General features: G+C 44.0%; 1 protein-coding gene across 1 annotated transcript; it reads right to left on the bottom strand.

Moving 5' to 3' along the window:
* Nucleotides 1-12484: 12484 nt before the first annotated feature.
* LOC306762483 (gap junction alpha-5 protein-like) lies at nt 12485-37844 on the bottom strand. The gene is made up of 7 exons (XM_079248959.1): nt 37730-37844; nt 29203-29350; nt 28616-28780; nt 20410-20709; nt 17416-17481; nt 17179-17327; nt 12485-13239 (listed from the first exon to the last, which is right to left on the bottom strand). The coding sequence occupies exons 2-7, from the start codon at nt 29269-29271 to the stop codon at nt 12777-12779; spliced, it is 1212 nt and encodes a 403-aa protein (XP_079105085.1). The 5' UTR covers nt 29272-29350; nt 37730-37844; the 3' UTR covers nt 12485-12776.
* Between the last annotated feature and the right edge of the window lie 34245 nt (nt 37845-72089).

Here is a 72089-nt window from a genome sequence, read left to right as displayed (position 1 = left end):
GGTGAAGGAATCCAAGGAGCAAGCAAGAGGCAGGGTCAGGTGGTCAATTCATACCAGCATGGACAGAGCAAAGACGGTGGTAGGGGACAGGCAGGGTCAGGACCAGGTTTTCTCAGAGTCAGGCTCATGAACGCCGCAGGAAGGCTGCGGAAAAGACAGACCAGAGCTAGGGCAGGTGTTTAAGTAGAGGGCAGAGCAGGTGAGGATAATCAGCCATCAGTCAGAGGAAGCTGCAGCAGAGCAGAAACATGACACCTACGACTTCCTGCAGGAATACTCTGATTACTCTGCAGGTGTGGGGTGTATCAGCGATGGACATGAAAACAGGACTGCTGGGTTCATTTGTGAGACCTGAACGTAAATCTGTGGATTTTAGGATCATCAGGCATAAAAACGAACATTTTCACAGCTGGAAAACAGACCTGAGTGGAAATGCAACACATCATCTACCGTCTGCATCAGCATGTTGGTTTTAAGCCTGCTGTGGTCGGGTGTTGGCGCAGCAGCATCGGAGCCAGAGACGTAAACAACTGAACAAACTGACAAACAAACAAAGCTAAACTCATTGTCCAGAGCAGAGCGCTTCACAAGAACATGATGGACGGTTCTTCACATCCTCTACACAGCAGAGCAGGTCGAGGATCTTTCAGTTCAGTCAGATGAAAAGAGGAAATCATCCCTGCCAGCACCCATCGCCCTCCAGAAGTCACGTGACTGAGCCATGAAGATAAATTATTTACCAACTAACAAGTATTTTTCATTTGGTTGACATTTTCCTTCTGAAAGGCTCTCAGGTTGCTTGTTCTGCTTCCTGCTGTGATGGAAAATGTGTTTGTTTCCAGCCTTGCAGCCTGTTTGCTGCATCGAGCGGCTCAAGGCAAGGCAAGTTTATTTCTACAGCACCTTTCATGTACAAGACTATTCAAAGTGCTTTACATGAGACATTAAAAGCATTACAGAAAAAAAGCATAAAAGAAAATACAAATAACAAAATCACAATAAAATCATAAATTATATTAAAATAATTAAAAGCAGAATTAATTAAAAGTTACTGTGCTTTAGATGGGACAAGAGGAAAGAAAACGAACCTCTTTGGTGTTCCAGTTCCCAAACATTCCTAATGTGACCTCACTGAGAATTCTCCCATCGGCCTCGTTCCTAAACTGGACATTGTCCATGGGAACCAGCAGTTATGCTTGTTTAATCCCAGAACGCCCCACGTTTCTCACCAGCTGCCATGTCTGTCCACCTCCAGAGAAACAAACCGAATGTTTAGAAGCTACAGTCACATCAGATGTCTCACCTTCCAGGTTTTTAACCTGATCGCTGTGGATTGTGTGCAGCATCCTTCTCAGGAACATTTATTCATAAACTTAAACCAAAATATGGACACATGATGCTACACTGTCACGTTTCTACCAAAACTGAACCAAAACCAGCGTTTAAAACTTCTAAACAAGTAGATTTAATATGAATCACAAGTTTTAATGTATTTTTATGAGAAAATCTGTTGAAACATTCACATGGTTTCAGTGGACAAATAAATATCAAATTAAATTGCTATTGATACCAGAAATGACATACAGTAATATTACATGAGAATTAAAAGGAGTCTAGTCGTGTGATACAGTTGCACAACATAAAAATTGTGATTTTTAGTTGTAGACGCTTTAAATTTGAGTCACATGACAGGAATCTGAACATTAGGGGTGGGAAAATCAAATCGAAAATTCGAAAATTGTGAAGCAAAAAAATCCCAATTTTTTCAAATAAATAAAAATAATCCATCATAACTTTGTCATTTTTATTGTTTCATTGATCTTTTTACTTTCCTTCTTGTGCATTATAGCAGCAGAATGATGGTCAGGCTGCTTGTTTTTTCCTTTTTGAAATCAAGAAAAAAACGTGGGAAAAAAAGTTTTATACATTTATTTTGTTTTTAATCTTGAAAAATCAGCATTATCGCAATTTAAATGGAATTGGAACCCAAAAAACTGGAATCAAATGGAATCGGGACAGAAGCGTATCATCACAGCCCTACTGAACATGATGTATGAAACATGGTGCAGGTGTGAAGCTGGAATCAGAGAAACAGGTGCGGAAACGTCTACATCTGATGGAAACTGCTCCAAGTAGGAGCCAAACAAGCCAATTAAAAAAAAAAATTACTTTATTTCATTCAATAAATCAAAAAATATTTTAAAATCTTCAAGTTAAATTTGAATGAAAGAAGAAGCAGCAGAAGAAAAGTCTTTTATCTGCCTCCTTTCACCAAAACAGCAGCATGATATATGAACAAACAGACCAAAAAATTTATACAAAAGTAAAATAAATTTACAGAACTTGACGTCCCGCAAACAGAACTTCTTATGTTTTACTTATTTCCCATCATTTTCTTGTGACTTCCAGTAATACAACTCCTTTTTAATCATATCTTACAACACTGGATGACACGAAGAGTGAAAAATATGAAGAATAAAATGTGTGGTTTATTTCCAGTAAATAATAGATGAACAACTTTAAAACTTTAAAAAGATTTCAGGCTGTTTAACAACTGTCCCAGCGCTGCAGTGAGCCAGTGGTTCAGGTTTTGGTCCGCAGGTTTGATGCTGCATTCGACATTTAACCCCTTCAGGTCAGTCAGGCGTGGAAACAAACAGCTAAAGTGTGACGAGAAGAAATGATGAGAAATATTTTCCTTTATGTAAAAGGAAAAAGAAATCTGGAAATGTTCCTATTTAAAATGACTTTTTCTTAACCGATGAATCAGTTTATTGGACAACATGAGTGAATATAGGTTTAATAAAATATGAACATAAAAACTCTGGATTACAGCCTGAAGCTAATTTCCATCAGTTGACTCTAACAGTGATGAAGAAACAGGAAACAGGAAGATTTAAATTGCTGTTAAAACCTCGTAATACCTTAAAAGTAAAGGTAAAGTTTAGTAATGTGAAGTTTTTGCATCATCTTAAAACAAATAGCGTGTAAATCAGGACTTTAGGAAGGAGAGTTTTACTAATTTAGCAAACTGGTTTGCTGTTTGGACACTCGGGTGAAGAGGGGGGCGGAGCTTCAACTGATCACCACCTGGTGGTGAGTTGGCTCATATGGTGGGGGAGGAAGCCAGTCAGATCCGGCAGGTCCAAACGTGTTGTGAGGTCTGCTGGGAACGTCTGGCTGAGTCCCCCGTCAGAGCGAGCTTCAACTCCCACCTTCAGCAGAGCTTCAACCATGTCCCGAGTGAGGCGGGGGACATTGAGTCCGAATGGGCTGTGTTCCATGCCTCTATTGCTGAGGCGGCCAGCCGGAGCTGTGGCTGTAAGGTCGTTGGTGCCTGTCGTGGCGGTAATCCCAGGACTCGTTGGTGGACACCAGCAGTGAGGGATGCCGTCAAGCTGAAGAAGGAGTCCTATCGGGCCTTCTTGGCCTGTGGTACTCTGGAGGCAGCTGATGGGTACCGGTGGGCTAAGCGACATGCGGCTTCGGCTGTTGCAAAGGCAAAAACTCGGGCATGGGAGGAGTTCGACGAGGCCATGGAGAAAGACTTCCGGACGGCTTCGAGGAGATTCTGGTCCACCATCCGGCGGCTCAGGAGGGGGAAGCAGTGCTCCATCAATACTGTGTACAGTGGAGATGGGGAGCTGCTGACCTCAACTCGGGACGTTGTGGGTCGGTGGAAGGAATACTTCGAAGACCTCCTCAATCCTACCAACACGTCTTCCGATGAGGGAGCAGAGCTGGTGGACTCAGGGGTGGACTCTCCTATCTCTGGGGCTGAAGTCGCTGAGGTGGTCAAAAAGCTCCTTGGCGGCAAGGTCCCGGGGGTGGATGAGATCCGCCCGGAGTTCCTTAAGGCTCTGGATGCTGTGGGGATGTCCTGGCTGACACGCCTCTGCAGCATCGCGTGGACATCGGGGACAGTACCGCTGGATTGGCAGACTGGGGTGATGGTCCCCCTTTTTAAGAAGGGGGACCGGAGGGTGTGTTCCAGTTACAGGGGAATCACACTCCTCAGCCTCCCTGGTAAGGTCTATTCAGGGGTCCTGGAGAGGAGGGTCCGCCGGATAGTTGAATCCCGGATTGAGGAGGAGCAGTGTGGTTTTCGTCCTGGTCGCGGAACAGTGGACCAGCTCTATACCCTCGTTAGGGTCCTGGAGGGGGCATGGGAGTTTGCCCAACCAGTCTACATGTGCTTTGTGGACCTGGAGAAGGCGTTCGACCGTGTCCCCCGGGGGCTCCTGTGGGGGGTACTCAAGGAGTATGGAGTACCGGACCCCCTTGTACGAGCTGTCCGGTCCCTGTACGACAGGTGTCAGAGCTTGGTCCGCATTGCCGGTAGTAAGTCGGATCCGTTTCCGGTGAGGGTTGGACTCCGCCAAGGCTGCCCTTTATCACCGATTCTGTTCATAACTTATATGGACAGAATTTCTAGGTGCAGCCGAGGTGTTGAGGGGATCCGACTTGGTGGCCTCAGGATTGGGTCCCTGCTTTTTGCGGATGACGTGGTCCTGTTGGCTTCATCTGGTCGTGATCTCCAGCTCTCGCTTGAGCGATTCGCGGCCGAGTGTGAAGCGGCTGGGATGAGAATCAGCACCTCCAAATCTGAGACCATGGTCCTCAGCCGGAATAGGGTGGATTGCCCTCTCCGGGTCGGGAGTCAGGTCCTGCCTCAAGTGGAGGAGTTTAAATATCTCGGGGTCTTGTTCACGAGTGAGGGAAAGATGGAGTGTGAGATGGACAGACGGATCGGTGCGGCGTCTGCAGTAATGCGGACTCTGCGCCGGTCTGTCGTGGTGAAGAAGGAGCTGAGCCAGAAGGCGAAGCTCTCGATTTACCAGTCGATCTACGTTCCTACCCTCACCTATGGTCATGAGCTGTGGGTCGTGACCGAAAGAAGGAGATCTCGTATACAGGCGGCTGAAATGAGTTTCCTCCGCAGGGTGGCCGGGCTCTCCGTTAGAGATAGGGTGAGGAGCTCGGTCATCTGGGAGGAGATCAGAGTAGAGCCGCTGGTCCTCCGCATCGAGAGGAACCAGTTGAGGTGGCTCGGGCATCTGGTCAGGATGCCTCCTGGACCTCCCTGGTGAGGTGTTCCAGGCACGTCCCTCTGGGAGGAGACCCCGGGGAAGACCCAGGACACGCTGGAGGGATTATATCTCTCAGCTGGCCTGGGAACGCCTCGGGATCCCCCCGCAGAGTTGGCAAATGTGGCTGGGGAGAGGGAAGTCTGGGCTTCCCTGCTTCGGCTGCTGCCCCCGCGACCCGACCCCGGATAAGCGGCAGAAAATGAAGATGATGAAGATGAAGAAGGTTTGCTGTTTTTGCCTTGGTTTTTTTTGGTTTACTGGGAACGTGTTTAAACCCTCTAGTGAGTTTGAATTGTTGGTCGCTGCATGATTCCCTGATTTTAATGCAGAATAACTTGGATGCTCATAGTTTTGTGTTCAGTGCAAACAGCTTATCAGTTTAAGGTGGCATCCTTGTGTGAACCCGGTTTACATCAGGGTTAAAGGGTGATGCTGCTGTGCTACTCGACAGTCATCTGGCAGATCCAAAGCAACACATCCACACAGAGAGGCCAGCTGAGGCTTAAACCAGCTACCGTCATGTGACGGGGTCAAATGCATGGGTTTAAATTGAAATAGTTTTATTGCATGTGTTTTTAACTGTTTGGTTACTAACCCCCCCTGGAGGCCTATCAACCTCTCCCTTAACTGTTAAGTGGGAACACCTGTGAGTGTCTGGACAGACTATTTAAATTGGAGCAACAGGTGTGACAGGGAAGGAGAAGAGAAGCAGAAGAGTGCAGGACAAAGAAGGAGACAGAGCTCCTGGAAAATCAAGGGCGAGGAAGGGACCGCTGAGGGGCCAGTGGTGACGGGTCCCACAGCGGCTCGGTGGTGGCGAGCCGGAGCCTGAAGTGCAGCGGTCTGGACCCTATGGCGCAGCTACCCAGTCCTGGGCCTACAGATACTCCTGGCCCAGGACCAAGCGTGAGTACAATGGCTTAGTTTAGGGTCCAGAGGGAGAGGCTGGCTGCAGGGCCAGGCAGGAGGGTTCCCCTCTTAACCGTGTAGACTGCCGTGTTTGCTCCTCTCTGCAGGTCCTGGACGTGATGTTGCTGAATAAAGGCTGAGAAGACTGGATCCGTCACTGCAGAGAGGAGGACCACCCCAAGCCGCACAGTGGCCATTTTAAAGGACATTTTAGACATTTTAGAGGACTGGTGTTTTAATATTTTAACCTTTTTTTTTTTTAAACTTTTTTTTTTTCTTTAAAAAATCGTTTCTTTTTATAAAACGTTTCTTTTAAATTTTTTATTTATATTGGGGTTTAGTGTGGTTGACTCTGGTGGTCGGGAGGACCCCCCCCCCCCCTTTTTAAAAAAAAAAAAAAAAAAACTTTTTCATTCTTTATTTTTAACATGCCCCAGCCACCCGTTTAGTCATGCAGTGAGGCCGCAGTGCTGACCACTACGCCACTGTGCACCATGCACCAATGAGAAGTCATCACTCCTTCGCCGATCACAAAGATGGATGTATTGATACTTTGGGGTCGAGGCTTTGATATCTAGCTGTCAAAATATCAAATTCAATATTTTGACTATTTTGATACCACTGATCCATAAAGAAGCTGTTTGTTTTCAGTTCTGAGTTTTAGGCAATAAAACTGGATTCAAGTCCAGCAACAGTGTTCCTTCTGTGTGACATGATTATGGCAGCCTGTCAGAATGCAGTGGTAATGAGGTATTGTTTTAAGCTATAAAATAAATAATACATAATTATATAATTGCATTACTTTTACATATTTTGTTTATTTAATGTGAATAATCTCATCAATCTGTAGTTTAATATAAAAATTGTAAAACGGTTTATTCAATCTTTTTAATTTACTCATCAGTATAATTATTTTTTTTTAAAGCATTCTTGCAATAAGTATTTATTGGCATTGATAATGGAGGAAAAAGTACCTTCATCTCATGGCACCATATGAGCAGAAAACATCTGGAAATGCCCATCCGCAGTTGAAGAAAGAGACAAACATCCAGCAACTTGTCCTCCATCTTGGCCCTACATTTTATACACTGATGTAAATATGCCAGAACTAAGCATCAATGGATGGAAAAATGACCTCAGAACATTCACCAATCTCTTCAAATGTGAAAACAAAAAATTCCCAAAGACTTTTTTTCCTTGATGAACTTGTTCATGTTGTTAGATGCCTAATCAAATTTTTTTTTTTTTTTCCCTCCGTATGTGTTTAGGCTCTCATTCCGATCAGACTGCTTTGTTGTAAGTTACCTCAATACTTGTTAAATGTATACAACAACCAATATGCCGTATGTATGTACATTGTTGTTCAATGATAAATAAATAAAAACTTGTCCTCCATCTGCAACCTGCCTTAAAACTACGCCAGCTGTTATAATTGGCTGTGCCTTCAGTGTCCTGCTAACCTGATTGGTTGTCTCAGCTGTCACTCATTTACGAAACGCGGTAACGTTTCTGGCTAGCATTAGCTGTGAGGGAAGTTAGCTACGGTCCGGACTGGCCCAGGAGAGGAGCGGAACCTTTACAGGTGATTTGGGTCCAAAAGGCTTATTGTTAAATATACAACATACAAAACACAATGCGTTACATGGGTGCATTGTCTCGTGTCAATTTGTTGTTGCCAGTTGTTAGGAAAAGTGGCGGTTGGGCTGAAGGACTAATAAAGTTTTTTTCCTGTTGGGCTCGAGCGCAGCGCACGAAGCGCGTGGTCTAGGTGAGGAAAAGGACAAAGGTGGATTTTTCTTTGACAGTCAGGACGAGTAGAGAAATGTCGGAAACTTCGTGATGTTTTGGAAAACTCCGCGAACACCAGCAACCCTGGCGGCATCAAGTGAGCGACGAAGGTGAAACGGCTCGTGACCAAGTTTATATATATATATATATATGAAAGGAATTAAATTAAATGAAAAATACTTTATTAATCTCCAAAGGGAAATTCAATATTGTGATGAGAGTGTGCTCTCTGGAGCAGGTATATGATATCTTCAACCCCAAGTCCATTACGATATGCAAACTGGAATGGGTCCTGAAAGGTATTTACTTGCTTGTTGAGGTGAGCCAGTAATGCCAGGCGGACACTGTGCGATTTTAGAAATCTGACTGTCGGGGAAATGCTCCCACTGCACGACGGGTTTGTCCCTCTACTCTATCTGACCCGACGACATGTGTACTCATACTGTACGACTGCTGTCAGCCAAGATTATTGACAACCACGACTAGTTGTCGGTGTCAGTCGGCGTGTGACGGCACGACGTGCTCGAGTGTGAACAACGAAAAACAAAGGTTCCTAGTTCCTATGACAACCACAGCGTGCCTGACAACAAGATGGCGAGCGGGCAGCAAGTTGTTGCAGTTGTGTGCGCTGTCTTGTGCGCTGAAACGAAAAATAAAAGAAAACCTTGTGTTCTCTGCGTAGCTCTACTAATCTCTCTTCTAGCAGCTGTGTCCACCGCACACGTCTGAAGTTGGGGTTGCCCGTCATTGTTTAAAGCTCCACCGGTGTCTTCTGCGCAGGTGCAAACGTAGAATCGTGATGTAACACCGCTCACACTGTACGAGCGACGGCGAAATTTTCTGACATGCCAGAAGTTTGATCGGGAGGTCGCAGCATCATCGTTAGAACGTAGCAGCAATTAATCCTTCCTCATGAGTGTTCTCACACTGTACGGCTCCCGACCTCCCGACCGGACATCCCGACGCTACCATGTTTCCACGATGACGCAGCGTGGTCTGCGACAGCAAAATCGTGGTGAAATCGCCTCCAAATCGCACAGTGTCCGCCCGGCATAAGAGTCTCTCCAGGACTTTCATGATGTGAGATGTCAGGGCAACTGGTCTGTAGTCACTTGGTTCAGCTGGTTGTGTTTTTTTAGGCACTGGAACAAGGCAGGAGGTTTTCCACAGCACTGGGACTCTATTTTGTCTCAGACAGGTGTTGAAAAGGTGCTGGAGAATCGGACATAGTTGTTCTGAGCAGGTCTTGAGAACTCTGGGACTGACACCATCTGGACCTGCAGCCTTGTTCTGGTTCAGTTTCTCAAGTTGCCTCATAACCTGATTGCAGGAGACAAACAAGGTGGAGGTCTCAGGATGTCCTGATGTGGAGGGAGATGAAGCTGTGTTCTGGTCCATGACTGAGCTGCAGGGTGACAGATTGGAGGCGTGACAGGAAAGCAGTGGGCTTATGGAGGGTGTGTGGTCTGTTGGGCTGGAGGTAGGGGGTGAACTGAACCTGCTGAAGAATATGTTCAGCTCATTAGCTCTGTCCAGACCTCCATCAGGCTGGTCCCCCTTTAACTTGAAGCCGGTGATCTTCTTCATTCCAGACCACACATCCCTCAGGTTATTCTGCTGGAGCTGACTTTCTAACTTCTTCCTGTAGTCCTCCTTGCACTTCTTAGTTTGTGTTTTAAGTTGTTTTTGTGTTGCCCTCAATAACTCCCTGTCTCCATCCCTGAAGGCTTTCTTTTTGATGTTCAGCAGCTTTTTCAGGTCACTGGTGATCCAGGGTTTGTTATTGGGGAAGCACCTCACTGTTCTTGTTGGGACGATGCTGTCCACACAGAAGTTTATGTAATCTGTCACACACTCAGTCATGGCGTTGATGTCGTCTCCATGAGGTTCACAGAGGACGTTCCAGTCTGTAGCCTCAAAGCCTCCTCTAAGAGCATCTTCAGCTTCAGCAGACCAGATTTTGATAGTCTTTGTGATGACTGGTTGCTGCTGAACGATGGGCTTGTAGGTGGAGGTGAGAAGAACCAGATTATGGTCAGATCTTCCTAAAGGAGGCAGGGCAGAACAACTGGATCCATTATTCATATTTGCATAAAATAAGTCCAACATCTTATTTTCTCTGGTGGAGCAGCTGACAAACTGCTGGAATGTTGGTAGAGTTGCAGAGAGGGAGACGTTGTTGAAGTCTCCGGAGATCGCCATGAATGAGTTTGGATGCTGTGTTTGTAGCCGAGCAACGACGGAGCTGATGACGTCACAGGCTGTGTCTGGTGCGGTACCAGGTATTATATAAACTGCTACCAGAATAACACAGGTAAACTCTCTGGGTAAATAATATGGACGGAAGCTCACAGCTAACAGTTCCATGTCCCTTGTGCATATCTTCTCCTTGACAGTAACATGTCCAGGATGACACCAACGCTGGTTAACCAGCACTGCAACTCCACCACCCTTTAGCTTTCCGCTGTGTTGTCTACTGCGGTCTGCACGGACCGTTTTAAAGCCCGGTACAGACACATTACAGTCAGGGATGTGTTCATGCAGCCACGTCTCGGTGAAGCACATAATACTGCACTCTCTGTATTCTTGTTAGCATCTCGAGCTCGTCCCTTTTGTTAGCTAGCGATCTCCCATTACCCATGACGATGGTCGTGAGAAATGGTTTAAATCTCCATCTCTTTCTCCGCTCTCTGACTCCCGCTCTGCATCCTCTTCTCTTTCTTTTCAACTCCATCCGGATTTGATGTGTTGTTTCGCTGATAATCCTGATTTGGGAGAGGTTAATCAGTTGATCCTGATTGTAAACAAGTCTTTTGTTGCCATGGAGACTCATAACAAGACTTGAAAGAGCCAAAAATATGCAGAAAAATCTTCCTTGCAGCACACCCTCCGAACCGGCATGAAATCCTCAGAAAAAAATACCTAGTTTGAGGTAATATCTATGGGCCTTGGTCCCATGGGCCCCCAGCTGTACCTTTTTGTGGGGGTCTGGTCGCAACTCACATATCAACTAATCAGCGTTTATTCCTTATATTTTGCTTCACATTTACTAACCTGCAGCTGATCCAGCTGTTGTGTCGTCCAGCATGTTTATCCGCTCATGTTTTACTCTTTGTGTGAATGATGTTTTTGATTAACAAGTTTTTTCCTTCTTAACTTTTTTTTTTTTTTTTTTTTAAGTTCCTAGGATAATTGTCAGTTTTCTTTTCCTGGAGATGTTACAGGTGGCGTTTTGTTTCCAGCACTTTTTTTTAATGTTTGGATTGAATGTCTCATACTGTTCATTCCTGTCTATCTGTTTTCCAATTGTCCTTGTCTGCTTTTTCTCTGTCTCTCTCTCTCCGCTTTCCTTTTACTCGTTTATTTTCTCCTTTTTTTCCCATCAACCCTCTCATCCAGCATTATGTACATTCAGCAATAATGAAATTTAAAAATAAATAATCATTCTTAAATTATCAATAGGAGTTTGATGTCCATGAAGCTTCTGTTATCAAAACACATTTATTTGGCACAACACAGGAGCCAGACCACCATTCTGCTTGCTTTGATGCTGGACAGAACAAGTAGGGGAAAATAAACAAATATGCCAACAGATATGTTTAATAAGGTGATAAAATCATTGAGGAAAAAATTAACCATTTACAGTTTATCCAAAACAACAAACAAAACCTCTGATTGTCACTACCTGGCTAGAATTTTTATAATTCTAAATATCTTCTTGTTCAGATGTCCGTCCACTCAGCAACATGGTATTCCAAGTCAACAGTCTGACTTGTCTTCTGGCACCTCTGTGGGCCACTTATGTCCCTACCAAAGTCCAATCAAACATTGGCTCATGGGGTTTCTGTTTATGATTGTGTTGGAGTTACATCAATTCATCACTTCCAGCTTGTGTGCAGTCCTAGAATATAAGATGTTATTAGCATAATTGTCCCATTTTATAGTTGTGCATTGAGACTTTATTCACAGTCATAAATTTAGACTTTTTAATTCAAGCTTGTACTGTAATCTAAAGCTTGTTTCCACCAGTGGGTGTGGGTTGGGATGGTTATTTGTAATGTTACGTTCCTACAGTCAACTGGAACCTCACCTGAGATGTGGAGTATCAGCCAGACCGGGATACATGCCTCGGCTACATAACAGCATGACGTCATCGCAGCACGACACTATGACCAAAACCTGACTCTGGTTTTCTTGGCGTGTGGCTGTTTATGACGAGAGGCAGACGGGTCTTGTTTGAGAAGAAGCTTCAGGCGGCAAAGAAAATCACAAGAAAAAGTCATTCCTGCTTTTTTTTTCACGCCAGGTCGCACAGGAAGTAAGGTTTTTCCCCCCCCCAAACAACCAGGATGGCAATGTCAAGCTTCACCCTTGGATCGGTGAGGTTGGTTCCCCAACGGAAGGAGTTGGGTCATATACAAGGGTACCCTTCCCAGTTTCTGCATGTGGAAATGCAAAACATGTCCTGATCTGCACTCACTGGTGGAAACCAGGCTTTAAACCTCCATTGCTGTTGGTTGACAGAAAAGTGCAAATCTAAAACCAGACACTGAAGGAATCCACTTTAGTTGGAATCAGGTGATAACAGTCAGCAGATAAACATAATATGTGCAAATATTACTATCATTACATTTCTTTCCCAGGAAAGAGAGTTCCGACTTCTTATTTATGACTTTGTTTGGCAAATGGACCAAATCCCGTTCCCTGTTCCACGTAGGGATCTGTCATTTACCAACTCCTTTTCACCGGATTTGGGTCCATTTAGCACCAAAATCAGACATGGCCACCCACTTGTTGAGTTTTTTGTTGTTTCCTGATTTCCTGTGATGTGAAGGAAAGAAGTTCAGAGAGTTTGTAAAAAAAAAATCAGGTTTTGCTTCTTGTCATCACATAAAAACTGGAACATTTAATGTTCAGAAGTCTGTAGACTCGGAGTCCTGCAGCCTGTTTAAAGAGTAGCTGCATTATTTTCCCTCTTTGTGTTCATTTCTAAACAGAGAGGTCGTCTGCTCTCGTTCGGCTACTCGTCCCGCTGGTTTTGCTGAATCTTCGCTTGTCTTTCAGCTGGAGGCCATCCGGACCTCCGTTCTGGAGACAGCTCATGTCTCTGCTCTCACGGCTGTAGCAGGTTGCATCAGACCTCAGGAAAGCGCCATCTTGGATCGCATTGTCTCCAGAGTTCTGCCATGTGGACGAGTAGCAGCTCATCTGGAGGAAGTTCGCCTCCTCCAGCGAAGCAGCTATTTTGTTTTTCTCCGTAAACATGTTTTCTGAGTTTTGTTGGTTGGCCAGACGGTGGTTGGGGAAAGGGAGGGCAAGGAAGTGCGAAGATCCGGTCACACACTGGTTGAAATCTGGAGGAGGGGTCGATGGTGGAGGGGGGGACACGGACATCTGTCGGGTTGGAGAGTTGTTGGCAGGAGTGACCACCTTTTTAGAGAAGAAGAGCCGCCTGCAACCAGAATTTACACGAGTTAGTTCACAGTTTGATGTTGGACTTTTTGGTTTATGAACTCATAAAATTAATTTTATTTCCATCAAGCACTGATTTCCAGCAAGACGAGCCACATATGTTTTGGCTCTACATGGTTTCCCTCTTTCTATTTGGTCTTAGGAACAGGGGTGAGACTTGAAGATTTTATTTAGGATGAATAATTGCTGAAAAATTACCGGGTTAAAAAAATGTCTGCATTTAATGGCAGTTTGCATTTGAACGTTCGTCCTTCGATACGCTGATTACACTACTGGACGTCAGAGCTTGGCGAACAACTGGGAAACTTTAGCACTTTATTTAGCAAGTTTCAGAACCTTCAAACTTTATTTCAACTTTTTGATTGCTTTCACTTTTTCTCTTTTTTTTCCTTTGTTTTTACACTCTTCTATTGTCTTTCTGGTCTGGTCCAGCGTTTATAAGCAGAACTAGCTAAAAACATGTCTGTAATATGAATAATTTAACAATAACAATATTAAAGCATGAATTATAAAAATCAAGGGGAGCCTCGGGTCCAAAAGGCTAAATTTGTTCATTACAGAGTACATTTGTTCATTAAAGCAACCAGAACATCAAGACGCTGGATGGGATGAGTTAAAGAAAAGGCTAAATAAAATGGACTTTTTCTGTTGTTGGAAATTTCAGGAGATTGAGATAAAAACAGGTATTGTTTACTTTTCTCAATCAGCTGCAGGTGCTGCACAGGCATGTCTCGCAACCAGAAGCAACATCATGCCGCATCTGTTCTGAAAGCTCGTACTGTCTTAGGTCAGAATTCCTTTTGCGTTGCTGCAGCAAAGGACTGGAACTCACTCCAAAACTCCTTCAAACTTTCTGCTCTCCCATCAATTACCGCATTTCAACTGGAACTAAAACATTCATAGAGTTCTGTTGTAATTGTTGACCACCTTTCTAGTTTCTTTCAATATACTTTAGTTGTTTATTTAAGTAGTTTTAACTCCTCAATCTCTTTATTTTTATTTTTATTTTTGGTTGTGAAACTTCATTTGCCTGTATTGTTTCCTTCTATCTGTTCTTCTCTGGCCCCGTTTGATCTTGTTTTGTTTTGTGTGTTTATCTTTATTTAAATCGCTTGGGACTCTTGCCAGGTCACTGAGAAGTTGTTCTCAAATGATTTTACCTGGTTAAATAAATAAATTAATTAATAAATGGTGCAGAAGCAATCTGTTCTGTTTATTATCCAGCAAGGAAGTTACGTTTTTATCTGTTTGCATCTTTATGCAAAAACTGCCAGTGGATTTTTAATTTTTATTTCTGAGAATGAGAGGTGGTTTAACTTAAATGATGGGAATTATCTGAAAGGGACTGTCAATGCAGGAATTCTCAGTTTAGCAGGGGAAAATGGAGTTAATCCTCTCAGACACATCAAGATCCACAAGTCTTCTTACTTCTCTTACATGAACAAGCGAGAAAACCCAGAAGTCCCATTTTAAGTCAGTAGCTGTTTGGAAAACTGCAGCATCGAACAACAGAGAGGCTCGTTTCTTCCAGAGCCCACAGGAAGAACCTATAATAGCAGTTTGTGTCAATCTCTCTCAATATGTCAATTTCATCATTACTAATTGTAAATTTTATGTCTTCGTCAGGCTGATTTAAACAAGTTTCGTACCAACTCAGTCTCTGGCTTTGTAATGTCAGCATGGGGACCTTCACATGCCATCTTACTCAGCTTTCGAGCCTTACGGTTTCACAAAGTCAGCATTATTAAATGTAATAAGTGGCACACATTCATTCGATTATATTCGTCTACGGGTTTATAAATGTCTTAATTGTTTTGGGCCTTCTTATCTTTCGGATCTGCTTTTACTTTATAAACCTTCGTGGACCCTGAGATCTTCTGGCGCTGGTCTTCTAATCGTTCCTAAAGTCAGGAAATGAACCAATGGGGAAGCATCCTTTCAATATGATGCTTATGGAACAACCTGCCAGAGGACCTCAGGGCTGCAAAGGACATTTATGATTTTAAAAGCAGCTCAAAACTCACCTGATTAACGGGATTTTTACTTAGTTTTTATTGTCTCGGTGTGTTTCATTTTTACAGAATTCTTTTTAGGGACATTTCATTCTATTTTGATACAAGCTTTTTAAATTGATTTTATAATTGATATTATTTACTATTTATTTATTTGATAGTATTTACTATTTAATTTTAGCACATCTTCTGTTGTTCATCAGCGGAAGGCCTCTGCGCCGGGTGTCATGGCTGCGGGGACACCTTTCATGTCATTAGTCTTTGACTGCTGCCTGTACTGGTGCCCTTTTACTGTGGTCTGGTCGACTTCTGGTGCAGACGGCTCCTGTGACGATGTTTCCTACCGGGCTTCTCTGGGCTCAGCAACATAAAACTAGGTGCATGCGTGATGAGAAAGATGAATGCTGGAAATGGGTTTTGGCTGTTTGTGTATGTGTTTATTTTCCTTTAAAGTCCATTAGAACCCGTGGTGAAGAAAATTGGCAGAAGGACATTGTTTGAAGGACATTAGAACATGGATGGAGTTAAACTTCCTCTGCATAAATGAGAATAAAACTGAAGTAATTTCTTTTGGGAAAACTGACCTGCTGGCAGGATGCAGCAGTGCTTTTGACTCTTGGGATTCTTTTATTCGCTCTTTTCTTAAAAATCTTGTGTCTTCTTTGGTTTTAGTTTTAACTTTGACAGGCAGTTCATTGCAGAGGTTCAGTCTAATTTTTATCATTTGAGGATTATCAGTAAAGTGAAGCCTCATCTTCCTCATGACGTCCTGCAAAGGGTCTTCCATGCTTTTATCTTGAGCTGCAAGGAATATGGTGACATATAAAAGCTGCTTGATGTATGAGCATAATAACAGTCCTCATTGATACAATAAGTGTATAAATAAAATAATTATGTTAAGTTAGTTAGTTAGTCCTGGTTGTAAAAAAAATAATCCATTGATTCATGTACTAAGTGGAAAAACTGCTTTAATTTTATAAAATCATTTTAAAAAAATCTTTATTCCCCATTTTATTAGTTACATTAATTGTTCTTTAATTGTCTTTATTTCTATAAAATAATTAAATTGTTTAATCTATGAAATAAGTAATTTTGTCTTTTTTTTTTCTCAGTTTACAATATATTTGTAATTGCATTGTTGTAAATTTATATCCTCTATTAATTTCTGACAGCAGTTATTTTGTGTGACTCTGGCTGTGCCAGTATTGGGGGGCTTTAAGGCGTATTAAGTGTTCATTTATTTTTGTTTTTGTCCAGGTTGGAAATTAAGAATTAATTCTAAAAGTGAACTGGGTCCGAAGGTTGTAGAAACATGAGAACTTGATGCTTCTGGGTCACGTCTCATTTTAAAAAGCCTGTAGTTTAAGATTTGGCCACTTGAGGGCAGTAGAAACCATTAGTCTAAAAATACATGAACTAACTTTATGAATAAGTTTATTTGAATGCGTCTCAGTTTGACATCCAGCAGTTATAAAGTAACTTTATCATTCCTCCTTTGGCTCAGTTTCCTTCCTCACTGACCTCATAAGGAAAAAACTACTTTCTTTTAGTTATTTTTCCTCCCAGCTGGGATTCTATATTTGGAGATTTACAATAAATCAGAAGATCCTCATGTTGCTAAAAACATCCTGATGAAACACTACATTAAAAGCTCAAAATAAAACTGAATAATTGGAACTAAACTTGATAATGTTTCCTTTTACAGGCAATATACAGAGAAATGAAAGGATAAAAATGGAAAGTAAATATTTAAGTAAGTGATTTAAACTTAATGAATATGTAGATGTAGTTGCAACTAGATCTTTTGCCACATAACTCAGAGCAGCAATCTGGATTTTAACCTGCGTTAAATCCCACTGATCCTCTTAAATGTACGTTTCTTCCAGGAAAACGCTGCGAGCTCCTACCTGCAGCAGTGTCTCCATGCCAGGTGATGCAGCTCGAGAACACTGAGGATCAGCGAGACGGCCGACACAACCAGCATGAACACTATGAAGACGTTTTTCTCTGTCGGCCTGGAGACGTAGCAGTTGACGGGATGTGGACATGGCCGGGCCTGAGAGGAGAGGTGGGAAGGAACGATCACAATCCTGAAGATGTTTCTTTAATATAAACAATACGACCAAAGTAAAATGTGATGTTACCTTGCACACATACAGAGGATGAAGGAAGATTCCATACAGGAAATACTGGAGACACAAAAACACTACCTGGAGGAAAACCAGTAGAAACAGGATTTAGTTACCAGTAAAAGTCAGTTTCTCCAGCTTTGATTCAAATATATATGGTTTGAAGCTGCTTACACGTATTTTTAATTAGAGATTTAATCTAAACACAGAAAACTGGAACTTTATAACCCAAAATGAGTCTTTAAATAGAATCCAACCACCTGTGAGAGGAGATGAAACTAATATTGTCATTCTGTGTGTTTAGTGAAGAATCACAAAGAAGGAAACAACACATTATGACAAAATCCTACAAAATATTTTATTCCAAAATGCCTTTAAAAACCTGAATGTGCAGCTACTATAGCATCTTAGCTAACAGAGTCAGAAATAGTTTCCATATTCTGCAAATAGTCCAGAAAAATAATCATTTTCTTTATTTTAACTGGAAGAAGTGACAATAATCTGTGATTAAAAATGAGCAGCTGCTACATTAACACAGTGAATTCAGTAAAGAAAAAATAAAGAGATAAATCAGACTGTATCTTATAGAAACATACGTCTGAACTTAAACAGTGACGTGTAAAACATGACAAGCATAAGTGCTGCCAAATGTAGTCAGCACTGCTCATCCCATATATGCAATTTACCTTTTCTAATCCTAAATGATGACTCAGCATTTAATAAAGCATGTTATGTTGCATACAGGACATGTATGACCACATGTAATACATAAAGGACAGAAAGAGAAAGATCGAGATGTGAGTTCATGTGTTTGACGCCGTAAAGGTTCAGTGTCTGACATATACTGACACCTAGTGGAAAAGACGGGCATAGCGATGGCTTCAAATGCAGAGTGTAGTTGTGAATGGACGGTGGCCAGCAGTGGCCAAAATGTCACCATGTTTTTTCTGGGGGTGGATCCAGCCGTAGCACAAGTGTGGCCGCTGTATGTATAAAACATGTCTGTTAATTTGTAAAGTGATTAGATAGCAATGGAAACACGGTGTTGAAGGAGAGGTGAAACTTTGTTTCCTGCTGGAGCTTTAAACTTGAGCTTCATGTCGGTTCTTATCTGGTTTTTATCTGAGAAGCATTTAAGGATGGAATCGGAGAATCACTAATCTGTTTGGCTTCCTGTTTATCTCGAGCAACGTGGCATTTCAGACGAGCTTCTAAAGAGACGAGATGAATGCCGTTATATTCTAACTCGCTTAACTCACATGCTGTCGTTTGCTTTTTGTGTAGCAACCTTAACAAAAGAAGTATCTTCAGCCCAACGAGCTTCAAATTCCCACAACACAAGCTAACAGAGATGGTTTGAACTAGGGCTGGGTGATATATCTAATATACTGGAGATATCGTTGCTAGTCCCCTGTGCGATATAGAAAATGCCTTTATTCGTCATATTGGAGTATCCTGTTGTCACGCAGGTGTTTTTAGCTGTGGGCGGGGTTTCCTCCCTCCTCCTCGACTCTGCACCGCTTTGCACAGAGAGTTAAAGCAAGCGCACCTCGTTACGTACATAACGTGAGCTACGTGCTACGTCATGAGAGGCAGCGTGGAGACACTTTCTCGCTAAATCTGGCGACTTCTTGTGAAAAGCGACAAATCTAGCGACTTTTACAGGAGTGATTGGAGACTTTCCTGGTGTTTTGGCGACTGACTTTAAAGCGCATATTGTAAAGTTATTGTCAGAAGGAGAGTCTCTCTCCGTCCTAAAGCACTCAGTCGCTCCGGCTGCAGCTGCAGCCAGTCAGAGGAGCAGAGAGGACACCTGCACGACTCCACCTACAGTCACAATGAACAGCCAAATCCGCCACTGATCCCGCTCTGGATTACAGAGTGAGACGTAAATTACAAAGTTTTTCACGTCACGCAAAAATAATTCATTCTATTTGATTACATTCACAGCCTCTGTCACTTACTCACCTCATCCACTGTGTGTGACACAAGCATATTTATCTAGCTCGTCATGTCTCTAGAAAGTACAGAAAGCAGTGGGAATCAAACCCTGAATTGAAAACTGGCTGAAGCCGTTTATTGGAGACGATACGAGGACATTCTGCCTGGATTATAAGACTGATTTCTACGCTAAACTCTGCGATTAAAAAAAATACACGACAACTCAAAAACGTATCCATAAAGCAAAGCCTTATAATAGTTCATCATTTGAAAAGTCCCCCGTAGAGCACCTATTTTCATACGTTGCATTTATTACATCATGCAAAGGCACTTTATTTTGTTTTAAAATGACATGTTTCTGCCACTGCTTTAACTGTTCAATAAATACGGTTTTGATCAGTTTGCTTCATTACAATTTCATCCTTTTGGCATGAATGTTTAAAATCAGCATATCTTAATGCAGTATGAAGAATTATGTTTTAATGGAGACACAAAATCATCTTACTGATGTGATTGTATGCACCAAAGCATTCATTCAAGGCTGAGGTAAATATCGAGATATATATTGTATATTGTGACATGGCATAAAAATATCGGGATATTACTAAAAGGTCATATCGCCCAGCCCTAGTTTGAACCCAGTTGTCACCCAGACTCTAGCAGGCTTTGACTCCGCTCCTTCCAATCCCAAATAAAAAACACTTTTCCTGACATCTTTTGTGTTAAATGCTTGGCTTGCTCGGTTTTATCTGGCTCTATCAGGTAATCTCGTTTAAATGATTAAAGCAGCACAAAGACGAGCCACTTTCAGCCACCATCTCTGTTTACACAACTAACCAGGCGGATATAAAAGCCATCAGAGCAACAAGTTAAACTAAAAGTAAAGCCTAAAAGCCAAAGCAAGGAAACAGAGGAAAGTCTGGAAGGAACCAGGCTGGTCTGGCAGTAACAAACATTTTCTTTTAGTTCTGTTTTTGGCCTCCTCCTGCTTTAAGCTCTGCAGCTGGAGACTAAATATTGTGTTGATCTGAAGTAGACGTTAGTCCAGAACAACGGAGACGAATTTACCTCCATGATGCTGCGGATCAGTATGCTAAGTATGTACGTCTTCAGTAGAGCTCCCTTCAGCCGAACGCGACCTCCTGATGACCCGTCACTTTTTTCCTTCTCTTCATCCTTGTTGCCTTTTCTCCCCTGTTTCCCTCCTCGTCCTCCTTCACCTCCTCCTCCTCCTGGGTCTTCCTCGCCACCTCCCCCGTCTCCCTCATCCTCCGCTCTGCTCCTCCTCTTCTCCTCTTGGCGAACAGTGTGCATGGCGTGGCCCATGTAGATCAGACTGGGAGTGGAGACGAACACAATTTGGAGAACCTGAGAAGACATCAGCCAGATCAAACAGTTTCATTAAAGGTTGGTGATACTTTAAAATAAACCCCCCCCAAAACAAAACAAAAAAAAAACTAAAAGCATTAAAGTCTTCATCTACAATCTTTTATTTCCAAAGCAAATAGTTTTTATTAAGTTTTACCCAGAGTGGAGTTAAATATAAGCCTACATGTAAAACAATGTGACGCCTCTGTTCCCAATAAAACCAGGAACTGCTTTAAATGTTGCATTCAAGGACATGCAAGCATCTGAGATCTTGATAAGCGCTGCGTACAAAAACTATTGTTTCAAAGTTAAACCTGGAGGTTTCTGCTCACAGACACAAGCTGCTAAAGTTTCCTTGAATTCATCGACGAGGAGGAAGTTTTAAACCCTCCGAACTGCAGCAAGCAGTAACTACAAGCTCCAAACTCCATAAACGGGCCGACGTTTCATAGAAGTTGGATCCTGAGAACATCATGTCTATGAGAACGTGTTGCGCAACATTTTCTGCTTCAATGATCTGTGGTGGATTAAGCTTTAGTTGTTAGTAACTGAATTTGCCTGATTTATTGCTAACAAGTCGTGCAGTCAGCTAACTCTTAAGTACCTAGAATGATCAGGAAATAACTCTAGAGTATCTGCAATGATCAGGAAATAACTCTGGAGTATCTGCAATGATGAGGAAATAACTCTGGAGTATCTGCAATGATCAGGAAATAACTCTGGAGTATCTGCAATGATCAGGAAATAACTCTGGAGTATCTGCAATGATGAGGAAATAACTCTGGAGTATCTGCAATGATCAGGAAATAACTCTGGAGTATCTGCAATGATGAGGAAATAACTCTGGAGTATCTGCAATGATGAGGAAATAACTCTGGAGTATCTGCAATGATGAGGAAATAACTCTGGAGTATCTGCAATGATGAGGAAATAACTCTGGAGTATCTGCAATGATGAGGAAATAACTCTGGAGTATCTGCAAAGATCAGGAAATAACTCTGGAGTATCTGCAATGATCAGGAAATAACTCTGGAGTATCTGCAATGATGAGGAAATAACTCTGGAGTATCTGCAATGATGAGGAAATAACTCTGGAGTATCTGCAATGATCAGGAAATAACTCTAGAGTATCTGCAATGATGAGGAAATAACTCTGGAGTATCTGCAATGATCAGGAAATAACTCTAGAGTATCTGCAATGATCAGGAAATAACTCTGGAGTATCTGCAATGATCAGGAAATAACTCTGGAGTATCTGCAATGATGAGGAAATAACTCTGGAGTATCTGCAATGATGAGGAAATAACTCTAGAGTATCTGCAATGATGAGGAAATAACTCTGGAGTATCTGCAATGATCAGGAAATGACTCTGGAGTATCTGCAATGATCAGGAAATAACTCTGGAGTATCTGCAATGATGAGGAAATGACTCTGGAGTATCTGCAATGATCAGGAAATAACTCTGGAGTATCTGCAATGATCAGGAAATGACTCTGGAGTATCTGCAATGATGAGGAAATAACTCTGGAGTATCTGCAATGATGAGGAAATAACTCTGGAGTATCTGCAATGATCAGGAAATAACTCTGGAGTATCTGCAATGATCAGGAAATAACTCTGGAGTATCTGCAATGATGAGGAAATGACTCTGGAGTATCTGCAATGATCAGGAAATAACTCTGGAGTATCTGCAATGATCAGGAAATGACTCTGGAGTATCTGCAATGATGAGGAAATAACTCTGGAGTATCTGCAATGATCAGGAAATAACTCTGGAGTATCTGCAATGATCAGGAAATAACTCTGGAGTATCTGCAATGATCAGGAAATGACTCTGGAGTATCTGCAATGATCAGGAAATGACTCTGGAGTATCTGCAATGATCAGGAAATGACTCTGGAGTATCTGCAATGATGAGGAAATAACTCTGGAGTATCTGCAATGATCAGGAAATGACTCTGGAGTATCTGCAATGATGAGGAAATAACTCTGGAGTATCTGCAATGATGAGGAAATAACTCTGGAGTATCTGCAATGATCAGGAAATAACTCTGGAGTATCTGCAATGATCAGGAAATAACTCTGGAGTATCTGCAATGATGAGGAAATAACTCTGGAGTATCTGCAATGATGAGGAAATAACTCTGGAGTATCTGCAATGATGAGGAAATAACTCTGGAGTATCTGCAATGATCAGGAAATAACTCTGGAGTATCTGCAATGATGAGGAAATAACTCTGGAGTATCTGCAATGATGAGGAAATAACTCTGGAGTATCTGCAATGATCAGGAAATAACTCTGGAGTATCTGCAATGATCAGGAAATAACTCTGGAGTATCTGCAATGATGAGGAAATAACTCTGGAGTATCTGCAATGATCAGGAAATAACTCTGGAGTATCTGCAATGATCAGGAAATAACTCTAGAGTATCTGCAATGATGAGGAAATAACTCTGGAGTATCTGCAATGATCAGGAAATAACTCTGGAGTATCTGCAATGATCAGGAAATAACTCTGGAGTATCTGCAATGATGAGGAAATAACTCTGGAGTATCTGCAATGATCAGGAAATAACTCTGGAGTATCTGCAATGATGAGGAAATAACTCTGGAGTATCTGCAATGATCAGGAAATAACTCTGGAGTATCTGCAATGATCAGGAAATAACTCTGGAGTATCTGCAATGATGAGGAAATAACTCTGGAGTATCTGCAATGATGAGGAAATAACTCTGGAGTATCTGCAATGATCAGGAAATAACTCTGGAGTATCTGCAATGATCAGGAAATAACTCTGGAGTATCTGCAATGATGAGGAAATAACTCTGGAGTATCTGCAATGATCAGGAAATAACTCTGGAGTATCTGCAATGATCAGGAAATAACTCTGGAGTATCTGCAATGATGAGGAAATAACTCTGGAGTATCTGCAATGATCAGGAAATAACTAGAGTATCTGCAATGATGAGGAAATAACTCTGGAGTATCTGCAATGATGAGGAAATAACTCTGGAGTATCTGCAATGATCAGGAAATAACTCTGGAGTATCTGCAATGATCAGGAAATAACTCTGGAGTATCTGCAATGATGAGGAAATAACTCTGGAGTATCTGCAATGATGAGGAAATAACTCTGGAGTATCTGCAATGATCAGGAAATAACTCTGGAGTATCTGCAATGATCAGGAAATAACTCTAGAGTATCTGCAATGATGAGGAAATAACTCTGGAGTATCTGCAATGATCAGGAAATAACTCTGGAGTATCTGCAATGATCAGGAAATAACTCTGGAGTATCTGCAATGATGAGGAAATAACTCTGGAGTATCTGCAATGATCAGGAAATAACTCTGGAGTATCTGCAATGATGAGGAAATAACTCTGGAGTATCTGCAATGATCAGGAAATAACTCTGGAGTATCTGCAATGATCAGGAAATAACTCTGGAGTATCTGCAATGATGAGGAAATAACTCTGGAGTATCTGCAATGATCAGGAAATAACTCTGGAGTATCTGCAATGATCAGGAAATAACTCTGGAGTATCTGCAATGATCAGGAAATGACTCTGGAGTATCTGCAATGATGAGGAAATAACTCTGGAGTATCTGCAATGATGAGGAAATAACTCTGGAGTATCTGCAATGATCAGGAAATAACTAGAGTATCTGCAATGATGAGGAAATAACTCTGGAGCATCTGCAATGATCAGGAAATAACTCTGGAGTATCTGCAATGATCAGGAAATAACTCTGGAGTATCTGCAATGATGAGGAAATAACTCTGGAGTATCTGCAATGATCAGGAAATAACTCTGGAGTATCTGCAATGATCAGGAAATAACTCTAGAGTATCTGCAATGATGAGGAAATAACTCTGGAGTATCTGCAATGATCAGGAAATAACTCTGGAGTATCTGCAATGATCAGGAAATAACTCTGGAGTATCTGCAATGATGAGGAAATAACTCTGGAGTATCTGCAATGATCAGGAAATAACTCTGGAGTATCTGCAATGATGAGGAAATAACTCTGGAGTATCTGCAATGATCAGGAAATAACTCTGGAGTATCTGCAATGATCAGGAAATAACTCTGGAGTATCTGCAATGATGAGGAAATAACTCTGGAGTATCTGCAATGATGAGGAAATAACTCTGGAGTATCTGCAATGATCAGGAAATAACTCTGGAGTATCTGCAATGATCAGGAAATAACTCTGGAGTATCTGCAATGATGAGGAAATAACTCTGGAGTATCTGCAATGATCAGGAAATAACTCTGGAGTATCTGCAATGATGAGGAAATAACTCTGGAGTATCTGCAATGATCAGGAAATAACTCTGGAGTATCTGCAATGATGAGGAAATAACTCTGGAGTATCTGCAATGATCAGGAAATAACTCTGGAGTATCTGCAATGATCAGGAAATAACTCTGGAGTATCTGCAATGATGAGGAAATAACTCTGGAGTATCTGCAATGATGAGGAAATAACTCTGGAGTATCTGCAATGATGAGGAAATAACTCTGGAGTATCTGCAATGATCAGGAAATAACTCTGGAGTATCTGCAATGATCAGGAAATAACTCTGGAGTATCTGCAATGATCAGGAAATAACTCTGGAGTATCTGCAATGATCAGGAAATAACTCTGGAGTATCTGCAATGATCAGGAAATAACTCTGGAGTATCTGCAATGATCAGGAAATAACTCTGGAGTATCTGCAATGATCAGGAAATAACTCTGGAGTATCTGCAATGATCAGGAAATAACTCTGGAGTATCTGCAATGATGAGGAAATAACTCTGGAGTATCTGCAATGATGAGGAAATAACTCTGGAGTATCTGCAATGATGAGGAAATAACTCTGGAGTATCTGCAATGATGAGGAAATAACTCTGGAGTATCTGCAATGATGAGGAAATAACTCTGGAGTATCTGCAATGATGAGGAAATAACTCTGGAGTATCTGCAATGATGAGGAAATAACTCTGGAGTATCTGCAATGATCAGGAAATAACTCTGGAGTATCTGCAATGATCAGGAAATAACTCTGGAGTATCTGCAATGATCAGGAAATAACTCTGGAGTATCTGCAATGATCAGGAAATAACTCTGGAGTATCTGCAATGATCAGGAAATAACTCTGGAGTATCTGCAATGATCAGGAAATAACTCTGGAGTATCTGCAATGATCAGGAAATAACGCTGGAGTATCTGCAATGATCAGGAAATAACTCTGGAGTATCTGCAATGATCAGGAAATAACGCTGGAGTATCTGCAATGATGAGGAAATAACTCTGGAGTATCTGCAATGATGAGGAAATAACTCTGGAGTATCTGCAATGATCAGGAAATAACGCTGGAGTATCTGCAATGATGAGGAAATAACTCTGGAGTATCTGCAATGATCAGGAAATGACTCTGGAGTATCTGCAATGATGAGGAAATAACTCTGGAGTATCTGCAATGATCAGGAAATAACTCTGGAGTATCTGCAATGATCAGGAAATAACTCTGGAGTATCTGCAATGATCAGGAAATAACTCTGGAGTATCTGCAATGATGAGGAAATAACTCTGGAGTATCTGCAATGATCAGGAAATAACTCTGGAGTATCTGCAATGATGAGGAAATAACTCTAGAGTATCTGCAGTGATGAGGAAATAACTCTGGAGTATCTGCAATGATCAGGAAATAACGCTGGAGTATCTGCAATGATCAGGAAATAACTCTGGAGTATCTGCAATGATCAGGAAATAACTCTGGAGTATCTGCAATGATGAGGAAATAACTCTGGAGTATCTGCAATGATGAGGAAATAACTCTGGAGTATCTGCAATGATGAGGAAATAACTCTGGAGTATCTGCAATGATCAGGAAATAACTCTGGAGTATCTGCAATGATGAGGAAATAACTCTGGAGTATCTGCAATGATCAGGAAATAACTCTGGAGTATCTGCAATGATCAGGAAATAACTCTGGAGTATCTGCAATGATGAGGAAATAACTCTGGAGTATCTGCAATGATGAGGAAATAACTCTGGAGTATCTGCAATGATCAGGAAATAACTCTGGAGTATCTGCAATGATCAGGAAATAACTCTGGAGTATCTGCAATGATCAGGAAATAACTCTGGAGTATCTGCAATGATCAGGAAATAACTCTGGAGTATCTGCAATGATCAGGAAATAACTCTGGAGTATCTGCAATGATGAGGAAATAACTCTGGAGTATCTGCAATGATCAGGAAATAACTCTGGAGTATCTGCAATGATCAGGAAATAACTCTGGAGTATCTGCAATGATGAGGAAATAACTCTGGAGTATCTGCAATGATGAGGAAATAACTCTGGAGTATCTGCAATGATGAGGAAATAACTCTGGAGTATCTGCAATGATGAGGAAATAACTCTGGAGTATCTGCAATGATGAGGAAATAACTCTAGAGTATCTGCAATGATGAGGAAATAACTCTGGAGTATCTGCAATGATCAGGAAATAACTCTGGAGTATCTGCAATGATGAGGAAATAACTCTGGAGTATCTGCAATGATGAGGAAATAACTCTGGAGTATCTGCAATGATCAGGAAATAACTCTAGAGTATCTGCAATGATCAGGAAATAACTCTGGAGTATCTGCAATGATGAGGAAATAACTCTGGAGTATCTGCAATGATCAGGAAATAACTCTGGAGTATCTGCAATGATCAGGAAATAACTCTGGAGTATCTGCAATGATCAGGAAATAACGCTGGAGTATCTGCAATGATCAGGAAATAACTCTGGAGTATCTGCAATGATCAGGAAATAACTCTGGAGTATCTGCAATGATCAGGAAATAACTCTGGAGTATCTGCAATGATCAGGAAATGACTCTGGAGTATCTGCAATGATCAGGAAATAACTCTGGAGTATCTGCAATGATGAGGAAATAACTCTGGAGTATCTGCAATGATGAGGAAATGACTCTGGAGTATCTGCAATGATGAGGAAATGACTCTGGAGTATCTGCAATGATGAGGAAATAACTCTGGAGTATCTGCAATGATCAGGAAATAACTCTGGAGTATCTGCAATGATCAGAAAATAACTCTAGAGTATCTGCAATGATCAGGAAATAACTCTAGAGTATCTGCAATGATGAGGAAATAACTCTGGAGTATCTGCAATGATGAGGAAATAACTCTGGAGTATCTGCAATGATCAGGAAATGACTCTGGAGTATCTGCAATGATGAGGAAATAACTCTGGAGTATCTGCAATGATCAGGAAATAACTCTGGAGTATCTGCAATGATCAGGAAATGACTGAAGTATCTAGAATTATCCCGATTGTTATGTAAATGCCCAGCAGCTTTAGGTTTTTTTTTTGTTTCCTGTAGTTCCTCATGAAGCTCTTCTTGTGCGTTTTCTTTAGCGTTTAGATATTTCCAACAGGAACTTGCAGGGGAAGAGGGTTTTGGTGGAATGTGAGCTCTTTGATGAGCAGATTCTGTATTCTTAGTTTGGCTCAGTTTTCCTCTTTTCTTTCTCCATTTATTCCCTTCTTCGCTATATTTGACCTGCTAAGGCAGGTGAAACCATATGTAACCAGGCAGCAGTGCATGTAAACATGAATAAAGTCTTCTCTTAAAATATCCCCTCTGGCAAACATGAACAACACCTAAATACCTGGACATCTGCACTCATGATGCTGATTGGCTCATTGGTCAGTAATTCTGCACATATTCAGAAAGTAGGGATTGTTTGTCATTAATCTTCATGTCACACATGTAAACATTCATGTTAGGAACTAAAATAAGAGTCATTTACTTTATTTTTCATTAGTAAATTCTAAGCAATCTATCTAACTTCTGTACTGGTCTCATGACAGACCATCAGGCTGTCCAGTGTGTTACCCAGTATCGTATGTGTGCTATGGGGAACGCTCGGTCGTAGCAGACGTTCTCGCAGCCGGGCTGCTCCGTGTCACAGTTAAAGTCCTCCTGTTCGTCTCCCCACGATGACTCGGCCGCCGTTCCGAGAACCAGGATCCGGAATATAAACAGGATGGTCAGCCACACCTATGGAGCCACAAAGTTAATTACACATTTAACTTTTTCAGTATTTCTCACCCACAGCTGCTTCTTGTTTCTGATAATCACTTAAACTGTAAAATTAAATTAAAAGCACAAATCAGACTTGATTTAAGGAGTTGTGAGAAATATTTCAGATTCAAATAAATTGTCCATAATTTACTTTTCAAGAATTCCTCATAAATTGTTATTCTTTTATTGTAATTTCTTTAAACACGTCTGTTTCAACATAAACATTATTTCTGCTTATTTTTGGACGACTGACAGAACTGCAGGTCAGGGTATAAACAGGACATTTTAGAAATACATTTACCATCTATTTAGAGTGTGTCAAGCTAGCGCCTCGCTGCCTGGCATGAAATGTGTGTGGCGTGTTTAGGTGTGTGTGTATGTGTGTGTGTTTGTCGTACTTTGCCGACAGATGTGGAGTGTTCCTGTACTTCCTCCAGGAAGTTTCCCAGCAGGCTCCAGTCTGCCATGACCGACTAGTTCAGCAAAACCTTTCCAACTTGTTCGTCAATAACTTCTGAGCGATCGCTGCACAGGTACGAGATCCACCTGAGTAACGGAGAGCATGCAGGTTTAGATGTGCAGCAGGGTCTGACGGGACATTCAGGTACAGATTAGTTCTGCTTTCTGAAGCTGTGTGGAGTGTTTAAGGGTAAAATGTTCAGTACGCTAGCTTGGTCTCACCAGAAACTGGTCTTAAGTTTATTTACTGAAATCCACCGCTTGTACAGTAAGTTTCTGTTTGGCAACGTCCATGTGACGTTCATGTCACAGTGAGTGGATAAAAATACCTGCAAGCTGTAAACAGGTGTGTTTTTTTTTACAAGTTTTCTGTTTTCAGTACATAAACCTACATGTGATGCTAAGTCTACCCATGAACAGAAGAGCTGACTGGAGACCTGCAGGACAAAACTGGATGTTCTCCTCTTCAGGAGTTAACCAGGAGTTTTCTGAACTACAAAGTTGGTTCATTTCTTACCGGGGTAAATCACCATGGTAACTTGCGCTGCTCCGGAGCAGGTTATGTTCTGGATAAGAGATCAACCAGTATAAAAGCATCACCTCCTGACCAATCAGGTCTCTTGAAAAATGGCTGCCTAACCCATATATAACACAGCTACTTGTGTTGTCACATATTCCAACTCAAAACTTATCATGCGGTGGGCGGAGCCTCAAAAAGGAAAAGTAAAGGAAGAAACTGAGGAAGCTCTGTCCGAAACATCTGAGCTGTAATAAAGGGAAATATGGTGATCAGAGAGATGTCCGTTATATTGTCTGATTTACGTCATGACTTTACACATTAGTTGAGTCAACAGTTTTCTGCTAGCATCACTTCAGTGTTGCTGATGGTTTGGATGATAGTTAAATTGTTCATGTTTGTGAAGACTACTCCTACCACTGTTATGCTGATGACACTCAGCTTTTCCTTTCCTTCCCACTACATGACACAATGTTTCACTGAGAATATCAGCTTGCCTTGCTGAAATCTGTGCATGGATGAAGGCTCGCCACCTTCAGCTCAATCTGTCCAAGACAGAGCTCATTGTCTGTCCAACCAATCCTTCCTTACCTCCGCAAATGAGTGTGAAGCTCAACTCTACCACACTTGTTCCTATATCTTCTGCATGGAATCTGGGTGTCATGGTGGATGACCAGTTGACCTTTAAGGTCCATGTTGCCTCGGTTGCCCGTACCTGTCGATATACTCTCTACAACATCAAGAGAATCAGACGTACCTGACAGAACACACGACTCAGCTTCTGGTTCAGGCTCTGGTCATCTCACACATCGATTACTGCAGTTCCCTACTGGCAGGTCTGCCTGCATGCTCTGTAAAACCTCTGCAGATGATCCAGAAGCACGTCTGGTCTTCAACCAACCTAAACGATCTCATGTCACTCCTCTGCTAATCGCTCTTCACTGGCTTCCAGTTGCAGCACGCATCAAATTTAAAGCTTTGCTTCTGGTTTACAAAACAATAACTCAAACGACTCCCGTCTACCTTCACTCCCTAATCCAGGCCTACACTCCCTCTCCACAGCTACGTTCCACCAGTGAAAGACGCCTCGTGTTATCACCACAACATGGGACTAAATCACCAGCCAGACTCTTTTCCTCTGTTGTTCCACGATGGTGGAATGATCTCCCAAACTCTGTCCGCTCTGCAGAGTCCCTGTCTACTTTTAAGACCCGGCTGAAGACTGAGCTCTTCAAGGAGCAATATTTGTCGGAAAAGTTGGAGAACTTAGCCCAGTTCTTTGCAACAAACATTATAGTATTAATTCTTTGAATTTTAACAAGGTAATATTGTGGGATGGAGTGGAGGAAAAAAAAGGCACGTAGCACGACCGGACTGGTCCCAACTGTACTCTAGCAGTCCACCAGCACCTTCATATGATGTCCTCTACTGTTTGATATCATGCTTGTGTTGTTCTCACTCTCATATGTAAGTCACTTTGGATAAAAGCGTCTGCTACATGACTATGGAATAGAATAGAATAGAATAGAATAGAATGTCCGCTCCTCCATGATAAAGTAGCTGCTTTCCAGGTCTGTGATTGGTCGGACGCTGCAAACTCCGCCCCTTTAGTGTGAGCATGCTCTGATTTAGATGGAAAATCCTGGATTGAATTATGGAGATGATAACCAGCTTCGTCGTACCGTTTGTCCAGATCCTGGTTGTTTGGAATTAACCAGACCAGTTAACCAGGTAACGGAGAGATATAACCAGGTTTGTTAATCTCCCTTTGTCTTACAGACTTCTGGGTTCGCTCGCCCTCTCTCTCTCTCATTCCAACAGGTAATACACCTGAACCATTAGTAACTTGATGCATCGTTCACCAGAAAGAGGGCTGGTGTTTTATTTTCATTCCTTTTCTGTGTTGACCAGGGAGGCAAGGCGTTGCCTTTTAGTTTGTTTGTTTGGTAAAGGTTACTTCCTGTTATGTTCAGATAGTTTTGTTTGGTTTATTTTGGCCTTGGCCCACCCTGAAGTAATCTTAACTCCACCCAGACCTCTTTATCCTTCAGTGTTTGTCTTGTTAAAGAACAGACTTACTGATTCATCTTAACGTTTCTGCTCCTGATGTGAGGAAGAGGATGAAGGTTTTTCTGACACGGTGACACATCTACTCTTCGTTTGATGGATATTTAAAATTCTGTGAGCTCAGGTGAAAGAGCACATCTTCAGATATGATTTAATTTTGAGACGTGATTTGTGATGAAAATGTTAGAAAATGAGAATCAACTTCTTGTATTGACTTCTGCTTTGGTTTGTGATTTCAGGAACTTTTAGAAATGTTCTCTTCACCTAGAAGTTAAGAAAGAGAAAACTGGAACAAATGTCAGTTTATCAAGATGTCTTTGACATTTTTCGACTATGAATATTGATAATTTAAGTTATATATTACATAAAATTGTGAATCCAATTCCAGCATTACTTTGCGCAGATGTCTTATTTCTGTCATTTTTCTGATGTTAACATGCTTTTCTGGTCTCTGTGATGCACAAGATCGTCGCATTTCAGTGGTAAAAGTTTAAAAAATATTTCTCTGTAATTTTACACTTTTTCATAAACCTTCAAACAGATTCAGCAGCTTTAACATGGAGAAATAAGCGAATATGAGAAAAGATCATAATGTATGATGCACGTTACTGTTTTGTTTGTAAAACTGTGGAATAAACAAGACTTTTGCTTTAGAATAATTACATAAAAGAACAAAAATGTCCATGTTTATCCGGCTCCGCTGGTCTTTTCTTCTTCTTTTGTCCCTGCAGAATTATGGCAGAATGACCACTGTGGAAACTTGACCACATAACAATCATTCCTGCAGGGATGTGTGTGTATGTGTGTGTTCTTCTATTATCTTGACCCTGCAGCCCCCCTCTCCAGCCCTGCCCTGACCCCATTAATAAAAATGTCTGTGCCCATGTCTTAGTTTAGCTTCACTCACAGTTCCCACACTCTCCCAGCACCCGTCTCAGGGGAAGGAAAACTAGACATTTACAGTAAACACAACTACCACACACGCACACACACACACACACACACACACACACACACACACAGCGTCTATCATTGTGCCACTGTACATGTGCTGTTACTGGTCCATAAAGCTTGGCCATTTTTTGCTGGTATGTTGTACAAAACTTGTACAAACACTGAAATATAGAAGCTTTATATCTGCTTTAAACATTGTAGCATGACTACAAACTGTCATTCAACTCCAGTTCCGATGAAGCTTGGCCGTTGTACAAAACAGAAAACCATTTTTAAACCTTTATTCAGTTGAAAACGCTACAAAAACAAGACATTTCATGTTCAAATTGATAATTACTCACTTTTCTCCCCCATACCATCACATGCTGATAACAATCTGATCATCTCTTTGTCCTGGAGGACACCACGTTCAGGATTTCCCAACGCGAAATGAAATGTGGACGCGTCAGACCGCAGAGACACTTTTCCTCTGTGATCAGTCGGTCTGAGATGAGCTCGGGTCTGGAGAAGCCGGTGGTGTTTCTGGGTGCTTTGGCTTTGTATGGTAGAGTTTTAACTTGTAGACGAAGTGACGAACTACTGAAGTCTTCCTGGTCCCACATGGTGATATCCTTCACAATGATATCGGTTTTTAAGCAGCGCCGCCTGAGGGATCGAAGGTCATGGACATAGTTTTCGGCCTTGCAGAGACTTCTCCAGCTTCTCTCATTAATATTATTTACTGTAGAAGATGAAATCTCTAAATTCTTGCAGTTGCACTTTGAGAAACGTTCTTAAACTGTTGGACATTTTGCTAAAAAAATAGTGAACCTCGTCCCATCTTGGCTTGTGAAGGACTGAGACTTCCATGAATGCTCCTTTTATACCCAAGTGTGACACCCACCTGTTACATATGAACCTGATTACCTGTGGAATGACCCAAACAGGTGTTTTTCAACATTTCTTAACTTTCCCAATCATGTGTTGCTTCTGTTCCAGCTTTACTTGAAGGTTTATTAGTTTGAACATTAAATATCTTGTCTTTTTAGAGTATTTAACTGAATAAAGGTTTAAAAGGATTTGCAAATTATTGCATTTTGCTTTTATTTACGCTTCACACAGCGACCCAGCTTCATTGGAACTGTGGTTGTACATGCTGAAAAACTGGGATCATGGCTTATAAAACATTTCACTCACATTTTCCTTTGAAGGATGAGAATTTAAACCAGAAATGGTCCGTATATGCTCTTTACTTGGCCCACATGTGTCTTTGACTGGTTATTCTGGATGATCAGACTGGCTGCACTGGCTTCGCCTGGCCGACAGAATGTACCATAACCCACGTTAAGCCAAGCTCCTGACCTCAGGCTGCATGTAGGTTGCATTATGCTTGTCCGTGTTGCAAGTGAGCCACAAGTGTGAAAAGTAGCTTAAATATGTCTGCATATGTTTCTCTTTTCCACCTTCCCGTCTGTCGTTTGGTTCCAGAATAGAAAAGTACAGATTAGACCGACATAAATAGAAAGATTAGATACAGTTTAGGTTTAATGTATATAAAATTATGTTGGGGGTTTGGGATGCTTGGTTGGGTTTGGATACGCCAAACAAAATGCCTCTGTAAATATTCGGCTACAAGGATGTGAAGGAAAAATCACATAAAAAGCAGCCAAATGCCCAAAGAAATGTCTGAAGGACCTTCAGAAAGCTGCTTGAGATGAAAGTCTGGCTGTTTGGAAGTGAAACATGATGAGGGATAGATCAAGACCTTTTCCAGCGCAAAAATCTACAGTTAATGACAAACTCGTGATGTTGATCCCATGAGATTTTTCTTTTATTTTAAATCTGTTATGTTATTTGCTGATTTTTTTCCAGACAAAATAACGTTTAAATGATGTTAAAGAATTTGAAGCTGTAGACATCGCCGCAAGGCATCAAACATCCGAGTCGGAAAACAATGACAACCATTTTAGGGTGGAGGGGAAATGAAGTTGCTTACTACACAGAAACACTGTTATCATTTGATTTGTGTTGTTTCTTAATCTCGGGTTAAATGTCACAGATAGTTTTTAACTGAACCGACTCCACGCTTCTGGTTTTCACTGATCATTTATTTTCACAAACCTTTTCAGACTAGATTCAGTTTTTAACCTCTGAAAATGTTAAAAAAAAAAAAAAAAAAAGTACATCTTAATGGAACCTATTAACAGTTTTTCGCCCGTTTCTTTATCAAAATCCCTGTAAATGGTCGTCCCTTCCTGTTTTTGTCTGACATAAAGGCTTTTAAAAAAAAGGCTATGTGTTTGTGTGTGTGTGTGTGTGAGTTCATGTCTTTCACAAGTGCTCCCTGCATCATTAATAACAATATTACTTCCCTGTATAGACTTTCGCTTAACCTTTGTCTGAGAATGTGTGTATGTGCCAGTGTATGTGTTCATTATAGAGCACTCAGTATTGTTCTGCATCCTGTCTTTAACACACACACACACACACACACACACACAGGCAGAAGAAGACCTCTCTTCCTTCTCTTCTATATGATGAATCTGAGACATCGCTCAGGCTCGAGGATGTTTTTAAACAGAAAAAAAGCTTTATTTATAACTTAAAGTGTAAATTATTCATCTCAGTGAAAATCAGTCACGTCATTAAAAACCTAAAGTGTTCAGCATCATAAAAATCAGATTTATTTTGCTAAAAGTCTTTTTAGTAAAATTTTAAAGTTTGAATTGGTTTTAGTCCACATTTTAACATTTATTTTCTCTTTTTTTGCTCTTTTTTTTTTACATCTACACCAACAATAAAACCGTATTAGACTAAGATTGTCCTCCCGTGGGCTCACCATCTGCGGGAGGAGCCGTAGGGGTCGGGTGCAATGTGAGCTGGGCGGCAGCAAGGGGCGGGGACCCTGGCGGTCCGATCCCCGGCTGCAGAAGCTGGCTCTAGGGACGTGGAACGTCACCTCTCTGGTGGGGAAGGAGCCTGAGCTTGTGCGCGAGGTTGAGCGGTTCCGACTAGATATAGTTGGACTCACCTCGACGCATGGCTTGGGCTCTGGAACCAGAACCCTCGAGAAGGGCTGGACCTTCTTCCACTCTGGAGTTGCTCATGGTGAGAGGCGCCGAGCAGGTGTGGGCATTCTCATCAGCCCCCAGCTTGGTGCCTGCACGTTGGGGTTTACCCCGGTGGATGAAAGGGTAGTTTCCCTCCGCCTCCGGGTGGGGGGACGGGTCCTGACTGTTGTCTGTGCTTATGCACCGAACAGCAGTTCAGAGTACCCACCCTTTCTGGAGTCCTTGGAGGGAGTGCTGGAGGGTGCTCCTTCTGGGGACTCCATTGTTCTGCTGGGGGACTTCAATGCTCACGTGGGCAATGACAGTGAGACCTGGAGGGGAGTGATTGGGAGGAATGGCCCCCCCCCCTCTGAACCCAAATGGTGTTTTGTTATTGGACTTCTGTGCTCGTCATGGATTGTCTATAACGAACACCATGTTCCAGCATAAGAGTGTCCATATGTACACCTGGCATCAGGACTCCCTGGGCTGCAGTTCCATGATGGATTTTGTAGTTGTATCGTCGGACCTGCGGCCACATGCCTTGGACACTCGGGTGAAGAGGGGGGCGGAGCTGTCAACTGATCACCACCTGGTGGTGAGTTGGCTCAGGTGGTGGGGGAGGAAGCCGGTCAGATCTGGCAGGCCCAAACGTGTTGTGAGGGTCTGCTGGGAACATCTGGCTGAGTCCCCCGTCAGAGCGAGCTTCAACTCCCACCTTCAGCAGAGCTTCAACCATGTCCCGAGTGAGGCGGGGGACATTGAGTCCGAATGGGCTGTGTTCCGTGTCTCTATTGCTGAGGCGGCCAGCCGGAGCTGTGGCTGTAAGGTCGTTGGTGCCTGTCGTGGCGGTAATCCCAGGACTCGTTGGTGGACACCAGCAGTGAGGGATGCCGTCAAGCTGAAGAAGGAGTCCTATCGGGCCTTCTTGGCCTGTGGGACTCTGGAGGCAACTGATGGGTACCGACGGGCTAAGCGGCATGCGGCTTCGGCCGTTGCTGCAACGCCAAAGTCCTTATCCCTGGAAAAAGTCACTTTTAAAGGCAAAAATCTCCCCTTTTAGAGGATATAAAATAATTCTTATTGTTTTTAATAAAGGGAGAAATTGCATGGTTCTTATGAAGCTAGTTGTTATTTTATGTTGTTGTCACAAGACTTTATAAGAACAAGAATAAGCTTCATCAGTCCCTCAGTGGGAAAACTGCAGTGTGCATCGGTATAGTAAGCAGTCGCACGCTGGGGATGTTAAATAAAAGCACAAAACAACAACAGCCTGGACAAAGAGAATCAAGTAAAAAACTCAACTAAAGTTAAGCTAAATGAGCTTAAATAGACCAAGGAGCAGAAGTTTAATACACTATAACACATCCAGTTGTAGTGTGTTTTACTCACATCTTTGCACTATAATAAATATCTACAGTAACCTGATGTATTTATTGCCTCTTTAACACACCTGTTCTGGCCTGTTTGACGGGGGGGGTCTTATGTAAAAGCAACAATGGTGTGATTGTCCGGCTCTGACTTTTTCTGAACGACATCGTTCTTGTTCCCAAGTTGTATATCAGGAAATAAATCACAAATTTTTGCATAAAAGAAAAAAAAGTCTAATTCTGACTTGTGTTTCTGAGATGTTGGTTATGTAGGTGATCTAGGTCTTTATTTTTTTGCTTTTATGGTAGAATCACAGTTGTTTTGTGGGATTACAGTAGGAGATTTCTTTTTCCATATAAAATTGTAGGAGGCTAAAACATTTGTTATGAGAGAGTTAGAATATAATCATCTGTGATGATTTTTTGTTGTTAATAACAAAGTAAAAATATTGAAATTTTATCTAAAAATAAAAAAACATGCATTTCTGGACCAGAAACAATAAAAACCTGACTCATGTATATAATTTACCTGAGTTATAAGGCAGAAACTGGTGACGACAAACTGAAGTTTTTGTGGTATTAAAGTTATAGATGCCTCCTTTTTTGCAGCTGTTGAGGTTCCTTTGAGCAAGGCAGTCTTCTCCCCTCAGAGGTGATCGTCAGCACCAGATAGTCACAGGAGTCCAGATGTCTTCCAGTTGTCCACGACTTCTTTCAGTCCTGCCTGAATGTGAAGAAAAAGTTTCTCGGATAAAAATCGATGAGCATCTAATTCTCTTGAGCGATTCGGGAGCCGTCCAGCTGCAGACAGATGTGAGCAGTTTGTGTCCAGAGGTCTGAACTGGAATGAAATGTGACTGAGACTGTGGTTTATACTGGCCTCTCCCCCTCCTTCCCTCCCTGCCCTTCCCTCCCTCCTTCATCCACATCTCCAGAGGAAGTGGGACTGGTGCCTTGCTGCCTGCTATTCACCGCTAACGTATGTGCTTCTGTTTGTTTGTGGCGTCTGGCATCTAAAGGAAGTCGCATATTGTACAAGGACACAATGGCTGAAGGCCTCAGACCCTGCATTCCTCTCTATATGTCTCTCTTTGGCCTTCCAGCCCTCCGATAAGGGACTGCTGTGTCTGAAACAAGCTTAAACCATAAATTCACTAACAGATATCCAGAATAAAATAAAACATAGGAATAATTTTTCCTGAACAAATGCACTCAAATCTGTCAGATTATGTGCCGCTGTGGGGGTTAGAGATCACGTAAAGATGGATGCCACTGCTCTAGTAGCTCTTTGTAGCATTCCACCTTCATGGAAGCACGAAGCAGGAAAAGTCTGGACTGCCGCGTGTCTGGATCGCTGTACCAGATGCTGTTACTGAGAAGATGGAACATCTTCTCCCATAGACTGTATATAAAAAGATGGGCGGATTCTCCGTGACGTCACCTGTAGGTTTCTGAAGAACTGAATTAAAGCTCGGTGGGCGGTTCCTACCATTGCCATTGTGAGTCGTCTCGCCAGGAAAATACAAATATGGACAAAGAGGTTGAGCTGAGAGGGGGGCTGTGAGCGTCATGATGGATGATTGACATCTAGTCCGAGCTTTCTGTAGCTAAGAGCTAACCGAGCTAACCCGGAGATAACAGGAGATAACCAGCTAACGGAGGTAAGCAGGCTAAAGCTAAGTCATGTTGTTAACCGGCTAAAAACCGCGGTTGTTCTACGTTCTTCTGACTTGAAGCGGGAGATCAGGTACCTGTCAATCAAAAGGACACGCCCCTAAATATGCTGAATTTCAAGATTAAATTACTTTTAAACGGGTGAGTTAGAAAAAGATTCACTGCCCCCACAGTTGTCATGAAGGTAAACCTGACCTATTAAACCTAAAATGGACTTTTGAACCAGGCTGTAAACATGTTTATTCCTGCTGTAAACATGTTTATTCCTGCTGTAAACATGTTTATTTCTGCTGTAAACATGTTTATTTCTGCTGTAAACGTGTTTGTTCCTGCTGTAAACGTGTTTATTTCTGCTGTAAACATGTTTATTTCTGCTGTGAACATGTTTATTTCTGCTGTAAACGTGTTTATTTCTGCTGTAAACATGTTTATTTCTGCTGTAAACATGTTTATTCCTGCTGTAAACATGGTTATTTCTGCTGTAAACATGTTTATTTCTGCTGTAAACATGTTTATTCCTGCTGTAAACATGTTTATTTCTGCTGTAAACGTGTTTATTTCTGCTGTAAACATGTTTATTTCTGCTGTAAACATGTTTATTTCTGCTGTAAACATGTTTATTTCTGCTGTGAAGTTGGCCTTTTTAACATGGGAGTCTATGACGATTCGCTGTGTTTTGGAGCCCCTAGTGGATGAAGGTGGAACTGCAGTTTTTGTCACTTCGCTTAGACTTCACTTTTAACCACCGGAAGTTGCCGCTTGGCTGGAGTTAATGTTGCTAGGCAACCAAGTGTTGCATTCATGGTCTACACAACTGTAGGATTGTAGGCTACTTAATCAGTAGGAATGACTGAAGGTTCTTGCTTAATATTCTTTTCCATAAGCTGGACCACATAGAAGTTGGTTCTGGGCCGCATGTGGCCCGCGGGCCGCCGTTTGAAGAGGCCTGCTTTGGCGTGAAAGAGGAAATATGGCAGGGTCCCAACTAAACCTACTTGCCCTGAATAAAATTCTGAGGTTGAAGTTTTTTTCTGAAACACTATGTGCTCTTTTGTATGAAAACACTCTTGATGTCATTTCTCAGCAAATCAGACAGTCTTGCTTTTTTTTTATTTATTTATTTTTTTATAAAACTAGGAAAATTCCCAGCAGCAGAAGATGTTCATGGTGTTTGTGGGTGGGAAACCAGCAAGGGTTAGGGTTGCTGCACCAGTAGATCCTTCTGCAAGGACAGTCGGCCTATTCTCCTTTGTGAGTTTGTTTAATTTCAACTTTTTCAGGCAAATCCGTTGTAATTAATGTAGATTAAACAGAATCTTTCTTCACTTATAAACCTTTAGAATGATACCTGCTTAACAAATGATGGACATGTAAGAAGTGGTACCAGTTCGAGACTGTCCTCTTACAGAAGAGTTAAATCTTTAGACAGAATTTTGCCTCAAGCTTTTATTTTATCAGCATGGAAAATTTGTAGGGTTTATGTCTTCTTCCAGGAGAACGTGTGATAGCGTCAAATGCATTCTGTTTTCCCCTCAGGCCATTATTTTTGTTTCTTATCTGCATCCTCTGGAGCAGCGGTTTCATCATGTGACACTTAAAACATGCTGCTGAGCAACACTAGAGGACTAAATGTCTAAATGTGTAATGACAGTCGTGACCTGAACTAATGGTGAACCAACACAGCTGCAGGTGGTTTAATGGTAAAGTAACGCCATATAGCTGCACGTGGGTGGATTGTCTGCGCAGTCCAAACAGCTTTTAATAAGTTGTGAAATTCTCGTCATTACACAGTATACAGAAGAATCAATGTTTCAGCAGACCGAGCATAGACAACACATATGCAGATGTAGCAGAAAAGTTCCATCAAATAGCAATACATACATAAAATAGCAATAGGGCCAGAAAGGTGAGGTTAACAAGAGTAAAGAGCTACTGCAGTTTAGTGTAAAAGCTGTACTGTACTTCCATTTTCTCCTGCAAAATGACCTATTTTCTCCGATCTGATCTGGAAATCATTTGTCTATTTTGTGTGAAGGAAAGTGATTGTGTGCAGTGTGTGTGGTGTAGGTTTAAGAAGTGAGTTATTAAATAGATGTGTTGGATAACATCAGGGTGTTTGCAGACTCTGGCAGTTTGAGGAGAAACTGTTGCAGAACCTTGCAGGTCCTGACGCTGCAGAACTTCTCGCCTCATGTTAGAAAGTCAAACAGTCTGAGAGTCTTTTACAAAAACAGATGCTCTGCATGCCTGGACGACGTCCTCAGTGCAGGAAAATCCCTTTAATCTGCTCAGCCATCGTCACTATGCCTGTAAAGTCCCCACGTTGGATGGTTTTTGGTCTTCTGGGCTCTGGCTGGTGCCGTGAAGGGTGAGCAGTGGGATGCTCGTGTGCTCACTATACCGTAGGTCAGGGGTGCCCAAGTCCAGTCCTGGAGATCTCCCATCCTGCAACCTTTAGATGCAACCCCTGTCCAGCACAGCTGAGTCAAATAGCTGCACTCCTCTTCTGCATGTCATCCAGCTCTGCAGAGGCTGCTAACGAGACACGGTGTGTTGGAGAAGGGTTGCACCTAAAAACAGCAGGATGGTGGATCTCCAGGACCGGACCTGGGCACCCCTGCCGTAGGTGATTGTTTGAATTATTTATTTTTAAAGCACAACAGAAAACATGTTTCATTAAGTTAAAACTATATCTCATGTAAAAAGAGTTGGTCTGTGTTTCTCCATGAACGGAAGAGAATCGTAGCTGGGTTTTTAGAGCTTACTGCTGCATCTCTGACAGACTGTAGCGTTAGTTAGCCAAGCAGCATCGAAGAAGGTAAAAACCACCACAAGCTTTAACCACAGACATACCTACCTTCCTACCTGCCTAAGTTGATTTGTGGTCCCTTAATACGCCGACATGGTTAATGTCCTGAAACTATTCTGGTTACCATATAACCAGATTAGCATTGCTACGTAGCTTTAGGTTAACATCGGGTTAATAAATAAACGTCTACAGGTGTTTATTAATGTGAACTTGTCGTTCCCTTCAGAACAGTAGAGTGTAAACACACTTTCAGCTTTTGTCACCACCTCCTTCCCAGCTTTTCTAAGTGTGTGTGTGTGTGTGTGTGTGTGTAAGCATTTCAGTGTGTTTTTGCATGCATCACACCTCTGTTATCGTCTTACATTGAGCTCATAAGAGCAGCGATAACATGCCTTACCTTAAAAGAGAACACACACAAACAAACATATGCTCACACACTCAGGCTGAGCCCGCTGGACTATTAATAGGAAATGCTCAGCCGGTGTTGCAGCAGACACCAGCAGGGTGAGTTTATCTGAATCTCAGCACCTCCTCTGGCACACAGCTGACCCCAGACAGCAATGGAAGCGAGGAGGATGACAAGCAGAGAGAATAACCAGTATAAATGTGGTGTAGATACACTGAGCAGGCTGTTTTAAAGATCATTAGTCAGGATAATAAAAACAATCATGATAATCAAGAGGTTTAAAGGCGTCGTCACCAAGTGCAAAAGCAGAAACTGATGAATCATTCAGAAGAAAATGATTTGGAATAAAGGCTCCTCTGACTTTTATAGCAGCTTGAGTTCTTGACCAAAACCATTTTCCTCCTTTTATGTGATATATTTGGATGCATCCTCTTTCTTTTTGTTTGTATTTCATCAACTGATTGGGTGCAATCAACATTTCTCCACACTAATTATTTTCTGAACAGAGTTACATAATGCTCGCTGTTTCCACTGAAGCCGTGTTTCCTGTTAATCAGCCTGGTCCAGTCGATTGCTAAGCCATTTCCAGTTAATGCAGCCTCGTTTGATGCAAGAGTTTGTTTTAAAGCGGAAATTTTAAAAGGATTTTATGTTTATTTCTTCTCTGGATCTACAATAAACACGTTCAGCTACTGAAGTAAAGAGTTTGTGTCATTCTACAAGGAGCAGAATGACAAAATCACTCGCAAAAAACTCACAATTAGTCATGGAAAATAATGATACAACCAGAGTGTTTCTTCTGGGATGTAATCAGTTTATTAAAATAACTACTGTGTTTTATTCTCTTAAAATCAGCCATTAATGTGTAGTTGTTGTGGCTCCACATCCATGTCAGCTGCCATATTTGCCATTTTTACTACGGTGTGTGTGAATGGACAAACATCTCTGTGTGAAGTGAGAACCGTCCGAGTCTTCACGCTGCAGTTGCAGCTTTGTTTTATAGGTGGTGGAGTGATGCATTAAAAGGACCATAGAAGAAGTCGTTACCTGCAGTCAGCGAAATGTCTGAAAACATGGAGCTCTTCCACTTCGGCTAAACGCAGCTCAACACGTCAGGAAGTAAGGGATCATGGTCCTGGAGTTCCGCATGCCGGTTAGAAATTTTGTCCGACTGCAGACAGAAAATGTGGCCACATGACCATGAAACATGGCGGGAGCCTCCGACTGCAGGCGCATTGTGCAGCTAGGAGCTCGTCAGCTGCAGATTGTGGACCTGCCGACATTCACAACACAACTTGGCCCTGATTGGTTTAACCTTTCGGTGATGCAAACCCATTTTCTGATGGGACTTACATGTTGTGCTCCTATAATAAATCCATTTTGGTGTTAACAGGATGCAAAATGATTCCAAACAGCCTCGACGTTTCATATCGCAACAAGCTGATCTTTACTAAACCTGGATAGGTTTGGCTTCTTCAACAATGCAACACAACATGTCCTGCAGCCTGCAAGTTATTACACTTACATAAATATAACTGTAGGTAAAGTCACGTTACACAATGGATAATAATTTCACTAATCCTCTTCATAACATGTCATGCATTTGTTTCATTTAAAGACACCTAATGGTGTGTATCCTACGTTTCCTCATGACATCTTTGTGCTTCCCCTTCATGTTATTCACGGCCACACAAACCTTAATAGCAGTAATAATATTAATAACAATAATAATAATGATGATAGACTGCCTTCATAGATGTCTTTCAGACACTCACCACATATAAGATTAGAAAGGTTTTATTGTCATTTCAGAAGTACAGACAGCTGCAGGAACAAGGAAACTGCAGAGGAGACAAAGAAGTGCTGCTCCCTAGTACAGTTCTTTCTTCTCGTCTGGAGAGGGAAGCTCCTCTCTGGCAGACTGAAGGATCCACGCTGGACTCGCACAGATCCAGAGGCCCATTGCAGCCATTTCTGCACAATGTTTAGCTTAGCTCATCCTCCCAGCACAACAGAAACATCAAGTATCATGAACGCTACTGACTGACCGCTGCTTCACCAAATCTCAAAGTGCTCGTCTGTCCTGAAGCGCGTTCTGTCGGCGAAGTTGTTGCTGAAGAGTCTAGAAAAAGAGAAAATCCAGAAGCAGACGTCAGTCATCCAGACTCAACAGTTCAGTTCTACCAGGTTAACGACGAGCAGAAATATCGTCCCTGCTGATGCAGTAACGAATGTTCGCTCACCGCACAGTGCCGATGGAGGAGTCGCTGGAGACCAGCTGGAGAAGCTCATCAGTGGAGGCATCAGTGATCTCGTTGTGACTCAAACTGGAGAAAAACACGTTTACGTTACACCAGATTCTGTTGTCAACATGTTGTTGACAAATAAATCCGAACACAGCTGAAGTCGAGTGTTATTATGTAGCAGAGCTCTGTGAGGTGATGAAATACCACCATGTGACTGCGGCTCCCTGAAGGCATGTTTGGACTGATGGAAACTGAATCAGGAGGACATTTTCTGTGTTTGTCTCAGAGAGGAAACCGTTTCTGAGACTCACTCCAGGACGTGGACTTTGTGCAGACATGGGATGAGCTGGAGCAGCATCTGGTCAGTGAGCTGGCAGTGACTGATGTTCAGCTCTGTCAGCTCTTCACAGACATCCAGCATCTGGACCAGACCTCCGCAGAGCCTCTGATCCAGTGCAGTGTGGCTCAGATCCAGCTGTCCAGCTAGGGCTTGACACAAGGATGCTGCCCGTCTTTTTGTTTTCCTCTCAGTGTTCGTAGGAAGCAGGGACAGCAGCTGGAGGAGCACAGTCTTACTAACTCTGAAAGGAAAAGATTGTTTAGATGCAAACAAGCTCCTCTGGTTTAGGTTTTAGTGTCTTCCTCACCTGAGACGGACCCTGTCCAGGACAGGAAACAGGAGGTCCAGTCCGCTGTCCTGCACCTCACAGTCCCACAGGTGGAGCTGTGTCTGCAGGTGGTTGTGTGTCAGGATGGTGCAGATGGCCTGGCAGTCAGCAGCAGTTAGCCTCAGAATCTGATCCTCCTCTGGTAGCTCCACACAGGAGGAGCAGGACAGGTCCAGGCTATGCTGCAGAGTCCTCAGCAGGTCTGACGCTGCCTCCTTGTGGCCATCAGAGGCTGCAAGGCAGTGGATGAACCTCAGCAGTTGCTTCCTTTCCACACTAGAAACAACATTTTTGCAAATGTAAAACAAAACTGAAGACTATTTACCTTCTTTTGGATTATTAGAAATTAAATACACTTGTTTAAATGCTCATTAACACAAATATCTAATCAGCCAATCGCATGGCTGCAGCTTAATGCATTTAGTTAAATAACATGGTGAAGAAGATTCTAGGAGACCAAGTGTAGGCCACATAATTACTCTCAGGTGTTCGTCATTTTGGAGAAAAGCATCTGCTAAATGACCGGAGAATAAAATAGAATTTATAGACTTGATACGCAGGTAGCCGCAGAAGATCTCGACCTTTCACAGGGCGTAAGGAAATAAATCCACTTTGTTTGCTGCCCCTGGCAGTCAGTGGAGCATGAAACAGAACCGCTGTAGCCAAGAAATGCAGAACAGCATCTCTGAACACACAATGTCCAAGCTTAAAGCAGATGTTCTCCAGCAGCAGAAGACCACACCGGGTTCCCGAGCTGTCAGCTAAGAACGGGATGAGTCTCCATTTCAGCTCCACATTCACATGGAAGCATCAGAATCTACTGGAAACATCATGACAAGAGATTCTCATAGTGATGAGGTGGAACAGGAGATTCTCATCATGATGAGGTGGAACGGGAGATTCTCATCATGATGAGGTGGAACGGGAGATTCTCATGGTGATGAGGTGGAACCGGAGATTCTCATGGTGATGAGGTGGAACCGGAGATTCTCATGGTGATGAGGTGGAACGGGAGATTCTCATGGTGATGAGGTGGAACGGGAGATTCTCATCATGATGAGGTGGAACGGGAGATTCTCATCATGATGAGGTGGAACGGGAGATTCTCATGGTGATGAGGTGGAACGGGAGATTCTCATGGTGATGAGGTGGAACGGGAGATTCTCATGGTGATGAGGTGGAACGGGAGATTCTCATGGTGATGAGGTGGAACGGGAGATTCTCATGGTGATGAGGTGGAACGGGAGATTCTCATGGTGATGAGGTGGAACGGGAGATTCTCATGGTGATGAGGTGGAACCGGAGATTCTCATGGTGATGTGGTGGAACGGGAGATTCTCATCATGATGAAGTGGAACGGGAGATTCTCATGGTGATGAGGTGGAACGGGAGATTCTCATCATGATGAGGTGGAACGGGAGATTCTCATCATGATGAGGTGGAACGGGAGATTCTCATGGTGATGAGGTGGAACGGGAGATTCTCATGGTGATGAGGTGGAACGGGAGATTCTCATCATGATGAGGTGGAACGGGAGATTCTCATGGTGATGAGGTGGAACGGGAGATTCTCATGGTGATGAGGTGGAACGGGAGATTCTCATGGTGATGAGGTGGAACGGGAGATTCTCATGGTGATGAGGTGGAACGGGAGATTCTCATCATGATGAAGTGGAACGGGAGATTCTCATGGTGATGAGGTGGAACGGGAGATTCTCATCATGATGAGGTGGAACGGGAGATTCTCATCATGATGAGGTGGAACGGGAGATTCTCATGGTGATGAGGTGGAACGGGAGATTCTCATGGTGATGAGGTGGAACGGGAGATTCTCATGGTGATGAGGTGGAACCGGAGATTCTCATGGTGATGTGGTGGAACGGGAGATTCTCATCATGATGAAGTGGAACGGGAGATTCTCATGGTGATGAGGTGGAACGGGAGATTCTCATCATGATGAGGTGGAACGGGAGATTCTCATCATGATGAGGTGGAACGGGAGATTCTCATGGTGATGAGGTGGAACGGGAGATTCTCATGGTGATGAGGTGGAACGGGAGATTCTCATCATGATGAGGTGGAACGGGAGATTCTCATGGTGATGAGGTGGAACGGGAGATTCTCATGGTGATGAGGTGGAACGGGAGATTCTCATGGTGATGAGGTGGAACGGGAGATTCTCATGGTGATGAGGTGGAACGGGAGATTCTCATGGTGATGAGGTGGAACCGGAGATTCTCATGGTGATGTGGTGGAACGGGAGATTCTCATCATGATGAAGTGGAACGGGAGATTCTCATGGTGATGAGGTGGAACGGGAGATTCTCATGGTGATGAGGTGGAACGGGAGATTCTCATCATGATGAGGTGGAACGGGAGATTCTCATCATGATGAGGTGGAACGGGAGATTCTCATGATGAGGTGGAACGGGAGATTCTCATGGTGATGAGGTGTAACGGGAGATTCTCATAGTGATGAGGTGGAACGGGAGATTTTCATCATGATGAAATGGAATGGGAGATTCTCATCATGATGAGGTGGAACGGGAGATTCTCATGGTGATGAGTTAGAACGGGAGATTCTCATGATGAGGTGGAACGGGAGATTCTCATGGTGATGATGTGGAACAAGAGATTCTCATCATGATGAGGTGGAACGGGAGATATTCATGGTGATGAGGTGTAATGGGAGATTCCCATGGTGATGAGGTGGAACGGGAGATTCTCATGGTGATGAGGTGGAACGGGAGATTCTCATGATGAGGTGGAAGGGGAGATTCTCATGGTGATGAGGTGGAACGGGAGATTCTCATCATGATGAGGTGGAACGGGAGATTCTCATGGTGATGAGGTGGAACGGGAGATTCTCATGATGATGAGGTGTAACGGGAGATTCTCATAGTGATGAGGTGGAACGGGAGATTTTCATCATGATGAAATGGAATGGGAGATTCTCATCATGATGAGGTGGAACGGGAGATTCTCATGGTGATGAGTTAGAACGGGAGATTCTCATGATGAGGTGGAACGGGAGATTCTCATGGTGATGATGTGGAACAAGAGATTCTCATCATGATGAGGTGGAACGGGAGATATTCATGGTGATGAGGTGTAATGGGAGATTCCCATGGTGATGAGGTGGAACGGGAGATTCTCATGGTGATGAGGTGGAACGGGAGATTCTCATGATGAGGTGGAAGGGGAGATTCTCATGGTGATGAGGTGGAACGGGAGATTCTCATCATGATGAGGTGGAACGGGAGATTCTCATGGTGATGAGGTGGAACGGGAGATTCTCATGATGAGGTGGAACGGGAGATTGTCATGATGAGGTGGAATGGGAGATTGTCATGGTGATGAGGTGGAACGGGAGATTCTCATCATGATGAGGTGGAATGGGAGATTCTCATAGTGATCTAGTTGAACGGGACATTCTCATAGTGATGAGGTGGAACGGGAGATTCTCATGGTGATCTAGTTGAACGGGAGATTCTCATGGTGATGAGGTGGAACGGGAGATTCTCATCATGATGAGGTGGAATGGGAGATTCTCATAGTGATCTAGTTGAACGGGACATTCTCATAGTGATGAGGTGGAACGGGAGATTCTCATAGTGATCTAGTTGAACGGGAGATTCTCATGGTGATGAGGTGGAACGGGAGATTCTCATGGTGATGAGGTGGAACGGGAGATTCTCATAGTGATCTAGTTGAACGGGAGATTCTCATGGTGATGAGGTGGAACGGGAGATTGTCATAGTGATGAGGTGGAACGGGAGATTCTCATAGTAATCTAGTTGAACGGGAGATTCTCATGGTGATGAGGTGGAACGGGAGATTCTCATGGTGATGAGGTGGAACGGGAGATTCTCATGGTGATGAGGTGGAACGGGAGATTCTCATGGTGATGAGGTGGAACGGGAAATTCTCATGGTGATGAGGTGGAACGGGAAATTCTCATGGTGATGAGGTGGAACGGGAGATTCTCATCATGATGAGGTGGAACGGGAGATTCTCATGGTGATGAGGTGGAACAGGAGATTCTCATCATGATGAGGTGGAACGGGAAATTCTCATGGTGATGAGGTGGAACGGGAGATTCTCATGGTGATGAGGTGGAACGGGAGATTCTCATCATGATGAGGTGGAACGGGAGATTCTCATGGTGATGAGGTGGAACGGGAGATTCTCATGGTGATGAGGTGGAACGGGAGATTCTCATGGAGATGAGGTGGAACGGGAGATTCTCATCATGATGAGGTGGAACGGGAGATTCTCATGGTGATGAGGTGGAACGGGAGATTCTCATGGTGATGAGGTGGAAAGGGAGATTCTCATGGTGATGAGGTGTAACCGGAGATTCTCATGGTGATGAGGTGGAACCGGAGATTCTCATGGTGATGTGGTGGAACGGGAGATTCTCATCATGATGAAGTGGAACGGGAGATTCTCATGGTGATGAGGTGGAACGGGAGATTCTCATGATGAGGTGGAACGGGAGATTCTCATGGTGATGAGGTGGAACGGGAGATTCTCATGGTGATGAGGTTGAACGTGAGATTCTCATGGTGATGAGGTGGAACGGGAGATTCTCATCATGATGAGGTGGAACGGGAGATTCTCATCATGATGAGGTGGAACGGGAGATTGTCATGGTGATGAGGTGGAACGGGAGATTCTCATGGTGATGAGGTGGAACGGGAGATTCTCATGGTGATGATGTGGAACAGGAGATTCTCATCATGATGATGAGGTGGAACCGGAGATTCTCATGGTGATGAGGTGTAACGGGAGATTCTCATAGTGATGAGGTGGAACGGGAGATTTTCATCATGATGAAATGGAATGGGAGATTCTCATCATGATGAAGTGGAACGGGAGATTCTCATCATGATGAGGTGGAACGGGAGATATTCATGGTGATGAGGTGTAATGGGAGATTCCCATGGTGATGAGGTGGAACGGGAGATATTCATGGTGATGAGGTGTAATGGGAGATTCCCATGGTGATGAGGTGGAACGGGAGATTCTCATCATGATGAGGTGGAACGGGAGATTCTCATGATGAGGTGGAACGGGAGATTCTCATGGTGATGAGGTGGAACGGGAGATTCTCATCATGATGAGGTGGAACGGGAGATTCTCATGGTGATGAGGGGGAACGGGAGATTCTCATGATGAGGTGGAACGGGAGATTGTCATGATGAGGTGGAACGGGAGATTGTCATGGTGATGAGGTGGAATGGGAGATTCTCATCATGATGAGGTGGAATGGGAGATTCTCATAGTGATCTAGTTGAACGGGAGATTCTCATAGTGATGAGGTGGAACGGGAGATTCTCATAGTGATCTAGTTGAACGGGAGATTCTCATGGTGATGAGGTGGAACGGGAGATTCTCATGGTGATGAGGTGGAACGGGAGATTCTCATCATGATTAGGTGGAATGGGAGATTCTCATAGTGATGAGGTGGAACGGGAGATTCTCATAGTGATCTAATTGAACGGGAGATTCTCATGGTGATGAGGTGGAACGGGAGATTCTCATAGTGATCTAGTTGAACGGGAGATTCTCATGGTGATGAGGTGGAACGGGAGATTCTCATCATGATAAGGTGGAACGGGAGATTCTCATAGTGATGAGGTGGAACGGGAGATTCTCATAGTAATCTAGTTGAACGGGAGATTCTCATGGTGATGAGGTGGAACGGGAGATTCTCATGGTGATGAGGTGGAACGGGAGATTCTCATGGTGATGAGGTGGAACGGGAGATTCTCATGGTGATGAGGTGGAACGGGAGATTCTCATCATGATGAGGTGGAACGGGAGATTCTCATGGTGATGAGGTGGAACGGGAGATTCTCATGGTGATGAGGTGGAACGGGAGATTCTCATGGTGATGAGGTGTAACCGGAGATTCTCATGGTGATGAGGTGGAACCGGAGATTCTCATGGTGATGTGGTGGAACGGGAGATTCTCATCATGATGAAGTGGAACGGGAGATTCTCATGGTGATGAGGTGGAACGGGAGATTCTCATGATGAGGTGGAACGGGAGATTCTCATGGTGATGAGGTGGAACGGGAGATTCTCATGGTGATGAGGTTGAACGTGAGATTCTCATGGTGATGAGGTGGAACGGGAGATTCTCATCATGATGAGGTGGAACGGGAGATTCTCATCATGATGAGGTGGAACGGGAGATTGTCATGGTGATGAGGTGGAACGGGAGATTCTCATGGTGATGAGGTGGAACGGGAGATTCTCATGGTGATGATGTGGAACAGGAGATTCTCATCATGATGATGAGGTGGAACCGGAGATTCTCATGGTGATGAGGTGTAACGGGAGATTCTCATAGTGATGAGGTGGAACGGGAGATTTTCATCATGATGAAGTGGAACGGGAGATTCTCATGGTGATGAGTTAGAACGGGAGATTCTCATGATGAGGTGGAACGGGAGATTCTCATGGTGATGATGTGGAACAAGAGATTCTCATCATGATGAGGTGGAACGGGAGATATTCATGGTGATGAGGTGTAATGGGAGATTCCCATGGTGATGAGGTGGAACGGGAGATTCTCATGGTGATGAGGTGGAACGGGAGATTCTCATGATGAGGTGGAACGGGAGATTCTCATGGTGATGAGGTGGAACGGGAGATTCTCATCATGATGAGGTGGAACGGGAGATTCTCATGGTGATGAGGGGGAACGGGAGATTCTCATGATGAGGTGGAACGGGAGATTGTCATGATGAGGTGGAACGGGAGATTGTCATGGTGATGAGGTGGAATGGGAGATTCTCATCATGATGAGGTGGAATGGGAGATTCTCATAGTGATCTAGTTGAACGGGAGATTCTCATAGTGATGAGGTGGAACGGGAGATTCTCATAGTGATCTAGTTGAACGGGAGATTCTCATGGTGATGAGGTGGAACGGGAGATTCTCATGGTGATGAGGTGGAACGGGAGATTCTCATCATGATTAGGTGGAATGGGAGATTCTCATAGTGATGAGGTGGAACGGGAGATTCTCATAGTGATCTAATTGAACGGGAGATTCTCATGGTGATGAGGTGGAACGGGAGATTCTCATAGTGATCTAGTTGAACGGGAGATTCTCATGGTGATGAGGTGGAACGGGAGATTCTCATCATGATAAGGTGGAATGGGAGATTCTCATAGTAATCTAGTTGAACGGGAGATTCTCATGGTGATGAGGTGGAACGGGAGATTCTCATGGTGATGAGGTGGAACGGGAGATTCTCATGGTGATGAGGTGGAACGGGAGATTCTCATGGTGATGAGGTGGAACGGGAAATTCTCATGGTGATGAGGTGGAACGGGAGATGCTCATGGTGATGAGGTGGAACGGGAGATTCTCATGGTGATGAGGTGGAACGGGAGATTCTCATCATGATGAGGTGGAACGGGAGATTCTCATGGAGATGAGGTGGAACGGGAGATTCTCATCATGATGAGGTGGAACGGGAGATTCTCATGGTGATGAGGTGGAACGGGAGATTCTCATGGTGATGAGGTGGAACGGGAGATTCTCATGGTGATGAGGTGGAACGGGAGATTCTCATCATGGTGAGGTGGAACGAGAGATTCTCATGGTGATGAGGTGGAACGGGAGATTCTCATCATGATGAGGTGGAACGGGAGATTCTCATGGTGATGAGGTGGAACGGGAGATTCTCATGTTGATGAGGTGGAACGAGAGATTCTCATCATGATGAGGTGGAACGGGAGATTCTCATGTTGATGAGGTGGAACGAGAGATTCTCATCATGATGAGGTGGAACGGGAGATTCTCATCATGGTGAGGTGGAACGGGAGATTCTCATCATGATGAGGTGGAACGGGAGATTCTCATCATGATGAGGTGGAACGGGAGATTCTCATCATGGTGAGGTGGAACGGGAGATTCTCATCATGATGAGGTGGAACGGGAGATTCTCATGGTGATGAGGTGGAACGGGAGATTCTCATCATGATGAGGTGGAACGGGAGATTCTCATCATGGTGAGGTGGAACGGGAGATTCTCATCATGATGAGGTGGAACGGGAGATTCTCATGTGCAGCAAGTCTGTGGAGCAAAGTCTCTGAGCAATGTTCCCACCTTGTTAAATCACACAAGGATTTGAGGCAGTTCTGAAGGGAAAAGTGTGTTTCACAAAGAAGAAGCAAAGATACACAATGCTTACCTCAAATGCGAGATATAAGACAGGCATTGTAGTAAAGTCCTCACTTCACCCTCTTCATGTGAGTAACCCGTCAGCTTGACTTTCTTCTTCTCTGATTGGACTTTCAGCAGCTCCAGGAGGACAGAGGTCTTCCTCTCGGAAAGGTTTATAGACCAGACTGCAGGAGCTGACTGGAAAGTCGACTTTAATGATGGAAAGATGCTCACACCTGTTTTATTCTCACATTCTTTCACGTGAGCGCACAGATCCAGCAGAGAGTTACAGAGACCTTCCCTATCACCTTCATCATATCTGTCATCAAACGGGATTCTTTCATAGCTCAACAGCGACGATAACATCTCCAGGGTCCTCTCTCCAGTCCGCTGCTCCCTCTCTGCTGCAGCACAGAACAGATTCCCAACAAACTTTGCTCGTTCTTGAAGGTCTAACCACCAGAGATTCAAACTGGAACAGAAAGAAGATTTTCTGATCAGCGTGTTTTTCTAAATAATAATATCTTATAAGCTTTGTTTTATAATTTACTGTAAGTTACAATGTGGAAATAAAATGCAATCAACAATAAGAAACTGGAGCATTTAAAATGGTTTTTACTATTTAAGCACAAACCTCTTCTGGAGATAATTTTCATGCAGAGATGTAAGATATCCAATGTCTCACCTCAGATGTGAGATGAATGGCAGACACAGTAGAAAGCTTCTCACTTCAGGCTCTTCATGCCACCAGACCGTCAGCATCACTTGTTTCTTTTCTTGTTGGAGTTTCAGCACCTCCAGGAGGATGGAGGTCTTCCTCTCCGCAAGGTTGACGATCCATACATCAGGAGCTGACTGGAAAACTGTCCGTAATGATGGACTGATACTCAAACCTGTTTTGGTTTCATAGTCTTTTACATGCGAGTACAAATCCAGCCATATGTTAATGTGATACTCAGTATTCATGAGTATGTCATCAGCGGGAAAGTTTTCAAAGCTGAACACTGACGATAACACGTCCACTGTCCTCTCTCCGGTCCGCTGCTCGCGCTCTGCTGCTGCACAGAACAGAGTCCCAATGAACCGGGTTTGTTCCTGAACATCAGACGACCAGATACCCACGCTGGAGTAAGAAAAGAAACGTGATCACGTCACAAGACATGCAGATTTTCAGAATAAAATGATCAATCACAAACAAGATGCACTGCACAAGATGACAACAACTGTTTTGTTTTATTACAACCAGTAGCCGTGGTTCCTGAACCTTTTGAGAGGTGCTAGCAACCCAACCACCATGCAACTAGCGAGGGATTCTGTGATAAATGGGTCATCCTGCAGGACATCCTGAAGTTAAATTCTTCATAAATATGGAAGAAAAGGTGTGTTTCACCACTGAGACAAGCCACCTGAAGGCTTAAAATCAGCTTCTCCCACAGAGATAATGTCAAATTCAGATTTTTATATGGAATGATACTAACAGTTGTTAACGTGTTGAAAATAAAGGTGGTTTCAGGTTTATCATTAATGCTTTAATGTTGACATTCTTTGTAAAAATACCAAATTTATTGGTTAAATGTAGGCTAAATGTTTTATAGAATTATTTAGCAACCCTCTTGGTAGTCTCAACACAGTTTGAGAACCCTAATCCATGCGCTTCATCTCTCCTTTTGTAATAAACCTGCACAAAATCAGTAAAATAAAATAAAACCAATGTTTACATATGTATGAATGTTACATCTGGTGCTTCCACTTATCTTTAAATATCACTGAAGTGGTCATTCATTAATTTTCTATGTAAAGAAAATAAAGTCTCGTCTAAGCTCTATGTTTGATACATATTTGGACAGATGTTTCTGTCCATCTTCTGGGTTTTACGTCTGTATTTCAGTCTGTTTTCAGAGATGCAACACCTGGAATTAAACTTCAGGTGTAGTTTTCCAAGTATAGCTCACATGGAACCAATAAAAGAACAACTGAAAAATGCAACCTTTTTAACATCTGGGAATGTACATCATCATCATGATGTCCTCCACCATCACCATTGCCATGTTTAGCCTAAATTTGAATCAGAAAGAGATCTCTGAACTCTACACTGCCCTCTAGTGGATGACTAACAGGTATGCGCATTCATGTACATAAAGGGGGCTAAATAAGCTTCAGTCTGAGGTTTTCAGAGACATCACTTACCTCAGATGTGAGATATAAGTCAGGCACTGTAGTAAACTCCTCACTTCACTGTCTTCATGTGAGCAGCCTGTGATCATCACTTGCTTCTGCTCTGACTGGATTTGCAGCACTTCCAGGAGGATGGAGGACTTTTTGTCCGAGAGGTCTACAATCCAGGTCTCAGGAGTCGACTGGAAAACTGACTTTAAGGATGGAAGGATGCTCAGACCTGTTTTACTCTCACACTCCTTCACATTTAAGCAGAGATCCAGCAGGAAGTTGCACTGATATTTCTCCATGCATCTGTTATCTGAAGGTAAGACTTGATATCTGCACACCAATGATAACATGTTCAGAATTCTCTCGCCGCTTTGCTGCTCTCTCTCTGCTGCTGCACAGAACAGATTCACAAAGAACCGGATTTCTTCAAACAGATCTGCCTTGCCGAGAACAAAACTGGAACAAAACGGAAACATCTTGTGATGATTTGATTAAAGTAATGAAAAATTTAGGCTGTCAGTTTACTCTCAGTTCTGCCTCCAAATTTTGTTGGTTTGCTGCAGCAAAGAAACATGTAAAACCTGCAGCAAACTGACCCAAGATGTTCAGAGATGGTTTAAAGTGAATGAAGTGTTGCTACAACATGTAAAACTCTTGACATAATAGTAATAATATTTGCTTAAAAGAACTTCTATTGAGAACTTGTCACACAAACTCACCTGAGCTGTGAGATGTGAGGCAGACACTGCAGGAAACTCCTTACTTCGCTGTCTTCGTGCGAGTAGCCCGTCACCTTTACTTGTTTCTGCTCTGATTGGACTTTCAGCAGGTCCAGGAGGACGGAGGTCTTCCTCTCTGAGAGGTCTATGGACCAGACTGCAGGGGCTGACTGGAAAACTGACTGGAATGATGGAAGGATCCTTAAACATGTTTTAGTCTCAAAATCCTTTAAATGTGGATACAAACCCAGCAGGAAATAACACTTATATTCCTCATAGTCTTCTTCAGCGTCTCTGTCCTGCAGTGGGAAGGTCTCATAGCAGCAGACGGATGATAACATCTCCAGTATCTGCTCTCCTGTCTCATCTTCTTCCTCTGCTGCTGCACAGAACAGATTCCCAAAAAAACGGGTTTGTTCTTCAATGTCCAAACTCAGAGGATCCATGCTGGAATGATAGCAACAGAGAACAGCTGCGTGAACACAAACGAGCACTTCAGGGGGAAACCGAACAGATTTGTTGAGTTGTGTGTTTTCAGTTGCAGCTTGCCAGAAGTGTTTTTCCAGGATCTCCTGTGAACGCGCTGAACAGCAAGGCAACACTAAGCAGGTGGTTGTAGGGTCAGAGTTGTCTTTTTATTTTAAATACAAGTGGAAAACAGGAACATTTACTGCCTGCTAACACCATCTGTCATGATCTGCAGGTTTATTTTAGTTTTTGGTTTATTTCCTGTGTTTTTGCGTCCTCATTCTGTCTCCCCTGTTTGCTGGTGAGATGTAATTTTCTGCTTTCCAGTCCTGCTTCTTATTCATCACGAGTCCCTGCAGCAGAGGCCGGATTATCCAATGGGCATTATGGGCACAGACCATAGACTGTATATAAAAGATGGGCGGAGCCTCCGTGACGTCACCCGTAGGTTTCTGAAGAGCTGAATTGAAGCTCGGTGGGCGGTTCCTACCATCACCATCTTGGCAGGGGCATGCGTGTCGTCTCGCCCGGAAAATACAAATATGGGCAAAGAGGTGGAGCTGAGAGGGGGGCTGTGAGCGTCATGGTGGATGATTGAACTCTGAGCGAACTCTGAGCTCTGAGCTAAAAGCTAACCGAGCTAACCCCGATATAACGGGAGCTAACCAGTTAACGGAGAAAAACGGGCTAAAGCTAAGTCACGTTGTTAACCGGCTAAAAACCGCGGTTGTTCTACATTCTTCTGACTTGAAACGAGAGATGGGGTACCTGTCAATCAAAAGGACACGCCCCTAAATATGCCGAACTTCGAGATTAAATTACTTTTAAACGGGCGAGTTAGAAAAAAATTCACTCCCCCCACAGTTGTCATGAATGAAACCTGACCTATTAAACCTAAAATGGATTTTTGAACCAGGCTGTAAACATGTTTATTTCTGTTGTAAACATGTTTATTTCTGCTGTAAACATGTTTATTCCTGCTGTAAACATGTTTATTCCTGCTGTAAACATGTTTATTCCTGCTGTAAACATGTTTATTTCTGCCGTGAAGTTGGTCTTTTTAACATGGGAGTCTATGGGGATTTGCTCTGTTTTGCAGCCCCTAGTGGATGAAGGGGGAACTGCAGTTTTATGCACTTCAGCATAGACTTCACATTTAACCGCCAGAGGTTGCCGCTTGGCACAGACCCAGGGGCCCACACCCTTTCGGGGCCCATGTGAGGTTCATGTGAGGCAAACACCAGCAGTTTGGACATGAAACAAAATGTACATAAAAGCCAGATAGTTACACCATAGTGTCTAGTGTATTGCTGTTGGTACCACTGGCTGAGAGATTTTAGAAATGTCATTTCACAATTCACAATTTCCACAATGTTGTGGTGTGGAATGGAGCCCCTGGAACACTCTGGGCACAAGCGCCTGTGCACTTTTAATCCGGCCCTGCCTGCAGCTTTCTCCTCGTTCAGTTCCAGATCATTGTTTGCAGAAAGGAGAAAGGCTTTTTCTGGACTTAGGCTCGAAATAAAGGTCAAGAACATTTAAATGAATCATACTTGAACAGAAAATCTTGGTTGCAAAGTTTGAATTAAACTAAAACTCAAAACAGCCATAAGAATAAAAAAAATGTAGTTCTATGATTTCAGATGCAACTTTAAATGTTTGAAGAACTTATTTCACAACATATTCATGAAATCATTCATAAATATTCATGAAATAGTTGGACCATGTCAGGAACTAGAGGTTTACCTGAGCTGGGAGATGTGAGGAAGACACTGCAGGAAACTCCTAACTTCACCTTCTTCATGTGAGCAGCCTGTCAGCTTCACTTCCTTCCTCTCTGGTTGGACTTTCAGCAGCTCCAGGAGAGCGGAGGTCTTCCTCTCTGAGAGGTCTACGGACCAGACTGCAGGCTCTGGCTGGAAAACATCAAGGACTCGCAAAGCTGTTGTGGTCTCACATGAGTACAAGTCCAATAGGAAGTCACTCCATTTCATTTTAAAAGGGAGTTTTCTGTATCTGCAGACCGATAACAGCTGCAGCATCTGCTGCTCCGATGCTGCGCTGAACAGACGCCCCCAGAACCTGGTTTCCTCGAAAACGTCAGAAAACCGACCCAGAAAACTGGAATGATTGGAGGACAGAAGGTTAGTTTTAAACTTGTAGCAACACTTCAGTCAAAGTCTGATTTCTTTACCTTAGCTGGGAGACGTGAGGAAGACACTGTAGTAAAATCCTGACTTCCTTGTCTTCATGCAACCATCCTGACAGCTTCACCTCCTTCTTCTCTGATTGCAGTCTCAGCATCTCCAGGAGGAAGGAAGCCTTCCTCTCTGAAAGGTTTACGGACCAGACTGCAGGAGCTGACTGGAAAACTGGAAGCAGCGACGAGAGGATACACGAACCGGTTTGAGTTTCATAGTTTGTTACATGGGAGAATAAATCCAGCCATTTGTTGGTGTGACGTTCCGTGTTCATGAACATGTGATGAAAATGGAACATTTCAGAGCTGAGCAGCGATGCTAACACCTCCAGTGTCCTCTCTCCCGTCTGCTGGTCTCTTACGGCTGCTGCACAGAGCAGATTCCCCATGAACTGGGTTTTATCGTATTGATGAGACGACAGAGGGTCCAAACTATAACAAGAGTAAAACAGTTAGTTATCATGGCAGCATGAAGTTACAGGGAACACGTAATAAAACCAGCTTCACACGGGAATGAACTGCAACCACACGGTTGCGCTGGGATGTGGTACACACATGTTTCTGCAGTCTTGCCTCTCAGCCTTTTGGGAGAAGCTTCTTATGACCTGAGTGACTCTCAGGTCTGGCAGGTTGGGTCCTGCGGGGACATTCCTTGTTGCTCTTCGCTGCATTTCCCTTTTAACCCTTTATTTTCATTCGAAAGGGTTACATGGGCCCCACCTCCCGTGGGCTCACCGTCTGCGGGAGGAGCCGTAGGGGTCGGGTGCAGAGTGAGCTGGGTGGGAGTAAGGGGCGGGGACCCTGGCGGTCCGATCCCCGGCTGCAGAAGCTGGCTCTAGGGACGTGGAACGTCACCTCTCTGGTGGGGAAGGAGCCTGAGCTTGTGCGCGAGGTTGAGCGGTTCCGACTAGATATAGTTGGACTCACCTCGACGCATGGCTTGGGCTCTGGAACCAGAACCCTCGAGAGGGGCTGGACCTTCTTCCACTCTGGAGTTGCTCATGGTGAGAGGCGCCGAGCAGGTGTGGGCATTCTCATCAGCCCCCAGCTTGGTGCCTGCACGTTGGGGTTTACCCCGGTGGATGAAAGGGTAGTTTCCCTCCACCTTCAGGTGGGGGGACGGGTTCTGACTGTTTTCTGTGCTGATGCACCGAACAGCAGTTCAGAGTACCCACCCTTTCTGGAGTCCTTGGAGGGAGGGCTGTAGGGTGCTCCTTCTGGGGACTCCATTGTTCTGCTCGGGGACTTCAATGCTCACGTGGGCAATGACAGTGAGACCTGGAGGGGAGTGATTGGGAGGAATGCCCCCCCCCCCTCTGAACCCAAATGGTGTTTTGTTATTGGACTTCTGTGCTCGTCATGGATTGTCCATAATGAACACCATGTTCCAACATAAGAGTGTCCATATGTACACTTGGCATCAGGATTCCCTGGGCCGCAGTTCGATGATCGATTTTGTAGTCGTATCGTCGGACCTGTGGCCACATGCCTTGGACACTCGGGTGAAGAGGGGGGCGGAGCTGTCAACTGATCACCACCTGGTGGTGAGTTGGCCCAGATGGTGGGGGAGGAGGCCGGTCAGATCTGGCAGACCCAAACGTGTTGTGAGGTCTGCTGGGAACATCTGGCTGAGTCCCCCGTCAGAGCGAGCTTCAACTCCCACCCTCAGCAGAGCTTCAAACATGTCCCAAGTGAGGCGGGGGACATTGAGTCCGAATGGGCTGTGTTCCGTGCCTCTATTGTTGAGGCGGCCAGCCGGAGCTGTGGCTGTAAGGTCGTTGGTGCCTGTAAGGTCGTTGGTGCCTGTTGTGGCGGTAATCCCAGGACTCGTTGGTGGACACCAGCAGTGAGGGATGCCGTCAAGCTGAAGAAGGAGTCCTATCGGGCCTTCTTGGCCTGTGGGACTCTGGAGGCAGCTGATGGGTACCGGTGGGCTAAGCGGCATGCGGCTTCCGCTGTCGCCAAGGCGAAAACTCGGGCATGGGAGGAGTTCGGCGAGGCCATGGAGGAAGACTTCCGGACGGCTTCGAGGCAATTCTGGTCCACCATCCGGCGGCTCAGGAGGGGGAAGCAGTGCTCTGTCAATACTATGTACAGTCGAGATGGGGAGCTGCTGACCTCAACTCGGGACGTTGTGGGTCGGTGGAAGGAATACTTCGAAGACCTCCTCAATCCTACCAACACGTCTTCCGATGAGGAAGCAGAGCTGGCGGACTCAGGGGTGGACTCTCCTATCTCTGGGGCTGAAGTCGCTGAGGTGGTCAAAAAGCTCCTTGGCGGCAAGGCCCCGGGGGTGGATGAGATCCGCCCGGAGTTCCTTAAGGCTCTGGATGCTGTGGGGCTGTCCTGGCTGACACGCCTCTGCAGCATAGCGTGGACATCGGGGACAGTGCCGCTAGACTGGCAGACTGGGGTGATGGTCCCCCTTTTTAAGAAGGGGGACCGGAGGGTGTGTTCCAATTACAGGGGAATCACACTCCTCAGCCTCCCTGGTAAGGTCTATTCAGGGGTCCTGGAGAGGAGGGTCCGCCGGATAGTCGAATCCCGGATTGAGGAGGAGCAGTGTGGTTTTCGTCCTGGTCGCGCAACAGTGGACCAGCTCTATACCCTCTTTGGGGTCCTGGAGGGGGCATGGGAGTTTGCCCAACCAGTCTACATGTGCTTTGTGGACCTGGAGAAGGCATTCGACCGTGTCCCCCGGGGCTTCTGTGGGGGGTACTCCAGGAGTATGGAGTACTGGACCCCCTTGTACAAGCTGTCCGGTCCCTGTACGACAGGTGTCAGAGCTTGGTCCAAATTGCCGGTAGTAAGTCGGATTCGTTTCCGGTGAGGGTTGGACTCCGCCAAGGCTGCCCTTTATCACCGATTCTGTTCATAACTTATATGGACAGAATTTCTAGGAGCAGCCGAGGTGTTGAGGGGATCCGGCTTGGTGGCCTCAGGATTGGGTCCCTGCTTTGTGCAGATGACGTGTTCCTGTTGGCTTCATCTGGTTGTGATCTCCTGCTCTCACTCGAAGGTTTCGCGGCCGAGTGTGAAGCGGCTGGGATGAGAATCAGCACCTCCAAATCTGACACCATGGTCCTCAGCCGGAATAGGGTGGATTGTCCTCTCCGGGTCGGGAGTCAGGTCCTGCCTCAAGTGGAGGAGTTTAAATATCTCGGGGTCTTGTTCACGAGTGAGGGAAGGATGGAGCGAGAGATTGACATACGGATCGGTGCGGCGTCTGCAGTAATGCGGACTCTGCACCGGTCTGTTATGGTGAAGAAGGAGCTGAGCCAGAAGGCGAAGCTCTCGATTTACCAGTCGATCTACGTTCCTACCCTCACCTATGGTCATGAGCTGTGGGTCGTGACCGAAAGAACGAGATCTCGTATACAGGCGGCTGAAATGAGTTTCCTCTGCAGGGTGGCCGGGCTCTCCCTTAGAGATAGGGTGAGGAGCTTGGTCATCCGGGAGGAGATCAGAGTAGAGCCGCTGCTCCTCCGCATCGAGAGGAACCAGTTGAGGTGGCTCGGGCATCTGGTCAGGATGCCTCCTGGACGCCTCCCTGGTGAGGTGTTCCAGGCACGTCCCTCTGGGAGGAGACCCCGGGGAAGACCCAGGACATGCTGGAGGGATTATATCTCTCAGCTGGCCTGGGAACGCCTTGGGATCCCCCCCCGCAGAGTTGGCAAATGTGGCTGGGGAGGGGGAAGTCTGGGCTGCTCCCGCGACCCAACCCCAGATAAGCGGCATGAAGATGAAGATGTGATGTTGTTGTTGTCAGTGGCCTGTTGGTACCAGATGCCCCATGGACGGGACATGACTGATAAATATGTTTTACGCGCTACCCCTTCCAGCAGCCATGCTGTCATCCAGCACATCATACTATTATGTTTCACTAAAAACAAATTTCAGGGTAAAATTACAGGAATCAAGGTTATTTGTGTTAGCATTTATCCCAAACTTAAGGGTTATGGTGCTTATCAACCCGTCGTCCAAACCAGTCGAGGCAGACGGCCGCTCATCCTGAATCTGACTTTCTTCTCTGCTGTTTCCATTGAGGCTGCACGGTGGCGTGGTCGTTAGCACTGTGGCCTCACAGCAAGAAGGCCAGGGCAAGGTTTGGTCAGTGGCCCTTCTGTGTGGAGTTTGCATGTTTTTTCCGGGTACTCCGGCTTCCTCCCACCGTCCAAAGACATGCATGTTAGGCTAATTGGTCACTCTAAATTGCCCCTAGGAATGAGTGTGAGCATGAATGGTTGTTTGTCTCTGTGTGGCCCTGCGATGGACTAGCAAGCTGTCCAGGGTGTACCCTGCCTTTCGCCCTAAGACTGCTGGGATAGGCTCCAGCTTCCCCGCGACCCTGAATTGGACTAGGCGGTTTGGGAAATGAATGAATGAATGTTTCCATTGAGATGGTGCATGTTGTTGGTGTCCTCAGATTTCGTTTGGTCTCCTCAAACCGCAGCCGGACCCCTGCAGTCTGACAACATGGCACTTCTAGATCAGGGATCGTTATTCCTGGTCGTCTAGGGCTGGTCGAGGTTTCCCTGCTGCAACTCAATTTAATCAGACTCAGACTTGTGCAGAGCAAGATTACCTTCAGGATCAGGGATCCTTATTCCTGTTCTGCTCAATATAAATTGATTTGAGTCAGCTGTGTTGTGGCAGGAAACTTCTAAAACCTGCAGGACCACGTATTTTTTAAAAGTTCTATAAATAAAGGGGATCTGATTTACGTCAGGGACACTCATGAAGACAACTTGTTTTGTATTAACTTTTAGATGAGCAAATGTCAGTTTACCTGAGCTTTGAGATGTGAGGCAGACACTGCAGGAAACTGCTCACTTCATTCTCGTTGTACAACCAGCCTGTCAGCCTCACTTGTTTCTTCTCTGGCTGGAGTTTCAGCATCTCCAGGATGTCGGAGGTCTTCCTCTTCGAGAGGTCTACTGTCCAGACTTCAGGAGCTGACTGGAAAACTGTCCGTAATGATGAACAGACACTCAGACCTGTCTTAGTCTCACAGCTTTTCACATGGGAGTACAGATCCAGCAGCAGATCACACTTTCCAAGCAGGAAACCCTGCTGATGGTCTTCATCAGCCCCCATGTGTCTCCCATTCACAGGGAAAGTTTCATGGCTGAACACCGACGACAATGCCTGCAGTATCGTCTCTTCTGGCTGCTCGGCTCTCGGTGCTGCAGCACAGAACAGATTCCTCAGGAATTTGGTTTCTTCACAGAGATCTGACCTCCAAGCAGCAAAACTGGAACATAAAGCAGCAGTCAAAAGTTTGGACACACAGTCACGTTTGACTTTACAGGAATGTGTGATTGGTACTGTGCATCACAGCTGGAATCTGATCGTTGTTTTATTGTCACATCATTTTATTACTTTCATACTGAAAGAAGAATCTCAAATTTAATGAAAAATTACAAAGAAATTGACAAAGATGCAGTATTGCAGGACTGGATGTACAATTGACACAAATCACCACCATGTTTTCCAAATGTTTATTTACATCTGAGCCCCATTAAATGAAAGCAACGGTTGAATTTTAGAGCAATAAAGTAATTATAACCACTTAGACCCCTTGAAAACGAGAAGTTGCATCTCTTGAGGCTTTCCATTAAATACATTTGATATTTTCTGGATTAAAAGCTCTATAACTACGTAGTACCCATGTTTGGTTTTTAGTAAGTTCGGGTATGAACTTACGAAAATCTGACTCGGAAAGTTAAAGCAGACTCACCTGCCCCAAGGTTACCTTGGAAAGATGGCTACCCAACAAATAGAGAGTGAAACCAAGAATAGACATAGATTTATGTCTAGATGTGCTTGTTGAACTGTACATACATAAGAGTTAAAGGTTGTACTTTGTAACTTGTACGCAGAGATGCGTGCATCTCTAAAATGCTAACCAAAGGCGTCCTCTCTTTACTAACATTAGCAACTGTTGCTAATGTTGGTTTATCTAAGTTCTCCTACTTTGTCGGTGTGAACGCTCTCAGTTCAGCTGTGACGTCATTCCCAGTTCCAAACGCAGCATTAAGGCCAGCTGTCCTGTCAATGGGGTGTTGTTGAAAGCAGGAAACATTTTGTCTCCCTCACTCAGAAAAAAACGCTTTTGTTTGTTTACTGTAAATGGTTAATGGAAACAGAAAGAAGCTAATTTTAAACATCCAATGAGGAGTTTAGTGATCATTAACTGGGATCAAAGTTCTGATGTGTGTACACTTATCGATCCAGCCATAGCATATTTTCAGTCTCTCCACTGAATGCAACACCAACATTTTAAGACTTCAGTCTGCAGTGTAAACGCCAGCGATACGTAATATTACAAAGCGACACGCTGAAAGTAAAGTTGCAGTTATTAATCTACTATATGAGTAGATGATCACCGGGCCCCTTTCAAGCCAAGGCCGGCGCTAGAGATGCATACATGAGGCGGCAGACAGAAATATGAACGGGGCATCATGCGTGCATGTCGTGGTTCAGCTGTTTTTGTTGTTATTATTGTTTACAAGTGTTTTCTTAATCGGACTGTTAGTAGTCGTAGTAGTAGTCCAACACCCTGAAGAAATGGATTTCACTTTGTCAGGCCTCTAACCAAAAACCTGTCTAGCTTGGATGTCCCACCAGAAACTAAACTTCCTGCTTGTATAGCTCTAAGGGTCACTGAGGTACGCAAACCCCCTGACCACCAGAGGTGGCATTCCTGGTCCAGAAAGTAAAAGTCCAGTCCGGCAGCTGTTCCAACCAGTTACCAAACAAGCTGAATTTAATGAGTAAAGTTTATTTGCCAGGTAAACTAGCCTCTAAATGTACAGGTAGATCTAAAACCATGGCAGGACTTTTACTTTTTGGACCAGGAATTGCCACCTCTGCCGACCACAATACAGTGGCAATCCCTCAGGGGGAAATGGAATGTGAAAATTATAGATACATTGAAATAAGAAAATAATTTAAAAAAATATCAATGATCAAAGGTTTAACAACCAACAACAACAAATGTCTCATTAGACAACCAGATAACAGTAAACCAAAATATTAAACTAAGCTGAAATAGTTCGGCCAGGAGTGTCCAGGTGCGGTCCTCTAGGGTGACAATCCTGCAGGTTTTCCATGTATCTCTGCTCCAACACACCTGAGTCAAACTAATCAGTCATAGTGGCTGTTGGGTCCAATTAATGGAAGTCAGGTGTGAAACCCAACAATCAGGCTGCTTGTCAGTGCATTTGCATACTGAACGTTGATTGGTTGTTCACTGGGAGGAGAAGGAGGGGGTTCCCACAATGCAACGCTGTACAACCGCCACACAGCTCGGTGCAGAGGGGGGAGAGTTTAGGTTGTTTATGCATTTTTGGCGGATTTGATTTGAGGGGCAAAGTGTTTGTCTGAGGGGGCGTTGCCCCCCTCTTGCCCCTGCCTAAAGCCGGCCTCGTTTCAAACTGAAACTTTTTGGACTGATGGGCCGTTTGTGGCCTTTGGGCCGCCAGTTAAATACCCCCACAGTGTAGCATTTGTCCTTGTGTCTTAGTGTTTACCTGAGCTGGGAGATGTGAGGCAGGCACTGCAGGAAAGTCATCACTTCATCCTCGTCATGTGAGCAGCCCATCAGCTTCACCTGTTTCCTCTCTGACTGCAGTTTCAGGACCTCCAGGAGGACGGAGGTCTTCCTCTCCGAGAGGTCTACGATCCACACAGCTGGAGCTGACTGGAAAACTGGCTGCAGTGACGGAAGGAGACGCAAACCCAGTGTCGCGTTGCAGTTCCTCAGATGGGAGAACAGATCCAGGAGGAAATCACACTGCTGTTTATCATCCATGGATTCCTGGTGAAAGGGGAATGTCGGATATCTGCAGACTGATGACAGTGTGTCCAGCGTCGTCTCTCCTGTCTGCTGCTGGATCTCTGATGCGGTGCAGAACAGAGTCCAGACGAACCTGGTCTGCTCAGACATGTCTGATGCCTGAGGAGCAACACTGTGAAGGTAAAGAGGAAATATTTACATCGATACACACATCTGTCCTGCACACGACACATTCAGATGTCCTGACACGCTCTTTCATATCCATGCTACTGGTATCTTATTTCCATCATGTCACTGGTTTTTGGTAAGGCCCTGTGATGGACTGGTGACCTGTCTGTGGTGTACCTGCCTCTCACCCAGTGGTTGATGGTAGACTCCAGTTTCCTGCAACCCTGAATTGGACTAAGCAGTCTGGAAAATGGATGGATGGTTTTTGGTAACAGAGAAGAAAAAAAATCCTTTCTTTTCTTTGCAACAATATAAAATATAAAGATGTTTGTAGGAAAAAATAAGCAGGGCAAGAGAAATGGTTAAATGCTGACTGCACCCTCCCCATAAAACTGCAGTCTTCCAACACAAAGACTTAAAGGCAGAGTATGTAAGATTTCAAGGCGATTCTTTCCACCACCAGGTGGCAAACACCAGGTCGTGAGCAAAACCACAAAACTGCTACCTCCACAAACGACCACAGGTTGGCAGTAACGAGCAAATCTCACCCCTCCTCCTTGCCAGCTCCAATGAGGGCAGGAATTGTTTGTGAGCTGTAGCTCAGAGCTGCTCTGCAATAAATGGGCTTATACTCCCCCTACTGGTGGAAAAAAGTACCTTTTTTTTTTACTGGTCAGAAAACATTCAAGAAGGGTCTTTGTCATTAATTAAACTTGTAATTTAACAACACATCAAATATGGACAGACTGGAACCTACATGTTTAAAAAACTATCTAATTATGATTGTAGTTATTTTTTTAGTTAATTTATTTTGAAAACATTGAAAATCTTACATACTCTACCTTTAAAGAGATGGAAAACAAAATTACACATAAAGATCTCCTACGAGTTAAACAGCATTAATCTGACTTGTGGTGTTTTATTGGGACGTTCGAAGCCTCAGCGACGTGATTAAAGCCTGTTTCAGCAGAATGAAGCTTCAGCGATGTCCCATCTATAGTTCATAGATTAGTTTAATACACCAATTTATATTCATACGTGAATTTTGCACATAATTTCCATAAAATTATATTATTAAATTTATTAATTATTTTTAAAAAAAATCATGCTATTAAAATTAAAATAAATGTTGTCCAGCAGTAATAAAAGGTAGTATTTACCTGAGCTGTGAGATGTGAGGCAGACACTGCAGGAAAAGCCTCACTTCGCTCTCTTCATGTGAGCAGCCTGATAGTTTTAGATGTTTCTTGTCTGGTTGGACTTTCAGCAGCTCCAGGAGGACGGCGGTCTTCCTCTCTGAGAGGTCTACGGTCCAGACTGCAGGAGCTGCCTGGAAGACCAGCTGCAGTGATGGAAGGAGGCTGAAACCGGTGCGAGTCTCATCAGATTGGAGGTCCAGTAGAACATGACACCAGCTCCATTTGAGAGGAACAGTCCTGTATGTGCAGACTGACAACAGCTCCTGCAACTTCTCTCCTGTCTGCTCTTCTGTGTTCGCTGCTGCACAGAGCAGATTTCCAAACATCTTGGTTTCCTCTGGAGGCTCAAACAGCTGAGGAACAACGCTAAGTCCATGCAAGCAAAGCAGAAGTAAGCAGATGATACCTGTTGAAAGCAGGTATGATGGGGCAGGTGATCTTTTACCTGAGCTGGCAGATGTAAGGCAGACACTCGAGTAAACCCCTCACTTCTCTTTCTTCATGCGAGCAGCCTGTCAGCTTCACTTCTTTCCTCTCTGGTTGGAGTTTCAGCATGTTCAGGAGGATGGAGGTCTTCCTCTCCGACAGGTTTACGGTCCAGACTTCAGAAGTTGACTGGAAAACTGACTGCAGTGATGGAAGGACACTTAAACCCAGTTTAGGGTCGTATGAGTAGAGGTCCAGCAGGAAATCACAGTATTTCTGGTGAAGAGGGAATGACTGATATCTGCAGACTGATGATAACATCTCTAGCATCTCCTCTCCTGGCTGCTGCTCTCTTTCTGCCGCTGCACGAAACAAGTTCCCCAAAAACCGGATTTCCTCCCAACGTTTGGATGACTGCGGAACAACACTGAAATTAGATGCATTAAAACAATTAAAACAATTAGATTTTATGGAATACGGTTGTTCGGTAAAATGTTACGAACAGAGGCAAAGAAGCTGCAGAAGACGGGAGTCCTGTCGTTTACCTGAGCTGTGAGATGTAAGGAAGACACTGCAGGAATCTCCTCACTTCAGCCTCTTCATGCGAGCAGCCCGTCAGCTTCACTTCTTTCCTCTCTGGTTGCAGCTTCAGCACTTCCAGGAGGACGGAGGTCTTCCTCTCCAAGAGGTTTATGGACCAAACCGCCGGAGCGGACTGGAAAACTGATCGCAGTGATGGGATGATGCTGATAAATCCTGCACTCTTGATGTGCTGATACAAATCAAGAAGGATGCTGTTCAAGTCACTTTCAGCAGAAAAGAGCGGCAGAAGCATTTTCACAATGCTGTGAATGTTTTTCTCATTGCATTGTGCTGCTTTGATGCATAAATCCAGCAACAACCTCCTCTTCTCCCTGTCTAGTATCTCATGGTGTTTGTCCTGTTGGCATGAAGCCGAACTTCTGTTGATCATGTTGAAGCTGCAGAAAAACAACACAGTAAATGTATTTACACACTACTGCATCTTACAATCAAGCATTGCTTTTCTGAAAACATAATAAAAAATAAACAAACACCAAATTAGATAAAGTTCCAATCTGTACAACAAAATGCACCATCCTGGGATCTTTTTGACCTTCCAGTTTCAATCTAATTAATTGTAGAACTGACACATGAATAGGTGTGCAAAATACCCAGAGATTATAGTTTTATGAACACATTCTTTTCTTATCTCAAAATTTGTACAAGTACCCTCAAACATACACTGATCAGCTTCTTTAACAAGTTCACCTTCTAGTACTGGGTCAGACCACTGCTTACTTCCAAAACTGCCTTATTTCTTGGTGTTATAGATTAAACAAAGTGGTGGAAACATTTCTCAGAGATTTTGTTCCACCTCATCATGATGAGAATCTCCCGTTCCACCTCATCATGATGAGAATCTCCCGTTCCACCTCATCACCATGAGAATCTCCTGTTCCACCTCATCATGATGAGAATCTCCCATTCCACCTCATCATGATGAGAATCTCCCATTCCACCTCATCATGATGAGAATCTCCCGTTCCACCTCATCACCATGAGAATCTCCCGTTCCACCTCATCACCATGAGAATCTCCCGTTCCACCTCATCACCATGAGAATCTCCCGTTCCACCTCATCACCATGAGAATCTCCCATTCCACCTCATCACCATGAGAATCTCCCGTTCCACCTCATCATGATGAGAATCTCCCGTTCCACCTCATCATGATGAGAATCTCCCGTTCCACCTCATCACCATGAGAATCTCCCGTTCCACCTCATCACCATGAGAATCTCCCGTTCCACCTCATCACCATGAGAATCTCCCGTTCCACCTCATCACCATGAGAATCTCCCGTTCCACCTCATCACCATGAGAATCTCCCGTTCCACCTCATCAACATGAGAATCTCCCGTTCCACCTCATCATGATGAGAATCTCCCGTTCCACCTCATCACCATGAGAATCTCCCGTTCCACCTCATCACCATGAGAATCTCCCGTTCCACCTCATCACCATGAGAATCTCCCGTTCCACCTCATCACCATGAGAATCTCCCGTTCCACCTCATCACCATGAGAATCTCCCGTTCCACCTCATCATGATGAGAATCTCCCGTTCCACCTCATCATGATGAGAATCTCCCGTTCCACTTCATCATGATGAGAATCTCCCGTTCCACCTCATCATGATGAGAATCTCCCGTTCCACCTCATCACCATGAGAATCTCCTGTTCCACCTCATCATGATGAGAATCTCCCGTTCCACCTCATCATGATGAGAATCTCCCGTTCCACCTCATCACCATGAGAATCTCCCGTTCCACCTCATCACCATGAGAATCTCCCGTTCCACCTCATCACCATGAGAATCTCCCGTTCCACCTCATCACCATGAGAATCTCCCGTTCCACCTCATCACCATGAGAATCTCCCGTTCCACCTCATCAACATGAGAATCTCCCGTTCCACCTCATCATGATGAGAATCTCCCGTTCCACCTCATCACCATGAGAATCTCCCGTTCCACCTCATCACCATGAGAATCTCCCGTTCCACCTCATCACCATGAGAATCTCCCATTCCACCTCATCACCATGAGAATCTCCCGTTCCACCTCATCACCATGAGAATCTCCCGTTCCACCTCATCATGATGAGAATCTCCCGTTCCACCTCATCATGATGAGAATCTCCCGTTCCACCTCATCACCATGAGAATCTCCCGTTCCACCTCATCACCATGAGAATCTCCCGTTCCACCTCATCACCATGAGAATCTCCCGTTCCACCTCATCACCATGAGAATCTCCCGTTCCACCTCATCAACATGAGAATCTCCCGTTCCACCTCATCACCATGAGAATCTCCTGTTCCACCTCATCACCATGAGAATCTCCCGTTCCACCTCATCACCATGAGAATCTCCCGTTCCACCTCATCAACATGAGACTCTCCCATTCCACCTCATCACCATGAGAATCTCCCGTTCCACCTCATCATGATGAGAATCTCCCGTTCCACCTCATCACCATGAGAATCTCCCGTTCCACCTCATCACCATGAGAATCTCCCGTTCCACCTCATCACCATGAGAATCTCCCGTTCCACCTCATCACCATGAGAATCTCCCGTTCCACCTCATCACCATGAGAATCTCCCGTTCCACCTCATCACGATGAGAATCTCCCGTTCCACCTCATCATGATGAGAATCTCCCGTTCCACTTCATCATGATGAGAATCTCCCGTTCCACCTCATCATGATGAGAATCTCCCGTTCCACCTCATCACCATGAGAATCTCCCGTTCCACCTCATCATGATGAGAATCTCCCGTTCCACCTCATCATGATGAGAATCTCCCGTTCCACCTCATCACCATGAGAATCTCCCGTTCCACCTCATCACCATGAGAATCTCCCGTTCCACCTCATCACCATGAGAATCTCCCGTTCCACCTCATCACCATGAGAATCTCCCGTTCCACCTCATCACCATGAGAATCTCCCGTTCCACCTCATCAACATGAGAATCTCCCGTTCCACCTCATCATGATGAGAATCTCCCGTTCCACCTCATCACCATGAGAATCTCCCGTTCCACCTCATCACCATGAGAATCTCCCGTTCCACCTCATCAACATGAGAATCTCCCGTTCCACCTCATCATGATGAGAATCTCCCGTTCCACCTCATCACCATGAGAATCTCCCGTTCCACCTCATCA

Source organism: Telmatherina bonti, assembly GCF_933228915.1.
Source record: "Telmatherina bonti genome assembly, chromosome: 11".
Lineage (NCBI taxonomy): Eukaryota > Metazoa > Chordata > Actinopteri > Atheriniformes > Telmatherinidae > Telmatherina > Telmatherina bonti.
This window is presented reverse-complemented; position numbering and strand designations above follow the sequence as displayed.

Bases quoted from the DNA above. Each gene is read 5' to 3' on its own strand.
- LOC306762483 (XM_079248959.1), bottom strand. From the start codon at position 29,271: ATGGCAGACTGGAGCCTGCTGGGAAACTTCCTGGAGGAAGTACAGGAA. The intron at 28,781-29,202 runs GTACGACAAACA...GTGGCTCCATAG, and splicing joins ACTCCACATCTGTCGGCAAA to GTGTGGCTGACCATCCTGTT. The intron at 17,482-20,409 runs GTAAATTCGTCT...GTTTTCCTCCAG, and splicing joins TGATCCGCAGCATCATGGAG to GTAGTGTTTTTGTGTCTCCA.